This window comes from Mercurialis annua, linkage group LG1-X (genome assembly GCF_937616625.2).
Source record: "Mercurialis annua linkage group LG1-X, ddMerAnnu1.2, whole genome shotgun sequence".
NCBI classification, from domain to species: domain Eukaryota; kingdom Viridiplantae; phylum Streptophyta; class Magnoliopsida; order Malpighiales; family Euphorbiaceae; genus Mercurialis; species Mercurialis annua.
In genome coordinates this window covers 62,180,078-62,250,720 of record NC_065570.1, presented here as the reverse complement: position 1 = coordinate 62,250,720, position 70,643 = coordinate 62,180,078, and the positions used below count along the sequence as shown (strand labels likewise).

At 33.6% G+C, this 70,643-nt stretch overlaps 8 protein-coding genes across 14 annotated transcripts; 5 read left to right on the top strand and 3 right to left on the bottom strand.

Moving 5' to 3' along the window:
- Positions 1 to 14,172: 14,172 nt before the first annotated feature.
- Positions 14,173 to 14,919, top strand: LOC126674413 (uncharacterized). Its single transcript, XM_050368863.1, has one exon. It carries the CDS (start codon positions 14,173 to 14,175, stop codon positions 14,917 to 14,919), a length of 747 nt encoding a protein of 248 aa, XP_050224820.1.
- Positions 14,920 to 16,863: 1,944 nt separating this feature from the next.
- Positions 16,864 to 19,231, top strand: LOC126663736 (60S ribosomal protein L10a). 2 transcript variants are annotated; one of them, XM_050356448.2, is made up of 6 exons: positions 16,864 to 16,937; positions 17,016 to 17,062; positions 17,475 to 17,694; positions 18,395 to 18,560; positions 18,665 to 18,870; positions 18,988 to 19,231. In XM_050356448.2, exons 2-6 carry the CDS (start codon positions 17,058 to 17,060, stop codon positions 19,039 to 19,041), a joined length of 651 nt encoding a protein of 216 aa, XP_050212405.1. In that variant the 5' UTR covers positions 16,864 to 16,937; positions 17,016 to 17,057; the 3' UTR covers positions 19,042 to 19,231. The 2 variants fall into 2 exon arrangements, with proteins under 2 accessions (XP_050212405.1, XP_050212406.1); XM_050356449.2 differs by having other exon boundaries at positions 16,881 to 16,933.
- Positions 19,232 to 24,535: 5,304 nt separating this feature from the next.
- LOC126664945 (ferredoxin, root R-B1) lies at positions 24,536 to 26,320 on the top strand. Its single transcript, XM_050357582.2, has 2 exons — positions 24,536 to 24,689; positions 25,716 to 26,320. Exon 2 carries the CDS (start codon positions 25,724 to 25,726, stop codon positions 26,174 to 26,176), a length of 453 nt encoding a protein of 150 aa, XP_050213539.1. The 5' UTR covers positions 24,536 to 24,689; positions 25,716 to 25,723; the 3' UTR covers positions 26,177 to 26,320.
- An 80-nt stretch (positions 26,321 to 26,400) lies between these two features.
- On the bottom strand, positions 26,401 to 28,800 carry LOC126664944 (uncharacterized). The gene has a single exon (XM_050357581.2). The coding sequence runs from the start codon at positions 28,355 to 28,357 to the stop codon at positions 26,516 to 26,518; it is 1,842 nt and encodes a 613-aa protein (XP_050213538.1). The 5' UTR covers positions 28,358 to 28,800; the 3' UTR covers positions 26,401 to 26,515.
- A 10,335-nt stretch (positions 28,801 to 39,135) lies between these two features.
- LOC126656385 (glucan endo-1,3-beta-glucosidase 14) lies at positions 39,136 to 43,035 on the top strand. Of its 2 annotated transcripts, XR_007633203.1 has the most exons (4): positions 39,136 to 39,464; positions 39,771 to 40,798; positions 40,895 to 41,019; positions 42,678 to 43,035. XR_007633203.1 is itself a non-coding variant. In XM_050350955.1 (3 exons), the coding sequence occupies exons 1-3, from the start codon at positions 39,398 to 39,400 to the stop codon at positions 40,955 to 40,957; spliced, it is 1,158 nt and encodes a 385-aa protein (XP_050206912.1). In that variant the 5' UTR covers positions 39,136 to 39,397; the 3' UTR covers positions 40,958 to 41,020. The 2 variants fall into 2 exon arrangements, 1 of the variants encoding a protein (XP_050206912.1); XM_050350955.1 differs by lacking the exon at positions 42,678 to 43,035 and having other exon boundaries at positions 40,895 to 41,020.
- Positions 43,036 to 47,365: 4,330 nt separating this feature from the next.
- Positions 47,366 to 48,764, top strand: LOC126656394 (DNA polymerase II subunit B4). The gene is made up of 3 exons (XM_050350965.1): positions 47,366 to 47,707; positions 47,805 to 47,923; positions 48,424 to 48,764. Exons 1-3 carry the CDS (start codon positions 47,490 to 47,492, stop codon positions 48,567 to 48,569), a joined length of 483 nt encoding a protein of 160 aa, XP_050206922.1. The 5' UTR covers positions 47,366 to 47,489; the 3' UTR covers positions 48,570 to 48,764.
- A 919-nt stretch (positions 48,765 to 49,683) lies between these two features.
- Positions 49,684 to 54,695, bottom strand: LOC126660054 (heterogeneous nuclear ribonucleoprotein Q-like). Of its 4 annotated transcripts, none has more exons than XM_050353401.2 (10): positions 54,531 to 54,695; positions 53,955 to 53,970; positions 52,912 to 53,642; positions 52,714 to 52,830; positions 52,355 to 52,495; positions 52,000 to 52,170; positions 51,451 to 51,658; positions 51,183 to 51,352; positions 50,657 to 50,742; positions 49,684 to 50,000 (listed from the first exon to the last, which is right to left on the bottom strand). In XM_050353401.2, exons 3-10 carry the CDS (start codon positions 53,335 to 53,337, stop codon positions 49,844 to 49,846), a joined length of 1,476 nt encoding a protein of 491 aa, XP_050209358.1. In that variant the 5' UTR covers positions 53,338 to 53,642; positions 53,955 to 53,970; positions 54,531 to 54,695; the 3' UTR covers positions 49,684 to 49,843. The 4 variants fall into 4 exon arrangements, with proteins under 4 accessions (XP_050209358.1, XP_050209350.1, XP_050209344.1 ...); XM_050353393.2 differs by having other exon boundaries at positions 52,912 to 53,371; XM_050353387.2 differs by lacking the exon at positions 53,955 to 53,970.
- A 2,110-nt stretch (positions 54,696 to 56,805) lies between these two features.
- On the bottom strand, positions 56,806 to 66,293 carry LOC126682777 (protein transport protein SEC23 D). 2 transcript variants are annotated; one of them, XM_050378538.2, is made up of 14 exons: positions 65,883 to 66,291; positions 65,717 to 65,782; positions 65,401 to 65,454; positions 65,120 to 65,292; positions 63,934 to 64,120; positions 63,608 to 63,753; positions 63,374 to 63,528; positions 63,164 to 63,245; positions 62,974 to 63,089; positions 61,210 to 61,308; positions 60,887 to 61,010; positions 58,325 to 58,602; positions 57,620 to 57,834; positions 56,806 to 57,478 (listed from the first exon to the last, which is right to left on the bottom strand). In XM_050378538.2, the coding sequence occupies exons 1-14, from the start codon at positions 66,208 to 66,210 to the stop codon at positions 57,267 to 57,269; spliced, it is 2,235 nt and encodes a 744-aa protein (XP_050234495.1). In that variant the 5' UTR covers positions 66,211 to 66,291; the 3' UTR covers positions 56,806 to 57,266. The 2 variants fall into 2 exon arrangements, with proteins under 2 accessions (XP_050234495.1, XP_055960272.1); XM_056104297.1 differs by lacking the exon at positions 62,974 to 63,089 and having other exon boundaries at positions 61,214 to 61,308; positions 65,883 to 66,293.
- Positions 66,294 to 70,643: the final 4,350 nt, after the last annotated feature.

Here is a 70,643-nt window from a genome sequence, read left to right as displayed (position 1 = left end):
AGGCGGTTGTCTTCTTCCTTGAACGGATTGGTTGATGGCGTGGTGGTGGTGGTGGTGGTGGTTCAAGTTCCTTGGTGGGGAGTTTAGCGGAGCTCTTTTTCGACGTTCCGGATTTTCCCATGTTGATTTGTTGCACAAAGGGTGTTTGAATATGTTTTTACTTTGATTTTTGGTGGTGGTTTGAGTGGTGTTCTTGTGGTGGCCGAATTTCTCAAGAGAGGAAGAATGGTGGATATGGTTTTTGTTAAAAGAGGAAGGCTTTTTAAAGAAGATGGAGAGGTGGGTGTGTATTTATGGCAAAGTCATTTGTTTGAAATGGATGTGTGGGATTTTGACAACTCAGCAATCCATGTACTTTGTGCTTCTTGTGAATGGTCGAGATCATGCCACCTCAGCAATCCATGTGCTTCTCTTTTGTGTCTCTTGGAAATTGCATACTTTGACTGAAGTCAAAGGGCTTCTCGATCGAGACCTACCTGGGAAAGGAGTCTCGATCGAGACCCTATTTTTGGCATGCTCTCGGCTTCTCAAAGGAAGTAAGGTCTCGATCGAGAAGCCTAATCCCATGAGCTTCTCGATCGAGACCAGGGCAAAATCTGGGCCATGGTTTCTCAATTCAATCCTACACACCACAACGAAAAACAAATACCCCGGCATTATCTTGAATATAAAACGATAACTGACGAAGAAACTAACAAAAACAAAAGTAAATTTAATTTAAACAAGGGAAATGAATAAACACAAATAAAACTAACCTCTCGGGAATGCCTCCCGAGTGCGCTTTTTAAGGTCGAAAGCTTGACCGTCAAACAATGAACTCAAGTAGGAGTAGTGAAAGATATCTCATCTTCCACTCGGTTCGTTAAGGGCCCGAGATACGGCTTACACCGGTGCCCGTTAACTTTGAAGGTCTCGCCTTTAGAGTTCTCCAATTCGACCGCTCCATGACTCGCCACATGCTTGATTTTGAATGGACCACTCCATCGGGATTTGAGCTTACCCGGAAACAACCGCAAACGAGAGTTATAGAGAAGGACAAATGAAACAACCTCTAGCACCTTGGGGGCAATATGGGCGTCATGCCATTGCTTCGTTTTTTCTTTGTAGAGCTTGGCATTCTCATATGCCATGAATCGGAATTCATCCAACTCATTCAATTGAAGCAATCTCTTTTCCCCCGCCTTCTTGAAGTCAAAGTTTAACCTCTTAATAGCCCAATACGCTCTATGCTCAAGCTCTAGAGGAAGATGACACGCCTTCCCATAAACAATACAGAATGGTGACATACCGAGTGGAGTCTTGTAGGCCGTCCGATATGCCCACAATGCGTCATCCAACTTCAAGGACCAATCTTTCCGGGATCCATTCACCGTCTTCTCGAGAATTCTTTTCAACTCACGGTTCGAAACCTCAACTTGGCCACTCGTTTGGGGGTGATAAGGTGTGGCGACCCGGTGATGCACATTATACTTCCTCATAAGAGCTTGAAATTGCCGATTGCAAAAATGCGAACCACCGTCACTAATAACCACTCTAGGAGTCCCAAACCGATTCACTAGCCGCTTAAGAAAACTCAACACCACTTTAGCATCATTTGTGGGCAAAGCCTCCGCTTCTACCCATTTCGAAACATAATCCACACATACCAAAATGTATTGGTTTTTGAATGAAACCGGAAAAGGCCCCATGAAATCTATACCCCATACATCAAATATTTCCACTTCTTGAACCGAAGTCAAAGGCATCTCATCTCTCTTCGAGATGTTGCCTACACGTTGGCACCGATCACAATGGTCAACAAACTCCTTGGCATCACGAAACAAAGTTGGCCAAAAGAACCCGCTCTCAAGCACTCTAGCGGCGGTTCTTGCCGAACCATAATGTCCGGTCTCATGACATGAACTCAAAATGGGCATCATTTCTCCCAAAGCCACACATCGTCTCAACATCCCGTCCCCACAAATTTTAAACAAGTAGGGTTCATTCCATAAATACCTCTTAACATCGGATAAAAACTTCTTCCGTTGATGCGATGTCAAGTCCGGAGGCATGACTTCCGATGAGAGATAATTGGCAAAATCGGCATACCACGGCGTTTCTACTTCCCGAATCATCATAAGTGTTTCATCCGGAAACCGCTCATTAATCTCCATACCGATAGGAATCGGCTCCGGGTTTTCAAATCTTGATAAGTGGTCCGCTACCACGTTCTCCGTGCCCTTTTTATCCCGGATTTCTATGTCAAACTCTTGCATCAAAAGTATCCAGCGAATAAGTCTTGGCTTGGCGTCTTGCTTAGTAAAAAGATATCTCAAAGCGGCATGGTCGGTGTAAATGATGGACTTTGATCCGAGCAAGTATTGCCGAAATTTATCCAAGGCAAACACTACCGCTAACATCTCTTTTTCGGTAGTAGTGTAGTTGAGTTGTGCCCCCGCCATCGTCCGGCTAGCGTAGTAAATCACATGCACCCGCTTGTCCTTTCTTTGCCCCAACACGCAACCCAATGCTTGGTCACTAGCATCACACATTAGCTCAAAAGGCAAACTCCAATCCGGAGATGAAATAATGGGAGCGGTCACAAGTGCCGACTTTAGCTTCTCAAAAGCATCTTGACAATCCCTTGTGAAGTCAAACGACGCATCTTTTACTAGCAAACTTGTCAAAGGTCGAGCAATCGACGAAAAATCTTTAATGAAGCGCCGGTAAAAACCCGCGTGGCCCAAAAATGCCCGAACTCCTTTGACCGTAGTCGGAGCGACTAATTTTTCAATAACCGCCGTTTTTGCCCTATCCACTTCAATTCCCGCCTCCGATATCCTATGCCCGAGTACAATGCCTTCATCCACCATGAAGTGGCACTTTTCCCAATTTAGCACTAAATTTGTCTCCACACATCGTGCTAAAACCCGCCTTAGATTCGCTAAACAACCATCGAACGAATCGCCAAACACGGAGAAGTCATCCATGAACACCTCCATAATATCTTCAATCATATCGTTGAAGATTGAGGTCATACATCTTTGAAATGTGGCGGGTGCGTTGCATAGTCCGAAGGGCATCCGCCGGTATGCAAAAGTACCGTAGGGGCATGTGAAGGTCGTCTTCTCTTGATCTTCCGGGAGGATTAATATTTGATTGTAACCGGAGTACCCATCAAGGAAACAATAAAACTTGTGTCCCGCTACCCTTTCCAACATTTGATCGATAAATGGTAGCGGAAAATGATCTTTTCGGGTTACCTCATTGAGCTTCCGATAATCGATGCATACACGCCAACCGGTTACCGTCCTTGTGGAGATTTGCTCTCCTTTTTCACTTTCCACCATCGTCATACCGCCCTTTTTAGGAACACATTGAATGGGACTAACCCACTCACTATCCGAAATTGGGTAGATTATTCCGGCGTCGAGGAGCTTGACGATCTCTTTGTGCACTACCTCCTTCATATTCGGATTCAATCTTCGTTGCCTTTGAGCCGACTTCTTTGACTCGTCTTCGAGATTAATCTTATGCATCACAATGTGAGGACTTATTCCTCGAATGTCGGAGATTTGCCAACCCATTGCTAACATGTGCTCTTTCACCACTTGCACAACCTTCCTTTCTTGATCTTTAGAGAGCTTGTTCGAGATGATTATCGGTAAGGTCTCGTTCTCCCCAATAAAAGTATACCGGAGGTGCGGCGGTAGCGGCTTCATTTCAACTTTCGGGGGCAACTCCGAGGATGGTGGAGTCACACCATTCTTTTTGTTCAAATTTTCCGGCTTAGGTTCCTCTTCCTCGGTGTATTCATCATCCACAACCCCGGAATGAAACGTGACACTAGCAACACTTGGAAGTTCTGCTTTCATAATCTCAGAGGAGGTCTTGATCGAGACACAGGAGTCTCTATCGAGACCAGGCATAATTTTGCCTTGTCTCGATAGAGAAGTCTCAGTCTCGATCGAGACCAGTGGTCCTCTGAGATACTGAGAGCAGCTCTTTTTTGGGTCTTGATCGAGAAGCATAGATGGTGGGGCTTCTCGATCGAGACCTGCCTCTGAATACCCAAAATCATCGAATTTCCTTGTAACTCCCCGGTTTAATGAATCCATATTTTCCTTCAACTGATCCTTCACAATTTCATCGACCAAATCAATCCTCATGCAATCTTCCTCCTCGATGGCATTCCGCATCACTCTCTTCATATCAAACTCCACACTTTCCTCATCAATTCTTAAGGTGAGCTTGCCGGCATGAACATCGATGAGAGCACGCCCGGTGTTCATGAAAGGGCGACCAAGGATCATAGGGCACTCTTTATCTACCGCATAGTCTAGGATCACAAAATCCACCGGAAAGATGAATTTGTCCACTTTGACGAGTACATCTTCCACTATCCCATACGGCTTCTTAAGAGAGTGATCGGCAAGTTGCAATACCATCGAGGTGTGTTTCACCGGTTGATCACCAAACAAAGACCTAAAAAGGAACAATGGCATCAAATTAATACTTGCCCCAAGATCACACAAACAATTTATAGCATTCATATTTCCTATGGTACAAGGTATAGAAAAACTCCCTGGATCCTTAAGCTTTGTTGGTAGGTTGCTTTGGATTATAGAACTACAATTTTCCGTGAGCGGTATTGTTCCACCTTGCTCCCAACTACGCTTGTTCATAATTATGTCTTTCAAGAATTTTGCATATTGGGGCATCTCCCTTAGTGCGTCCGCCAAGCTTAAATTAATTTGCAACTTCTTAAAAATCTCAAGGAACTTATGAAACTTTTCGTTTCCTTGAGCTTTCCTTAACCGGCTTGGAAACGGAACCGGTGGTACAAACGGTGGCGGCGGCGGTGGCCTCACATAAGGCTCTTCCACCTCGATAACCACCTCCTCACATTCCTTTGGCAACTCTTGACTTGAACTTGCTATGTCAATCACAACTTGAGGCTCATCCTCCTCAACAACTTGTCTCTTTCCATTGGCTTTCTCAAGGTTTCTCCCGCTTCGGAGCTCTACCGCCTTAACATGCTCTCTAGGATTGTTCTCCGTAGTAGACGGCAATCCCCCTGGAATTCTTCACCACGCTTCGAGCTCAAGGTGAAGACAATTTGACACTCCATTTTCGGCTCCTAGGTGTGGAGTATGTGTTGACAATGGAGATGCTACAAGCGGAGTTTGGGTTACCAACTACGGGACTCAAAGACAATCCAAAGGAATTTAGCTATGAAGACGTTTGGTTGGAAGCGTCGGGAATGGAGGGCTACAAGGCCAAAACGGCCAAAATGGTTGATGTGAAGGATTCCATCCTTGTGATTATTTTGAAATGGGTGGGGCACACTTTCGGCGGAAGGCATGAGTACAACAAGATCGGAGAAACCGAAGTTCTTATGATGAATTCGATTATGCATCCGGAAGTGGAGGCCTACAAGTTGAATATGGCGTGTCGGTTGATCATGAATTTGAGGGATGTGCCGAATGATGATACCAAACTTGGTTTTGGATGGTTGGTAACTCGGATTGCTTTAATGTTGGGTGTTTCCGATGAAGCCTTTGCGAACTTCACTCCGATTCCGGCTAGGAAGCTCGACTCCGATCACATGGAGAAAGCCGGTTATGCAAAGGAAGATAACATGTTGCCTTACTATCAAAGAAAGAAATGGATAAAGGAGCATGGAGTTGTGGCGGCTTACAAAGCGGAATTTGGGGAAGAGGCGGAATATCCGGGAGAGGCACCACCGGAGCCACCACAACCACCTCCGAGATCGAGAAGAGCGGGGAAAGAACCGGTCGAATCAAGCAACCAAGGCGAAGGGGTTCCGGCGGATGCACAAATGGGTCACGGTCCACCAATGGGGTTCTATGAAGAACAACGCCAATTCATGGCGACGCAAACTCAATTTATGGAGGATCAAAGGAAAATGTGGCGCAAGATGGAGTATTATCAAGAGCGTTTGAAGGCGAAAGTGAACCGCCATGGGCGCGATTTCCGTGACTATGTGAACGGCACGGGCGACATTTGGATTGATACTCCTTCTCCTTCTCCCGAGCCTCCGGAATTCGACTAAATCGAGATTTGCATCCTTCTAACTCAACTCATACAATTTTGCTTGTTTTTGTTTTATTTCTTGCTTAGGGGCTAAGCTTGAAATAGTGTGAGGAGGGTTGGCAAAGATTGTATCTCGTTTTAGTGTGTTTTATTTTATTGCTTTTATCGCTTTATGTCGAGTCTTGTGAGTCTAGTTTGTTTTAGTTTGTGATAGTTGTTTTAGTTTGTGAGTCGCCTCCGTGATCTCTTGTTTGAAATCTCGATTATGGAATGAGAATCCGTGCAAATTTAGAAATTCGTCAAAGCAAGTATTATCTCCCGGTTTATGAATGTTTAAATGTTTTTATCTAATTAAACAATTTACGGTTCATGCTTGCTTAATGAAATGCAATGGAATTAGACATGTTGAGTTGGCATTAGGGCAAGTTTTACAATTGTATGATCTTTAGGCATGACCGAGATACTTGATGCGGATTCATGATGTGTGACCTTGATTGGAACATTGTTGTGTCGCTTTGAATATGAACATACATTGGCATGAACTCATTTGATTTAAGCATTTGAGCACAACACCACTTTGTATGTGAGCACTTTTGAGCCTAATAGATTATTGTGAGTGTCTTTTTTCCGAGAATTCCTAGAATTTGCTCGGTGTCCATTCAAAATTGCAATGTTGAGTAATTGATGATTAGATGAATATGGCATTAGGAGTAACCATTGTTTTAGAGCCCACTTTAAAAGCCTACCATTGTACCTCTAGAAACACAAGCTTGAGCCTAAAACTTTGTTTTTGTTGATATCACCATTGTCACCTAAGCAATCCTATTCTCCATTTCCGCTTGAAAACACCCAAAACTTGACTTGGAAAACTAGTGTGAGGAGGTTAATATAGAAGCTTGACGAAACAAGATAGATTGAACTCGAGTTTAAAAGCCGAAAGTCTATGCCTGAGAAGAAAAGAGAAAACAAAACAAAGAAAGAATAAGGAAGAAAAGAGAAAACAAAACAAAGAAAGAATAAATAAAGTTTATAAAAAAAAAAGATAGAAAAGCAAGAAGAGAAAAGAAATAAGGGCATTAGAGGACAATAAGAGTTCAAATGTGCCAAAATTCCAAGCTAACCTAAGGCCGATGATAGAGTATCACCTAGTTTCAAGTCAAGTTTTTAGCCTACATATCAACTTAAACCGTCCCCGAACCTTGGCCACGTTACAACCCTTACAAGTCCATATGATAATTATCAATTACCGAGCTAGTAGTGGAGTCTAGGACTATGAGCAAACCTATGGGAATTCCGTGATTGTGTGTTGCATTTCCTTACCTTAAACACTTGTGCGAAAGAGAGAAATCATGTGAGAAATAATTGTGCTCGTGTTTAATGCTCTTGGGTGATTGACATGGTGCTCATGTTCTAAGTTGACCAAAATATCGCATGTCCCTTAAATGATAGTGCTCTCGTAAGTGCCAATTGAAAGATTTATTAAACTTTTTGAATTGTTCAAAGTGCCATATTCCTCATGTCTTGGCTATTGCATTCCTCATTTGTTTGCAGGATTCGTGAGTTGTTGACACTAGATGTTGCATTTGCGTGTTCATAAATTGGGAGTATAGTTGTTGCTAAGATTGTGTTCCGTAGTTGTTAAGTGAGAAATTCTTCTTACTTGAGGACAAGCAAGAGCTTAGTGTGAGGAGGTTTGATAGGAGTGGAATACTCCTATCGGTTCGAGTCTTTTTAGCATCGCTTCGAACGTTTTATATGCGTTTTTAAAGCAATTGTATGCCTTATTACGTGTATGTGCAATTTCAGGTAATCGGAGAGATTATGAAGGTTTTTGATCAATAAAGGGCGAAGTATCAAAGAAATCTAGAAGATGGAAAGAGACCCAAGGTTTACCAAGGTCTCTATCGAGACAAAGGTTTTCAAATCGAGAAGCCACCTTTTAGGCAGGTCTCGATCGAGAAGGCTCATATTCTAAGCTTCTCGATCGAGACCAAGGTCTCCAAGAGAAGCCGAGAGCTACCTAAAAATAGGGTCTCGATCGAGAAGCATCCTTACAAAGGCTTCTCGATCGAGACATGAAGGAGGCCTGGAGTAAAATCTTTTTGGGTCAGTGTGCTAGTGGGCCCATTTTCCCCTTTTGGTCAAACCTTTGTACTAGTGGATTTGTCATTCAGCCTCTTTTGGCTTGGCTATATAAGGCCTTTTATGTTTTTAGGGTAAAACATTCTACACTTTTAGCCTCAATCCTAATATAGTACTTTTTATTTCCTTTTGTAGAGATCTACAATTGTTCTTATTGTTCTTGAGAAGTAATTTCCAGATTTTAGTTTCTTTAATGATTTTTCTTCTACAAGTCTTATTATTATTTCAAGCTTCATTATCTAGTGAATACTCTTATTTACACACAAGCTCTACTTAAGGTAATTGTCTTTTACTCATTATGAATAGCAATAGATGTTTTATGTTTGTTGATAAATTAGTAACTCTTGTTATCTTCACCATGGTTGGCTAAACCCAATGTTTGGGGGTTAATTTGAATCTTAGTTATGTATGATTGGGCTAGGGTTTTGGGGTTGTGTTGATTGTTCTAATTAAGGAACCTAAAGCTTGCTTAGATTAGCTACCTAAGTATTGTTCTTAAATTAATTCTCACCTTGAGAGAGGGTTTATTAGTTGGATTTGATTAATTAGAGACTTAATTAGTAACACCATGAGAGTGGGTTAGTAATTAGGTGGCCTATGAGTTGTGATTTATTTGTTAATTGCCTCTATTTGCGTTTGGTGCTACGAGAGTAGGTTAAGCTCGATTAGTTGCGGTTTTGTAGCTCCTTGAGGCTCGAGAGAGCGGGAGTTGCGGTCTAGAACACTCGGTCCTCGTTTAGAACCCTAAACCCGATACCCTTGATTGCATGACCTAGGAGGATTATTAGCTCCCAAACCTCTTTATCACTTGAATTTCGTTAATTATTATAGTGTTTACTCGTTTCTTTGAATTAGTAATTTGTTAATTCCTAGATAGCATAAGTTTTTAGTAGTTGGTTGATTGGTTCATTAAGAAAAACACTTATTCTCTTGCTAAACGAATTGAATCGCAACTAAGTTCATTCTCATCGATAATCACTCTTGAATTCACTCCTTGTGGGATCGATAACTCGGACTTAGGTCCACTCTATTACAAGTTGGGGTTTTTTCTCAACATTTGACAGCATAGAGCAATGCAACAATATCCTAGGTATTGGTCCATATACCTTTGATCAGAGGCCTCTATTGCTCAAGAAATGGCATCCTAGGATGATCATGGACCCTTCGGTGATTACTTTAATTCCGATATAAATTCAGTTACCAGCCCTTCCTTGGGAATTTTGGACAAGTGAGTTGCTAAACAAGATTGGGAATATATGTGGAACACCTTTGTATTATGACTAGTGTACTATCAACATATCCAAGCTATCATTTGCTAGAGTTCTTGTTGAGATGGTCTTACATGCAACTTTCCAGAGAGTGTCACTCTTCAGGATGAGAAAGGGAGTTGTTTTAGCCAAATAGTTGTCACGACCCAAATTATTGAGCCGCAACCGGCGCTAGGGAACGGGAGTGCTAGCTCCGGAACCCGTAGCAAGCCTCAAATCACTATTACTTTTTCGCAAATAATAAACGGATGACAATAAACAACGGAAACAAATACTTATTTATAACATCTGATCAAATATTTACACTAACTGTTTAAAACCTCGCGGGCTCTAGTTACCGTACCCTGTACGAACTGGCCTCGCGGTACTACATATAAAAGTTAGTGTAATAAAACATATCACCGGCATCTGGGGCCGTGAACCATATATAATACACATAACCTACAAAAACATATCAATAACACAGCAAGTAATATGTACACTCAAAATGTACTGCTGTCTAGGCTACGACTCTGTCAACGCGGGACCACTACTGCAGCATTCACAGAAGTCAGAAACTGTACATACACAGCTGACTTCTGGACTTCAAAATTGGCCTCTAGCTAGGTCCACATACTAAGTACCTGAAAGACATCAAAGGTGAGGGGCAGTATTTGGAAAAATACTGAGTGAGTTTGCATTTACTAACGGTATTAATATAAAAACATAGTATCGCATCTCAAGAAAACAATAATATCAAACATATAAACAGGTATTTGATCCGTACGAAACTAATATCCTAGCATGCAACACATCTCTTGAATAATCATATATCGTTCAATTTAATCATTACATTTCACGTTGTGAGTCCAACTCACTAGTGGGTCCAACCCACTAGATACGGGGACTCCAGATTACACCGTAACCGAGTGCTCACTCGTATCAAATCATTATCTGATTTCGAAATTCTTATTCGTATCTCGTTATACGTATCAATTTATTTCTCAAATGCAAACACATTAGACTGACTCAATACTGGTGATCACACAGCCTATTGACACCCAATAGGTAGCTAGTTTCTTCGGATCGCATACTAGTTCTCGTATATATACTTGATAGAAATATCTATTATTTACTCAAACCATATATCATGCGATGCGATAAACAGTATAAATATATATATATATATATATATATATATATATATATATATATATAATAACTTTAATATATAATACACGAAAGTAAAATACAACTCACAGTGACCGCAATCCACTCTATAATATAGTCGATGTGATAGTATGCTCGTGCTAGTTCTCGTCCATCGCCCTCACTGCTTGCTCGTATGTCTGATACATTTTAATTAATGTTTAATGATTAGATATTAATCTCGTATTATTACACGTATATTACTTTCAAATTCTAGGGTTTAGTTTCATTCCTAATGTTATTCGTGAACTCGATATTCCTTTATCGTATTCACGATATATCGAACTCTGTTTCTCATATTCGAGAAACGTATACTATCCTTAACGTTTTCCGTTATCGTTAATCTCGTAAAACGTCAAGCTAAATTCTCACTTTTTAACTTATCGGAGTCCTTAATCGTTTTTAGGGTCTAATACTAAAAAATATTGAAATCCCGTTCAATTAGGGCTAAAAGCCCATTTTGGTCCCTATGGACCCACTGTGCGGGCGTGCAAAGGCACTGTGCGTCCGCACAGTGCAGTGTGCGTCCGCACACCGTGTGCGATTGCGCACACAGCCCCGGAAAACCCATTTTTCGGGCGTTTTGCCGATTTCCGACCTTCTACACACATGATAAACACTTCCATCTACAATACCCATATTTTAGTTTTTCCGAAAACGTGAAAACCGAGCTAGTTTCGATAGAAATTATAACACCTAGCTTAATAAACATAACACAGCCACTATTTCTCCAATTCAGTGCGAATTCTTAGAATTTTACCTTGAAACGAAGCTCGGGATCAGTAGAGGATTGAATTCCGGAGAGATTGCCGCGAAAATCACCTAAATCGAACGCCGAACGGCGAAACGGCGGCGAAACGACGGTATCATTGATATTTCTCTCGCTCTCTTTGGATTATTCTTCTTCCTCGTCTGATTTAATTTTCCTTTCTTATATAACTTGGCAAAATTGCCACTTAGGTCCTTGTTCTTTTTGTTTGTTATAAATTATCTTTTAAACTTTTCTTTCGTACGATTTAGTCCATAACTAAATCGATAAATCCTTTTATTATAACTTATACGTATCATTTATATCCAATAAATAATAAGAAACTCGATATTACTATTTTCCCGTCGAATCCTACAAATTTCCATTTCACAAAGTGGCTAAATTACCATTTTGGTCCCTGTACTTTATTTTGAGCTTTTCTTGACATTTTTCCTTTTAATTCCAATTCTAACTTTAGAATTGAAATATAACCGTAACTTCCACATAATTAATTTCCCGAAACCGACCTATTTGAAATTGATTTACTTTATTTTCTCTAAAATCTTTCCAATTCTGCCACTCTGGCAAATCCAGATTGGACACGTGGTCCAATTAGCTAATTAAATCTTTTGGGATATTACAATAGTTGATTATGAATGTAGACCTCAGAAGTGCACCAAGTGTAATAGGTTAGGCCATTCTGTCAACAATTGCAGAATTGTGCCTAAAAAAACTCAAGAGGATCCAAAAGCAGATAGCTCTGAAGTAGGAAAAGAACATAATAAAGAAGCTATTATTGAGAAGATAAATGTCTCTGATGCTAAGAAGAAGGAGAAAACAATTATTCAGGTTTGCCATAATCCCTTTAATGTGATAAATAAAGATAGTATTGTTGTTGTTGCTGATGTTGTGAATAAAAAAATTGAGAAATGTCATTGAAGTAATAGGGGAAGGTAGGAGAGGTAGGAATCATATCCCCCCCAACCTAACATAGCCAGATGTTTGGAGCTTGAAACATTAGGGGGATTAATAACCCCCTAAAATAATCAGAAGTCATCTCTCTGATCAAGAAAAAAATGTTATATATGATTGGCTTAATGGAGACTAGAGTCAATGTGAAAAGTTTTGAAAAAGTTTGGAGTAGTGTGAAGAAAAAGTTATTTGGTTGGGAATTGATTCACAACTACACCTCTTCAGACATGGGGAGGATTTGGATTTTATACAATGCAAGAGTTGTGGATGTTACTGCTATTGCCACTCATAAACAAGTGATTCATTGTAGTGTGGTTAAGGAAAGAGAAACTTTTGTCTGTTCTTTTGTCTATGGTTCCTACATTGCTAGTGAGAAAAAAGACTTGTGGTGTAATCTGGTGTCTATGAGTAATCAAGTTGCCAAGAGTTGGATGGTAACGGGGGATTTTAATTCTGTTTTGGATAATGCCAATAGACTAAGAGGAAATGTTATAGATTCTCAAGCAGCATTGGATTTTCAAAATTGTTTACAAGATTCTAACCTTGATGAATTGAGCATATAGGCTTGAATTATACCTGAAGCAATAACCAATTTGGCAATGACAGAATCTGGAGGAAAAATCGATAGGTGTTTCATCAATGATAAAGGTCAAAGCTGCTGGGAAGATGCTTGTTATGAAATCTTGAGCCCTGAGATTTTTGAGCACTCTACAATTATGGTGAAACTCAATAATGAAAATATCTTCAAAAAAGCTAGCTTCAGGTTCTATAATATCTGGTATGAGCACAAGGATTATCATGTTATAATAAGTAATGTTTGGAATCAAACATCCTTGGTTATAAGATGTGTCAAGTCTATCAGAAGATGAAAATTTTGAGGAAAGAGCCGAGGAAACTCAACAAAGATGATTTTGTTGATATCTCCAGGAGAGTTAATGATGCCAGAGATTTATTGTACAATTTGCAAGCTGATTTAGTGCTTGATCCAGACAATACCTTCCTACAAGAAAAGGAGAGAGCGTGTTGTATTCACCTAAAGAGGCTGATTTACTGGGAAGAGAACATTATGAGGCAAAAATCCATAGTAGCTTGGATTAGATTGGGAGACCAAAACACTAAGTTCTTCAGCAATAATAGTAAGCAAAGACAATCCAGGAAAAAAAATTATGCTTTAACTCTTTCTGATGGCACTTACCGTGAAGACCCAAAAGTTATAAAGGAAAATATTTTGAGTCACTACCAAAACTTCCTTGGCTCTGCTAACGAATCCAGGAGTCATGTAGATTATAAAGTGTTATTGGAAGGTAACGTTTGAATAATGAGGACATGGATTTACTTGAAGCTGAGGTTACTGATGAAAAATCAAAGGGGCCATGTTTTCAATCAATGGAGACAATGCACCAGGGCCTGATAGGTATGGCAGTAATTTCTTCAAGAATAGCTGGAATACCATTGGAGCAGATGTCTCTCTTGCCATCAAAGATTTTTTCAAGTTTGGGAAAATGTTGAACCAAGTGAATGCCACAAACATCACCCAAGTCCTAAAAGTTCCATCCCCTTCCTCGTTGAGTGACTATAGACCAATTGCTTGCTGCAACATGGTTTATAAGTGCATTTTCAAAATCATCACCAATAGAATCAGGAAGATTATTGGTAGCATTGCAAATAATACTCAATCTGCTTTTAAACCTTCCCGAAATATATATGATAATGTGTTGTTAACTCATGAAATAATCAATAACTGCCATAGAGGGAATGAAGAGTCTTGTGCAATGAAAATAGACATAAAATTCTTATGACACAATTGATTGGGATTTTATGGAAGGGGTTCTGTATGGTTTAAGATTCCCTAGGAATACCATTGATTTAATAATGATTTGTATAAGAACTGTGAAATTCTCTATCTTAATAAATGAAGACTCAGTAGGGTTTTTTACAGGCAAGAGAGGGCTAAAGCAAGGAGATCTAATCTTTCCTTTGCCTTTTGTTTTATGCATGGAGTACTTCATTAGGCTGATTGGTATGCAGATTAGACAAAATGTGAATTTCAGACATCATAAAAAATGCAATAGTATGAATCTTGTGCAGCTTTCTTTTGCTGATGATCTTTTAATATTTTATGAAAATGATGTGGAGTCTATTATAACTATTAAGAGTTCTATTGACATGTTTTCTAGTTTCTCTGGCTTGTACCCTAATAGATCTAAAAGTGAGGTTTACTTCAATGCAAATAATAGAAATAATGCAGTCATTTTGGGTATAATGGGGTTTCATGAAGGGTGTTTGCCTATTAAGTACCTTGGTGTCCCTTTAATCCCCACCAGACTGACAAAAAACCATTGTAATGTGCTTATCTTCAAGATCACTGCTAGAATCAATCATTGGACTACTATGAGTCTATCCTATGCAGGAAGACTGCAGCTGATTAACTCAGTCCTCCTGAGTATGCAGGTCTACTGGTGTTCCACCAGCTTATGTTGCCAAAATCCATTATTAGAGGAGTGGAGGCTGTTTGCAGGCACTTTCTCTGCCATGGGACAAATGGGAATAAAAAAAGAGCTCTAGTCATTTGGGAGACTATTTGTAGTAGGAAGAGTGAAGGTGGTATGCGTGTGAAGTCTATGCTCCTTGGCAATATTGCTGCTATCAGCAAGCATATCTGGGATCTCATCACTCAGATCCTTCGGTCTAGGCCAATTAGATAAGCATTAACTATCTCAAAAAGCTTAGAGCAATGCTTCTTGGAGTTTGAGGCAAATGGTGAGACTGAGAAGCACTATATACCAGATGTTCAGTTATAACCTTGGAGATGGTAATACTTTCTCCTTTTGATATGACCCTTGGCTAGAAGGACAATCAGTGGTTGACAAGTTTCCTAATGTAATTATTAGAGACTCTAACATCTCAAAGTTTGCTACTGTTAGGGACTGTTGCAGAGATAATAATTGGAGTCTTCCAGATCCTATGAATCACCACACTCAAGAAGCTTGAGATTATATCAAAGCTAATGTCAGAATCTCTCTCAATAGTGATAGTATTACTTGGAAGCTGAACTCCAATGGTCATTTCTCCACTAGCAATATGTGGAAAAACCCGATGGCTATTAAGACAAAAGTAAATTGGCATCATCTGTTATGGCATGTTAGCAGCATTTCTAGATTCTCACTCATTACTTGGTTTGCCTTACAAAACAAGCTTCATACTAGAGATAAGTGTGGGTAAAAACGCTCACGCGATAATGCGAACTTGTAATATAGATAGGACTTCAAAATGCATGATCGTCAAAAAGCTCCTTCATCGAGTCTTTAAAACTCGCCCATAACAAGTCGATTATAGGATAACTATAAAACACATATATAATGAGTCGACTATAGGCTACCTATCAAACTCTCCTATAATAATTCGACTATAGGCTAACTATCAAACTCGCCTATACTAAGTCGAATATAGTAATTATCAAACTCGTCTATAGTAAGACGATTATAGCTAACTATCAAACTCGCATACAACAAGTCGACTACAGGCTAACTATCTAGCTCGCCTCTAACGAGTCGACTATAGGCTAACTATCTAACTCGTTTGTAACAAGTCGAATATAGGCTAAGTCGCCTGTAAGAAAGCAGTTATATTTGACAGTTTGAAATAGCACAACACCCATTATCTCCATGTTCTCTACTATTTGTGAAATACAGAACCTCACATACACTACTCTAGTACTAAAAATAATGGTGGACATATCCAATTATAAAAAATATAATAGAAAGCCTATAAATAAAGATGCAATGCCATTGAGCAAAGATAATATAATTCAAAATACTAGTCCAATCCTTATATTCATGTCTAACTTGATAAAAGCGCTACTGACTTAAGCATCAGAGAGGTTATCAGACAAACAAAGTTTGAAATCCATTGAACTTGCATTGTTGATTGTGCAGGTACTCGCCTTAAGACATGTACTTAAATAGAAGTTACTCGCCTAAAAGCATGTACAGAAAGAGAAAGTACTCGCCTCAAGACTTGTGTAAGAAGAGGAGTTATCAAATACTACTATTTTAGGATTAATTATAAATTTAAAGGTTAGTTGATATAAAATTCTAATTTTTGCGTTTATAATGATTTAAACACAACTTTTAAGTTTAGTGGAAAAAAGTCTGACTTTTTATTTTTTTGGCATTTTTAGTACTATGGTAATTTGTTCTTCACCTAACGATTTCTTTTTGCAGTTTTTAACATCAACTAATGAGTTCGGACTGTAAAATGTCAAAAAAAAATGTAATCTTTTTATTAAAAATAATAAAAATAAAAAATAGATTTTTTTTATACTAAAAATGTGAAAGGTCGAAATTTTAACCTAAATTTTATATGCTTGAAAAATATGAGAGAATGTGCACGGGCCTTCCACTTCATAGGCCGAAGCTCAAAAGACCGTAAAAGCCAGAAACTCGAAAGTAGTTGTATCCGGCCCAGAACCCATGAAGGAAAGGAAGGAGAATTAGGGTTTATGAGGGTGACACTCGTTTTATAAATAACTCACCTTAGCCGCACCACTTCTTCTCTAGCTTCCTCATCTTCTCTCTTGCTCGGTACTCTCTCTTCTTATCATCTAATGTGTTTGTTTGCTGTGTTAATCTAACATACTATTTTGCTATTCTGATTTACAGGGAAACAGACCTTTCAAAACCCTTCATTACAAGCTTCTAATCATGAGGTATTTGCATAAAGATCTGACCATCTTTTTAATTACTGTTTTTTAGGGTTCCCCATTTATATATATGTTAATTCTCACCATTTGTGATTATAATCAACGGGAATTCACGTAGTTTATTGACTGAAACGGTAGATTTTGTTAATTAGATTGCATTTTTATTTTACTGTCTTCATTTTTAAAGTAATATTCGATTATGATTCTTTTTGTCTAGATGGGTGTGGGTTTGTGTTACTCTGTTCATCTAAATGTTTGTATTTACTGAAATATTTATTGATTATCATATGTTAGAGAACTCACACTAAGCTGTCGATTTCCCTTATACCATGATTATGAAATTACTTAAAAGGTTTCATGGAGTCTGGTGCTGCTAGATTGTTTTCTTAGTGTTGTGGTTTGTATTTGGAATTTGCAGTAAGCTTCAGAGTGAAGCTTTGAGAGAGGCAATCTCTTCCATAATGGCTCAATCAAAAGAGAAGCAACGCAAGTTCGTTGAGACTATTGAGCTTCAGATTGGCCTCAAGAATTATGATCCCCAAAAGGATAAAAGATTCAGCGGTTCTGTTAAGTTGCCACACATCCCTCGCCCGAAGATGAAGATTTGTATGCTTGGAGATGCCCAGCATGTTGAGGAGGTATGTTGCTCTCATCCTAATCATTTAAGATATTTCATTGTCATGATTTTTTTGCTGCAGTTCTTTTATTTCTAGTAGTCCTTCGTGGATTTGAAAGTTTGGAATAGCTAATTAGGTTTTGTTGTGAAGTTGCTCAAGTTGTAATCCTAGGTTTTTGGGAAGTAAATTCCCCTTGTTTTTGTGAAATACATGTTCCTTTGAGGATAGCACTTGACAAGTCATTGTTATTATTGTTATATACATGGTAAAAGAGTTGAAATTAGTGTTGTGTACACTAAAAATGATGTTCTGTAAATCTGTGGAAATATAAGATGTGCAATTTTTTTATTTGTTTACGTTTATTTTTGAAATTTTCATTAGCGACCGGTTTTATACTTTAAATGTTTTTGAAATTCCATATATCCAGTTTCTTTGACTGTTGTATATATCCAATAATATCGTCTTACTGTCTCTGCTTATATGGGATATTTACTTTCACTATTCTTGTCATCTTTTAAATTACTTGTCCTTAATGTTATATCTTTTGGATTGGGAGCACTGTGACATTTGTTTGTTATGATAAGCTTTATATTTACTTTTAAGATTTTTATTTCCTTCCATTGAAGCATGGAACTGTAGTCTGTTATCAGGCTTAACTTCTCTGTCTATTAAATCGTGGACTGTTGGTATTGCTTTAGCGTATTGCTTTTTATTTGTGCAGGCAGAGGCAATTAGCCTGCAATGGATGGATGTCGAGGCCTTGAAGAAGCTTAACAAAAACAAGAAATTGGTCAAGAAACTGGCCAAGCAATACCATGCTTTTTTGGCTTCAGAATCTGTTATCAAGCAAATTCCTCGTCTTCTAGGCCCTGGACTTAACAAGGCAGGCAAGTATATAAGGAATTCTATAAAGTTTTAGGAATTTGTATTATTTTTTATGAACTTCTCTATTTGTGTAATCAACTTCCTGCTAATCTATGTGGAAATGCAGGAAAGTTTCCTACCCTTGTGACTCACCAAGAGTCTCTAGAGTCCAAAGTGAATGAAACCAAAGCAACAGTAAAGTTTCAATTGAAGAAAGTTCTTTGCATGGGAGTGGCTGTTGGTAACTGTGGTATGGAGGAGAAGCAGATTTTCCAGAATGTGCAGATGAGTGTTAACTTCCTTGTCTCTTTGTTAAAGAAGAATTGGCAGAATGTGAGTTCTTAATGTCTCATCTTTTGCTTTTCTTTTGATTTGTTGGTTTATTATTCAGCTTTTGCTGTTATCAGTCATTTCTGATTTCTGATTTATTTTTTGGCTTCTTGAAATCAGGTTAAGTGCCTCAACATCAAGACAACTATGGGTGCACCAGTACGCGTCTTTTAGGCAGTTCTTTAGTTTGTTTTTCTGGATACTGGTAGAAGTGTGTTGCCTTGAATTGTCAAGTTTTGTTGCGGACGACTTTTTTTATTTATTATGAATTCTCTATCATTACAATGCTAGTTTATCTTTTTTGGCTGAGATATTTGAATTTGATTTGCCTGAAGGCTGAAGTAAAATGTTCTATGCCACCTTATATTATATTTCATTGTTATATCAAGTTGTCAATCTTTACTTTCTACTTTTGTAGTCTTATCTTTCCTTTGTACCAATTTTTGGTGGAGATTTAGTGAATTTAGATTGCGCGAGGGTAATGCAATGCATCCACTTGTTTATAGTTTTGCTTTCTCGGGAATTTTTAGAGGTTAAATTGTGGGTATGTGGTAAATTTTCAGATAAAAATAATTAAGAACTGATCACTTGTCTTTTGTTAGAAAAATTTCTGGAAGTTAAATGAATCCTAGTTTTTGATAAAAAAAAAAGAACCAAAGTTAGTTTGTTAAAACCAAATAAGATTGTGATGATATAGAGCGGAGCTGTAGGAAGTTTCTCTGGGGCAGTTCGGTGGAGAGCAAAAAAATGAGTCTTGTGAAATGGAGCATTGTTTGTCAACCAAAGAAGTATGGCCGGCTTGGTTTTAAGAATTTGTCGTCCATGAATAATGCGCTCCTCATGAAACTTGGCTGGTATGTGATTACTAGTCCGGAGAAGTTTTGGGTCAGTGTTCTTCGGGCTAAATATAATTTCAATGCTGATAACTTTTCTACTCTCGATCGGGTTATGGGTTCCTCCCATCTCTGGAAAGCTTTGAATAAGATTTGGAGTAATGCGTGTGAAGGAGTTAGATGGGCTCTCGGCGACGGGGTTAAGATTCGTTTTGGAAGGATCCGTGGCTTGGTGATAGCATTACTCTCACTCAGGTGGCTACCGACGTTATTCCTCCCTCTGAAATTGATCTTACTGTTAATTGCTTTGTTGATGATAATGGTAATTGGCGGTGGAATAATTTTTCTAACTTGATTCCTGCTTCTTGGGTTCTCAAAATTGCTAGACAAATTCCTCCTAATCCTGCTTATGGAGATGATATGCTCTACAAACTGGGGTCACTCTTCTTCAGGAAATTTCTCTACAAAGACGGCTTACAATGCTTTAGAAGATGCCGGTTGGGATGAACAAGAGGTTAGCTGGAACATTTGTCTGGAATTGGCCAGGTCCGGAGAGAATTCGACATATGGTTTGGATTACTCTTCATGAGAAGTTAATGAGTAAGGTTGAAAGATATCGTCGTCATATTGCAACCGATAAGTCGTGTGCCCGCTGTTTTGCTTTGGAAGAAGACGCAAATCATATCCTTAGAAAGTGTATTTATGCCAATCAAGTTTGGAGAAGGATAATTACTCCTTCCATGCATCAGAGATTTTTTAACATGAATTTTAAAGATTGGATGCTATGTAACTTGACAGGTAAAGAGTGTCCCAGTGGCAATGATGATTGACCTTGTTTTTTGGAGTCACAGTTTGGAGAATTTGGCTTTGGAGAAACAGTACCGTGATTGGAAAGGAGAAGATGGCAGTCGGTCAACTCATTGAGGATATTAATAGGAGAGTAGAGTATATCAAGCTGGCGAATACCAACAAAGCTGCTCAAATGAATGCTAGGGGTGAGAGGAGGGACGTGCAAATTGGTTGGGTCTGCCCCCATTTATCTTGGGCTAAAGTTAACATGGATGGAGCGTATTGCCCCGTTACTGGAATCACAAAGGCCGGGGGTGTTGTAAGGAACGATTCAGGTGCCTGGGTGGCCAGCTTCTCTTCTACTCTGGGTGAAGGGTCCGTAGTAGAAGCTGAATACAGAGGGATATTCATGGGGCTTCATCTTGCTTGGAGGTTGGGTCTGAAGAAGATTGTGGTTGAATGTGATAACAAAACTGCTGTTGATAAGATTGTTAGCCAGAATGATGCTGCTCATTTATCGAATGTGGTCACTGCCATTCGAGAGATTTTGAATCGTGATTGGGAGGTCAAGTTAGTTCATATTTATAGAGAGGCTAATTTTGCGGCGGATCATTTGGCTTCTTTAAGCGATGATGATATTATCGGGAATACTTTTCACGAGAGCCCCCCCTCCGAGTCTTATGCCTTGGATCTTGCATGATCTCTATGGCACTTCGTATATTAGGAACGTTAGTTTCTAGTTTGTTTTAGACTTTGCCTCTTCTCCTTGTACCAAAAGAAAAAAACAAATAAGATTAGATTGTTTAAAATTTGAGCTATATAGGAATTGGATTGAAATGTCTGTTCAATAAAAGAGTACGGATCTATTTAAAAAAAAAAAATTAACAATTTTTTTAAAAACTATTTTGAAAATAAATGATATAGATAATGATAAAAAAAATTAATAAATAAATGAAATACTGTATTTATATTTAATTGAAGAATGAATGACTGTTACCGCTTGGAGCTAGACCTCGAATGCCTGGGTTGCAACAGCAAAAAGAAGGCTGTGTATGATGAATTTAGTAATAAAAAACTAATGGTGGAGTCAATCAACGAAAATATAGTATTAGGCGTTCAAGCATCCAAAAGTGGAATCTTAAGGTCACTCAACATTTTAATGTATTATATAATTGGATAGGTCAAATTGCGTATTCTATAATGTCTGTTTGGCTTTTCGTCTACTTTTATTTTCTTTCACATTTACTCAGTTGAGAAATTCCATTTTTGATAAATATAATCATGGGAGTTTTATTTCTAGAGCTTTTTAGGAAAACTTTAAAAAACAAGAATATTTATAAAATTCAACCCCTAAACCAAAATTTGGTGTGAAAACTTTAAAAAACAAGAATATTTATAAAATTCAACCCCTAAACCAAAATTTGGTGTTTAGTGTGATGCCAATTTGCTTTTGTACTACTCTATCGGCGTGTTCTTTTGGAAAGGGTATAAAATAGTTTAAAACGAAACTAAAAACATGCTTAAACAACCATACTTCAAAGACTGTTTGTAAAAAGGTTTAAAACGGTTTTAAAAACATACATTGACAACTATTTTTTAAAAGGTTAATCGCATATAAAATCATGTCCTTTACCAAGTTTTAAAAATAATATGATCTTTAAAATGTGTCAATTATACACACCACCTTTTATTTCTTTAAAAATATAATATCGTCAAATTTTAATGGCATTTTTGCTGACGTGGCATAACACGTGATAGACCCATCGAGTGTCCAAGTCAGCGTAATTTCAACGAAAAATATTGCCCATGATGAAATTGAAAACAAATAAAAGCTGGTGTCTGTGATGACTTGTTTTAAAGGTCATATTATTTTTGAAACTTGATGTAAATGTCATGATTGTATACGTAATTATCCTTTTTTTTCAAAAAACAGTTTATAAAACGGTTTAAAATGTTTTTAAAAACATATTTTGACAGCTATTTTTCAAAGACAGTTTATAAAAATATTTAAAACGGTTTACAACGGTTTCAAAACATACTTTAACAACCATTTTTCAAAGACAATTTACAAAAAGATTTAAAATGGTTTCAAAACATACTTTGACAATCATTTATAAAGATACTTTATAAAAGGCTTTCAAACGGTTTATAAAGTTTCCAATAATTTCAAAAAAAAAAAAATCAAATAGTTTATAGAGATTTCAAAACAGATTATAAAAGTTTCAAATACTTTGCAATGGTTTCAAACAGTTTATAAACATTTCAAACAATTTTAAACAGTTTATAAAACAGTTTTTAAAAAATAATTTACAAAGATTTCAAACAATTTTTATAACAGTCTTAAACAATTTCAAAAACACAATCTGCGATATTTATTTAAAAATAGTTTCAAACAGTTTCAAAAAAAAAAAAATAGTTTCAAACAGTTTACAATGATTTCAAACATATGAATTAAATTTTCAAAAAAATTAAAATTAACATATATAAAAATAGAAATACGAAGACGAAGATTCAAAATAAGAGGATATAGCGGTGGCGATCGTGACATTCAGTTGTCTCAAATTTTTTGAGACGAATACGATTGATTTTGTCATCGTTGATTTTTTATTTATTTCGTATTTTTTATTGTTTGTGTTATATATCAAAATTACTAGATAAATTATAGAAAAAATAGATAGAATTTACTAAAAACAACAACATTAAAATGGAAGAAAAGAAGAAAGAGAAAGGGAAACAAGAAGAAGAGAAAAAAGAAAAACGAGGAAAAAAGAGAGAAAGTATGCAGTTAATAATGAGGTATTTTTGCAAATAAAAAAAAATCTAAATAAATTTAAGATAGAGATTGTTTCTGCAAATTTTTCTTATTATTATAGAAATTTGAATATAGAGTTATTTTAGAAGTTCTTTCTTTTGATTAAATTATTAATTTTAGGAAAATTCTTACCTAGACCCGGTTTATAAAAAATTCATGCACCTATCCAATGAGGTGTTAGAGAAATAAAAAGAAAGAGAAAGTAATGAAAATAGAGAGAAAATTGTGTTAAATTTTCTAATACCTTACTTGATAGGTGCATGAAAAATTTATGGACCATTTATCTTATTATGTATTTCATCTAGAATTACAATTTTTGTTGATATTTTTTAAGATGCATCACAAGTTTTACAAAATAAAATTATAAACAACTTGGTCGTTTTAGTCTGATTTGGTCGAGTCGGTTAGGATCTATGGTTAGGACACGAGCTAAAATTAACAATTTTTTTAGTAATTAAATTCTATTTATATTATAGAAGATACTAAATTAAAAAATAAAATATCTTCATTCTATTACCGTGAATACATCAAATCGAAACCTAAGAATTCTAAAATTTGAATTGCAATTCTTTTTGGTTCCCATTTCAAATTTTGGAAGCCAAACGTGCACCATGCCATGAATTTTTCTACTACTATTTGTCAATGTCATTTTTCTTTTCATATTTTTATGAGTCAATTTTATTAATTAGTACCTCATATTCCAATTATTATGCCTGCCTTGTTCTTCTTCAAAAGAAACAAAAGTTTTCATTTATGACTTCTCTTGGTTTGCAGTCCATTTATGACTTTTACTTTTGTTACTTGACTTCAATTTTTTTTGTTCATAAAAATTATCGTAAGAATATACTACTATTTTAGTAGTACATGCTAATTTAAAAGGGAAATTATATACTTTTACTTTCTTAGGATACATTTTTCAATCCAATTGATCCATTAGTTTAACAATATTTAAAAAATAATTCTCATACAAAATGTAAATATATCATAAAATATGTTTCATGGAGAATCAATCAATATATTATAAATTATTATCTTTAGTTCAATTTTTATTAAAATGTAAATAAAAATTAGTTTTAAAATGAAAATAAATTTGTAAATTATTATAATTTTTTATAAAGAATCAAATTGAATTAAAAATATTAATTAAGGTTCAATTATTGATTAATTGGGTTGATTATTTAATTTATTTGTAGAAGCAAAGGGTATTGGCACTTAGCAGAGTTGGCAGAGTGCAGCCGCCTAAGCTAAAGTAAAGGCAAGTCTGGCTTTCAAAAGATTTCAAAAGCCAAGAAAGGCTCCTAATTTCACCTATATATTCTCACCCACCTTCGCCTCCTAATCAAACTCATACAACTCCTTCACAAACCTCTCCAATACTATTCTACTCTGTAAGCTCTCTCTCTGCTATTGATGTGTTTTTCTTATATATTTGTTCATGATATTTGGTTATACATGTGTCTAGATTATTGGGTGTTGGCTAGATCTAATGTTTTTGATGTATTATGAGCTGGGTTGATCTTTGTTTTACTTACTTTTGTTTGATGAATTAAAGCTTGGAGGAGTCTCTTTCAAAAGTGGGGCTTCTTCACCTGTCTTGTTTTGTGGGCAAGAAACAAAAGATTCAATCTTTTTCATTTATTTGAATCTTTTGTTTAAAAAAAAAAAAAATTTACTGTTTTTCATCGGTCTTACCATTAATTTTTTCCTTTCTGATTTAATCAAAGGTGAAATCTTCAATTCTTGATAAATTTTGATCTTGGGATTGAAGCGTTTTGTTTTGTTTTACGTCCATCTGAAATTTTGATTGTTTTATCATGTTTTTTTTGTTGTGATGCTGTGCAAGTTAGCTTTTTTTGTAAAAGTCTGTCCTTCAAAACATTAATATGAGATTTTTTTATAGAATCACATAGCATCAATAACCTTAACAGGAGAAAATAACAATTGGGATAAATTCAATGAGTTCTGAAAAACTCAGAATGCAAATTTAGTAGCTGTAAGTCACCTGAGTGAATCTATAACCTTGCCTACCAGTTTTTCCCTATGATAAAATAAAATATGTTTTACTTTTACCTTTCTAAGACTTGTAGTCTGGGTTTATTTACATATTTAAGGAGCTAATGTTTTGATTTCATCAGCTCATGACTCTAAGGAGCTTTTGGGTCAAGGAATGAGAATTAGTATGATAGTTTTTAAAAATATATTGTTCCATTGTCAATCATTTGATTAATTCCGTTATGCAGTGATTTTTGGGTTGTTCGTGTGAATCGTGACATGGTTTACGTTCCTCACTTGGTGTATAGGGCTTTTAATATGATTTAAATTAAGATGCCTTTCTTATTTCAGAAAGGAAATGTTGGTAGTTTAATATAATTAAAAACATAGAAACCAATTGACATCTGCATTCTTTGGTTCAGAGTTGAAAATGGCAACAGTGAGGGTTCCATCTCAATGCATGTTGAGAACTGCACCCAAAAGTCAGCTCACTAGTGCCATTATCAAGAGTCCAAGGTCTCTAGGATCAGTAAGGAGCATCTCCAAGTCCAAGGGCTTGAAATGCTCGCAAAACTTCAAAGCATCGATGGCAGTGTACAAAGTGAAGCTGATTGGACCAGATGGCGAAGTGAATGAATTTGAAGCCGCTGATGATACATATATTCTTGATGCAGCTGAGGAAGCTGGAGTTGAGCTTCCTTACTCGTGCAGAGCTGGGGCTTGCTCCACTTGTGCAGGGAAATTGAAGTCAGGCTCAGTGGATCAGTCTGATGGTTCGTTCCTGGATGATAATCAAATGGAGGAGGGTTATGTGCTGACCTGCGTTTCCTATCCGACTGCGGATTGTGTGATTCAGACACACATGGAGAGTGAACTTTGCTGAATGTTGTTGCAGTGAGAATTCACTAGGTGGTGAAATATTTTCTGTAACATTATTAGGGTGAAGGTTTTTTGGACCTCTCCTAATTTTTATAATCTGTATGCTGGTGGAATTAGCTAAATTAGATCTAAAACTGTTTTTTTTTTCTTTTCTGGAACCAAATTTGATTTTTATTCACAAGGCCAATGGCCTAAGAAATAACAAATTCTGCAGTACATTAGAAGGAATTACATTCAATCTGCAACTGTTTCATTCATTCTTCTATTTTTCTCACCGACACATTTTATTATAACTATTTATTTTGAAAATACACCCACTTATCCACACACATACACATGCATATTAGTCTTGTAAACCCCCTAGGCCAAGATGATTCAACAGCAACCAAACAATGGTTACAAGCTCTCCTCCTTTACTAAGCTGTTGTGCATGAATGTTCCCTTTGCAGTGACTTGCAGCATATGCCAACAACTCCACCCACATCTTGCTCATTATTTTCCATCTCAAACCTTTCTCCATCTGGTTAAGTGTTGATATCAAAGCACTAGAAAGACTAGGAAGATGGGACACATAAGGCGACTTGTCAAAGTACTTTAAATATAATCGACCCACCGGGCGAAAAAATTCATTTCGAAGTTGGTTCAAAGTATCCGTAAAATTATCGGAAAACCTTAGTTTGCAAATTCCTGATGCGTCTGCTATAATGGAAGATTCATCCAGCAAAAGATAGAACATGTAATATGATAATATCTTACTAAATTTGCGTTCCTTACCGTAATCATGATGAATACTAGCAAGATCGGAGTAAAAATGCTCCGTAACAACATGCCACAGCAGAATGCTCTCATCATATGCAATTTCGTTCAAACACAACCCATCGATGATGGTGCCAAGTTCAGGAATTGTAGTTCGTAGCCATTTGCTGTTACCTGAAAATATCAGCTCAGCTTTTTTAGAGTTATCTGCCCATTGTGATCTTATTTTCATTTCTGTGAAAACAAATTCCCAATAGTCTTCATCAAGTGACTCTATGGACAGGTAAATTCCTCCTTTTACATATCCTTTGAAGCTCAAAAAATGGCAATAGTTTTTCATTACATACCCGAGGTTCATGAAATTGCGCATCCTCAAGCTACGCCCTGAGACAAAGCCTGACCACTTGCGGAATAGAATGGACTTGTTGAATTTGCTCAGGAGTGGCCCTGCCCATAAAAACTGCAGAGTATTTACTACTGTCCAGTCGGAGAAAATGGCCATGAAGAGGGATATTATGTCTAATAAGACTGCACCAAATAGCAAGGCGTACGTAACTCGAACATCAAACTCATGAAAACCTTGTTTCTTGACATTAAAATGAAAAGTTGCTAAGGCTGACACAGCTGAAGTAAAAGATGTCAACCGAAAAAGATATCCCAACTTGGAGTGCACAAGTGCTGCTTTTGTAAACAATACCTCATACATGAAGTTAAGCTCTGTCTCTATTACTCTAAAAGCATCTTTAGCGTCTATACTATTAAAGAATGCCCGGCTTCCGGTAAAATTACTGAATTTGAACTTACGGTCGACTATGACTCCATTGAATTGCATGTACAAGGCATGAGCTTCTTTCACGACCTCCACATCTCTTAATTTTCCTTGAATTTGTCTCTCTTCCATTGCCGGTGCATTGGAAGCTCGAATCTTATCAGAACTTGCAAGATATAAAGAACAAGTACGCTCCAAGTATTTAATGATCCCATCAAGAAATATGAAAATTGAAGGGTTGGTTACCTTGTTGGGAAGTGTTGAGCTGAACACATAAACAGTGACGGCAATCTGCACAGTGAGTTGAAGCAAGTGTCTAGGCCAAAGTTCATTATCCTCGAGAGAAAAAGCAGTGATGGAGTCAGGGCCACCAAGATGGAGCAAAAGGAAAGGACCCCAAAATACCAAGAGATCTTTGGAGGCAAAAGGGGTAGGAGATTCTTGAACGTTGGCTATGAGTCCTAAAGCGAAGATTGCAGTTGAATCCGCAAGTAAATAAGCTAACCATATAAGCAAGTTTACAATCTTGTTTGCAGTGCGTTTCCTGAAAGAAGCAAATAATGTGAGAAAAACTTGCAGAAACAGACTTAACAGAACACAAACGCGTATGTTCCATTCATCCCATATCGTCTTCAATCCAAATGTGATTGGATCAGCCATGCCTGCCCTTTAGATTGGTTCCCTTTTCACTTTCTGCTTATGACTTTAGATAAATTGTGTGATTAATATGCCAATGAATTGAAGTTTTAGAATAATGCCATGTAATTCGATCAAGAAGTAAAGCAAATTGCATTTTAATAATAGAAGTCAAATAGGCATATATCTGCTTGTATCTGTAACCCCTGCAAAACTATAATGCATTTGTTTTTTTATATGGTTTTATGGGCTAAATCTTCAACTTTTAAGCACTAACGTGATAAGCATACATATAAGGATTACCTAACATGCTAACACCAACAAATATGAACATACTATTGCAAATTGTTCCTACTAAACCACTATATTAGAGTTGACCCAATAATCATGTTAGTACATGTCTATATGATTCAATAACTAATTTTCTCTCTGTAGTTAAGAGCTCTGAGACCTATATAGAACAAAAATGGTACCTTTCCTGTCATCGCCATTCGCGTTGTAGGTACTGAGAGTCGATAAGAACACTATAAAACGAACAAAAAAAAAAACATGAACGGATACAAACAAGTGCAGCAATATGTTTCGAAGACAACAAATGTAAATAAACAGAACACAATTGCCTAAATATATGCTTTATCCCTGACATTGAAAAGGAAATAGAAGTGAGACAATATTTAGATTTAGCCAGAAAACCATGCAAGGTCAATCAAATGGAGGAGGTTATGAGCTGACCTGCGTTTGTTTGGACCTCTACTTCTAAATTTTAATAATTTTATGCCGGTGAAGCTAGCTAAATTACATTTTAAACTATTTTTCTTTTCTTTGTTGGAACCAAATATGATATTTTTTCACAGAGCCAATGGCTTAATAAAATATCAAATTCTGCAGCTTTTTAATTCTTCAAACCGGTTTTCTTGTTGCCTAAATTTATACTTTATCCTTTAAAAAAAATATTATTAATAAGGTAAATCAAAATACAAAGACAAATTTAAAACAGTTGTTCGGATAGTACAATGTTTAACTACCTGTGTTGTGCAAATTGATGTGTCTTTTGTTAAGGTTGCGGTTGATATGTTGAATATGACATTCTTGAAAACGATTTTGAAGATACAATATATTCTAACACCCTAAACTTGACCAATCTAAATATGCTTTAAAGAAATAGATTGAGCTATCTAGAAAACGTCCGTTTGCAAGAATATGTGATGCCGCTATTGTGCTAATACCCATGTCATTGCCTCTCGGATTGCTAAAAATTTTAAAATATCAGGATTCTAACCTCCTAAAACCGTCAATTTTATCCATTATCATCTTTCACTTGCAATGTACCCTAAAGTACTAAATTAGCCTCTCTTTCTTCACTTGGAAAATAGTAGTCTTTTTGTGTTTGACATATACTCTAAATAAGCATTTAATGTTGTAAATGGTACTTAAAAGCCTTTTTCTCCATAAATTTAAAGAATAATTAAAATAGTTATTAAATTATCATTATCAATTTCACTAACCACCACCCAACCCAAATTGAAAATATATAGATTTAGCCAGCAAACCATGTAAGTTCAATCAAATGGTGGAGGGTCATGTGCTAACCTGCGTTTCGTACCCGACTATAGATTGTTTGATTCAAACACAGATGGAGAGTGAATTTTGTTGCAATAAAAATTCATTAGGTGGTGAAATATTTTCTGATTATGACGGTGAGGGTATTTTTGGCCCTATCCTTTCTAAATTTTATAATTTGTATGCTAGTGAAATTCGATTTTGAAATGTTTTTCTTGATGATCTTTGACCTTTTTCAAAGCTTACACATAATTACCGTGCTTACACATAACATTCCTCATTTAATCCTTCTAAATATCTAATCACATAATCTCATTTTTGATGATCTTTGACCTTTTTTAAAGCATCACAACTACGTTATGAAATAGAAGAATATATTTGAATGATATCCAGATTTAGGTATTCAGCCCGCAAAGTTCGCTTTGCATGGATAGGGAATAGAAAAAGAAAGAAAAGATAATATAAAGGGAAGGAAAGGGCGAGAATGAAAAAGAAAAAAAAATTAAAATTTATTTGTGTTTGAATAGCTAATATACCTGAAAAAAATAAAGAAAGGAGAAAGTATATTATTTTCATTTGAACAAATGAAAAGAAAGAAGACAATAATTTTTAATTGATAAATTTATCTTTTATTATTTATCGTACGTTTTTTAATTTTTTTAATAGTTCTCCAAAAAACTAACCAAGTATTGATAAATTTAATAAAATTAAGTTCATAATAATAAGCTCATGTGACACGTCAGCGATTTTCACGGATTTTAAGACGGTATATGAATTTTGAAAAAATTGATAGTTGGTATATAAAAAATGACGATTTTTAAAGGGCGTAGTTAAAATAACAAAACGTTTAAAGTTGGTGAATTTTTATGACATTACTCTAAAAAATAATGATAATGATATTGATATTAATTAATAAAAAATATAAACAATAAATTATTTTAATAATTATTAAAAATCCATTAAAATATGGATTTTTTTATTAAAATATTTAAACATATATAATATAAAAGATAAAAATAATTAATACTAATTTTTATTAATATGATACAAATATTTATAAAAATAAATTAAAAATTAATGAAATTTTTCAAGGATAGAAAAAATATTTATTATAAATTTATTTTTAATTCGAGCTGAATTTGTCTACACCTCAAAATGGGATGTAACTAATTTCAACTTTTAAAAGGTGAATGAAGGAAAATGATTCATTTTCCATTCCCTTTCCTTTCTAATTAAATAGTTTGTCCAAACAAAAAAAAAAATTAATTCTCCTCATATTACCTTTTCTTCCCTTCCTATTAAACTCAATACATACATAATAGTGTGAAATAGTCCGTAACTGACAAATTATTCTATTTGAAAGCATATATATTTTCTAATGAATCTGAGATTTTTGAAGCTTATCTTGAGAAAATTTATCATAAAAGTCTTTCCACACATTTATAGCATTATCAATCCGTAAAATATTTTGTGCAATTGGAGGAGATAAAGATCTTATAAGATAAAATTGTTTCATTGTATTGTAGCGTTTCCAAACTGGATAAATATGATCTACTTTTGGTGAAACTAATAAGCTACAAACTTCAATTTTTTTTAATAAAAGATACTCCCTCCGTCTCATTTAAAAAGTCTCATTTGACTTTACACACAGATTAAGAAAACATTAATTATATTTGTCTTTTCATATTTTGCCTCTATTAATGATAGTAGAATTTTCCATATAACTCTTTTAAGATATTAAAAGAAAGGTAAAAAGAGAAGTTCAATGAAAAAATATTACAAAAATAGAAATGGGACAAAATGAAATATAGGACTTCTTAAACAGGACGAAGTGAGTACATTTTTATAGCGTGAAACCAAGATGATAGTTATGTCTATTTCATCAATGGATACAAGAACTAAGGATGGTTTTTCACTTGGGTGTATGTAAAAATGACTAGAAGGATTGTCTATTTCTAAATTTGAGATCGACAAGGTTACAGTTCCAAGAAAGGAAAAGGAATCTACTATTGATGGATTGAAGAAAATGGCAGTTAGAAGAAACATATTTCTAATTGTCTATATCAACATTTTTATTTTTGATCACATCTAATAGTTTTTCTTTTTTAAATTCGTTAATTTTTATTAAATCGAATATAAAAAAATTATATTTATAAATATTTTTTAAAAAAATTAAAATTAAACTCGATAACCTGATATCTAGATATTAAGGATTAAAGATTTTTGTTTGCTTATGCTATGGTACAATTATCTTTTTGTTGTATATTTATAAGAGTTAAAATAATATATGATATATATTTAATAATTTGAACTTAAAGTAATTAATATTTAAAAATTTAGCAAATAAATTGTTTATTTTTATGATTTTAAGTATTTATAGTTATCAAACAAATTTAATTCAACAACTATTATAATTAAAATTTCAAATTATCTATTCAATTTTATGATGTATACTTTAATATATTTTTCTCCATTACGAGAAGCCATGAATTGGGCAGTATCGCAAAATTGGGTTCGAATAATTTTTGAAAGTGACGCTCTGCTGGTTTTGCAAACTATTAATTCTCATGGTATTCAGACTTATCAATTTTGGAGAATCTGTCAAAATATTTGGCGTTTACAATTAACCTTTCTTGTTGTTAGCTTTAATTGCTCATTATTTCTGGCTTTTCAACGTTTGGTTCTTTTTTTCCCCTTTTATGTTGAATTTCAGAAGTGTATCATTTGTTTTTAACTTAAATCTTTTAGTCTCTTTTCCTGTGATTGATCTTCAATATAGTCATTCATTTGGAGATTTTCTTCAATGCTATAATGACGACAATATTGGGCGAAGATCATCAATGATGTCTTCAAATTTGGGTTTCAAGTTGTGGTGTTATTATTGTTACTACAATTTTAAGTAAAGATAAAAGGGAAAAAGAATGATTAGTATATTAATGATTACTGATTAGTGATTACTATAACTTATTCATGATTTCAAAAAAAATTATTAGTTGGAGGTGAGCTGCACAATTGGCGGCAAGCTTTCGAGGATAAATAGCTTCTACTATATAGCAACAGAAAGAGTTCGAAATCTAACTTTTAAAAATATACTGCATATATATCTTGTCCACTAGAATGCATCTTAATATATGATTTTTTTTTATATAATTGAAAGAGAGGAGCGTTTGTGGAAAGAATTGATCTCACAACTTTACAAATTGCTTCCTAACGTTTATCGCATTTGAATTATAGCTGATCATTGGTTTAATATATGATTTTAGTTTAACGATTTGCTTATTAACCAGCCTCTAGCTAAAATTTGTATATACTAATGGTAAAATTTCTTGACGATGACGAGTTTTTTTTTTTATAATAGTATATTATAAATTTATTTATTTTTATTACATATAAATACAGAGTTTATATAATAGAAAATGAAGGTAAAAGGCTCACTTTGACCTCTACAACTATAATAAAAGAATAAATAAAACTCTGAAGTCAAAGTTGACTTAATTTTCACCTTGACGTTGTCCAAAAGGGTTCATATCACACCAAACACTGGCCCCATTAATTTTTTTCCGTCTATGGCACATAGGAAAGAAGATTAAAAATATCCTTAATATTTAAAATACTTACCAATTTTAAATTTATAATTTTTAACCATTTTCAACCTATTCTTCATTTAAATATCAATAATTAAATAATATTTAAAATTAAAATATTTATTAAAACAATTAAAACTCAACTAAACACTTCGAAGCCTAATTAAATACGTCGAAATTCAATTAAATCAATCGAAATTCAATTTTAACCAAACTAAATTTAATTAAATCAGCTAAAACAATTAAAATATTCCTAAATCACCGCCGAATTTATTTCAAAACGACCCGACATTCCGGCAACCACCTCATACCGACAATTAATTTTTTCTTCCGGTGGTCTTCTTCCAGCTTGTTCTTCCATGGGAAGAGCATATATGTTCTTCCATGGAAGAACAGGCTGGAGAAACCTAACGGAAAAAAATTTCGGTGTTCGGTAGGAGGTGGTGGCCCGAAGAAATCGGGACATTTCGGAATATTCGGGGTAAAATCAGTGGTGATTTAGAAATATTTTAAGTATTTTAGTTGATTTAATTAGGTTTAAACAGCGTTTTAATTGGTTTAATTGAATTTTAAAGTGTTTATTTAGTTTCTAAAGTGTTTAATTGAGTTTCGATTGTTTCAATAAATATTTTAATTTTAAATATTATTTACTTATATATATATATATTTAAATGACGAAAAGGTGAAAATGGCAAAAAAAAAAACTAATAAATACTTCCTCCGTCCCATAAAGATAGGCAAAATAGAATTTGCACATGAATTAAAAAATGATGGTTAAAATAGTTATATTTTATTAACTTCCAATAATAACCTTAATTATTTAAATATTTTAAACATTATTAATTTATATTATGAAAAAAGTAATTATATTTTTAAAAATAAATTTGTTATCAATTTTTATATTGTATAAAGTGGTAATTAATGATAATTTATAGTGGTTGAAATTGATGAAGGTTAATATTGGTATTATCAAATTAATACAGTAACTTTGCGTATATTTTGTAATGGTCAAAATAGCCATTTTGTCTATTTTATAGGACGGAGTGTGTATAAAATTGGTAAGTATATTCAATATTAATGATGTTTTTGAAAAATTTTCTATGTACCACATCATCATTAGCGGAAACAAATTAACAGAGTCAGTATTCGGAGTGATGTGGACTATTTTGGACAATTTTAGGGTGATAACTGAGCCAACTTCAACTTCAACCTCAACATCTTATTTATTTTTTTGTCTAATTTCAGGGGCGAAAATGAGACTTTTGCCGAAAATGAATGAATGAATCAACTCATGTCTCCTATTCTATAAAATAGGACAGAATTGAGCAATGTAAAAGCGTTGAGGACTTAAGTTGTGGACAGTACAAAGCTAGGCAGCTTCACATCACCAAAGGTTGAAACTGGAAACAAAATGGGAACACGTTAGCGTGTATGTCCGACCCGGATTACAATTTGGCCCGTGCCCGTCTCTTTCATAGGAGCGAGGAAGCCGCTTCCTCCACGGGCGGTGCCTGAAACGTGCAAATGTGAGTCGTATTCACACGTGGAAAGCTGGCATTTTTGTTAGCATGGTACCGTTTTCATAGCAAGATTCTGTGGCCGACACTTGTCTCTCATCTTCCCACGTCACCACCGTCTATTTCCTCTCCTGCTACTGTTTTTATATATATATATTTTTAGTTAAAATAATTGAGATATTTATAAACTCCTGCTACTTTTTTTTGTATATTTTTAATTAAAACTAGTAAGAAAATAATCGCGGCTTCGGTTTTTTATTTATATTAAAATATAATTATTAAATAGACCATTACATATTTAATAAATAAATTATGATAATTTTATAATAAATACTAAATAAATATTTGTTTTGAATATTTTATTTTAATATTTTAATATTTTTTAATCTTCAATAAAGGTTGAAGAAGAATATCAAACATCTATAAGAATTGGATCTTTTGAATTAAATTTTCTTACGTCGACGTGTATATGTAAATAGAAATATTCATTAATTTAAATAATATATATATATATATATATATATTATAGTTTTTTTTATGTATTATATACGTAGGAGTATTAAAAAGAAAATAGATCTATCTATACGTAACATCTCCATTTTACGCGGTTGAATAAACAAAATAAAAATTTCAGTCGTTACTCCAAAAGAATGCATATCTACTCGCTCTTATTGCATTACTCAAACAGAACATCTGATTTTTGTGCATATTTTAAACACCGCTTGATCACTTATTTTAAGCCATTAACTCTAAATCAATTCCTTCGCTTACCAAACTAAACCATTTTTTTGGCCAATTTGAGTATATATCATTTGCAAATTGATATTAGTTGATTTTTAAAAAATTTCATCATCAATAGATTGGAATAGTGAAGTTAACTCTGAGTCCTTTAACTTTGTTTATGCATTAGTATTTTAAATATATATATATATGTTCTTATTTGCTTTCATTTGCATAAATAGTTGATCTTAATTCTATTAATTTTAAATATTTAATTTTAATTTAATTAACTTTAAATGCTTGCTTGCTTGTGTTTGTGGAAATAAATATTTGATATATAATTTTATTAAATTTAAATATTTGATTTTGAGAATAAATCAAGATGAACATCTTGATCTAACATATCTCATAAAACTAATTGTTTTCATCATTGTTTTTAGATTTTTTTTATTATATTTTCTTTATCTACATATTTTACAATGATAAAAAATAAATCATGAAGTTAATTTAAAATATGAGATTCAAAATAAATTTTGAAAAAAATAAAAAAGAAAAGAAATAGAAAAGAAAAAGATATGCAAAAGGAAAAAAAATCGAAGTTAAGGAAAAAAATAAAAATTCAAAGGAGTGGAGAAATAAAAAAATAAAAGAGAAAAATACAAATGAAAAAAATGTAAAGTAATTACGTTATGAGGAAGACAACATTGAAAAGTGGAAACACTAAATGACATAATTGAAATTTATATAATATCAAAAATACTAATAAATACTACCTCCGTTCTTTTTTAGTTGTCCATTTAGCCAATATTGCACATACTAAGATAGTGCTCCTTTTGTCTTGATTTTTAAAGAGAAATACTAAAATAACCCTATTAGTTAATAAATGCCTTTTAAGCTAAAATATAGAGTCATTTATTATGAATGGGTAAATTTGGAAGATAATAGGTAAAATCACATTAAAATTCTAAATGGACAACTAATTAGAAACAAATATATTTTACTAAATAGACAACTAAAAAAGAACGGAGGAAGTAGTAAGAATATAAATGGTAAATTTGTAATAAATGACAAATAAAAGATATAGTTTGGAATTCAAAATCATTATTCCTGCTATAGTGATTTGGATCCAACTTTAATTTATTAGATAGATAATTGAGATATTTATAAACTCCAAATCAAATAGTACAATTTATGTTGAGCAGACGAAAATTACTCAAAGCAAATCAAGCAAATTAATGATATATCCGTAGCATGCATTTCGTATACTTAGTATATATCCCAAAATTATAAATAAATTAAATAACAATTTTCAGCATCATAAAAATATAATATTAATTAACATTAAATTTGATAACGTGAATAACTATACTAAATCTAAAAAATCGTGGTGGCTTTTTGTGCTTTATACTTCGATTATAAAAGATTTAACCAAGCGATTGTAACTAAGGGTGTAAATGAATCATACTACTCGTGAGCAGCTCGTTATTCAGCTCGATAAAAACTCGGTTCGTATTTGTTCATATTCTAAACGAGTCGATCGAGTTCGGATTTGATTTTATATTCGTTAATTTAAACAAGTCGAATATGAACAAACCGGTGTTCGGCTCGTTTAGGTTCACGAACAACTCAATTAGTGTTTTGTGAACAAACTCGAATAAGAATTCGTGAAAAAATTCGTGAACGAGGTCGGAAAAAAATTAGTGAACGAACTTGTTTAGAAACTCGATTAGTTGTTCGTGAATTGATTTATATCCTAAAATTACATAGCTTTAATAATGTTACATTTTTATTATTAAAAATACGTAGTTTTGTGCTCGCAAATTTTATATGTTTTAGCTATTAAACGAACGGCCGCGCGAATGGGCTCGTTTGATATTTATCGAGTTGGTTCACGAGCCGGTTTGCGAGCTCGTTCACAATTTTGTTCGTTTAGCAGTTAAATGAACGAACACGAGTTGAACATTAATCGAACATCAGTATTATAAAATCCAAACGAATTGAATATGATCACCCTCGTCAATTAATTTTGAACGAACATGAACTGAACATGAACACTTTGTTCGCTAACAAGCTGAACATGAACACTCCAAAAGTTGGCTCGGATCAGTTCATTTACATCCCTAATTGTGACGATTCTAAAAAAACTTAAAAATGCTACTGGATTCTTAAATTAATTGCGTATAGTGTTTAAAGTTTTAAAAATAGATTAAATGAAAATTACGATAAAAATAAAAAAAAAACACTCATTAAAAATAGGCTTAATCACCAAAAAACCCTCACCTTTTAGCCCCTTTTCAAATGCACCCTGACGTTGCAATTTTATCAGCTGCACCCTAATTCGCACCTTTGGTTTTCAATTCCACCTTCAAGTATTAAATTGATCTTTTTTCTATTTAGAAAAAGTTAAAATAAGTCATCTATTTTTAACTTTTTATGTGGAAAAGAGTTCAAACGAGTACTTTATAAGGGTTTTTATGAATTTTTCCCAAGTGAAAAAGAGTCCAATTTGATTTTGAGGGTGGAATTGAAACCCAAATGTGCGAATTAAGGTGCATCTGACAAAATTGCAACGTCAGGATGCAACTGAAAAGAGGCTAAAAGGTGTGGTTTTTTTTGTGATTAAGCTTTAAATATAGGAGTTATAATGTTTATGAATTCTAAAACTATAAAAATTGTTTATCTTTTTCTCTGGAAGTTTTTCTTGTTGATTAATTGGTTATTGGTCTTTTGTAAACGTCTTTCTTTAAAAAAATGTTTTTTCAAAAATTGTCATCTCGCTGTTTTCACTTCAAATTCATACTTTTTTCTCATGTTTTTTTCTCAACTTGTCTACTTCCAAAAATTTATTTTTTTAGCAATTTTAGAATTCATTTATTTTTGTTTTTGGACTTTTAAGCTTCGGCATAAAAACCGATATCAAATTTTTTTATAATAGTTACACATTAATTGTCCAATTTAAAAATTACAACAAGCTGATTATTCTGGTACACATAATTTCCATTTATATTTGTTAAATTAGGAAATTGAGTGTTCAACTTTTTCTCATGTCATGGCAATCCAAACTCGAAAGGTCAATTTTTTGTGCTAAATTTAGATTGGCCCGACATGCATAAAATTGTGCATGCTAATAAAAATAACCAGAAAAAACAAAACCCCTCCCCCAAGAAACAATTACCTTATTTATTTATTATTCATAATGTCCAAAACAGTAAATATTTAATAAATAATAAAATGAAAAATTGCATGCTAATAACTGAAAAGGAAAGAATCTATACATATATTTATTGGTCTTTAATAGGATCTTTATTCTCACAAAACAGTAAATATTAATTATGTGTATATTCTTAATAAACAAGGAAAAAAATATCTGAAAAATAAAAATCGAAATACAGCTGTGAATATATTAAAAATATACGTGCGGAAGTGGAGACAGAAATAAAAGAGAAAATATCATAGTAATAAGTGGATCCTTGTCAGCAACAAAAACTGAGTTCACATATCATATATCCGCACACGCTCAGTGGCAAAACAGAGAACCACTAGCAGCCATTAAACCTTATAAATACTATACATTTGTGCATTGGCATTGCTTTTTTATAAGCAAACGCTGCGTTTGGGTTCTTCTGCTTCTCTCTGTGTGGTCTTGGTTTGATTCAACCAAGATCATCATCATCATATCAGCTATGGCCGCCACCTTCTCTGTAGTTTTAAGACTGCTGCTGATTTTCTTGTTTATCTCTACTTTTTCAGGTTTGTTTTTTTTTATTTCTGGGTTCTGTTTTTGGTAGAAAACATAAACTTAATGAACTTTAAGGTTAAATACCATGTTTCTTTAGCTTAAACATGTTAAAATAACTTCAATTCCCTTTTCTTGAATTCCTTTGGTATAAGCTTTTTGTTTTCATTGGTGGGTCTATCAGTTTTTCTTGATTACTGTATGCGTTAAAGAAAAGAAATAATCTTGCATTGAAACTTTTTATTGTGAGTTTTTGAGGAATTTTTGAGCTATTGATTGTGTTCTTGGTGCTGATGATTATGATTGTGATGATGGTGCAGTGGTTCAAATGGAAGGCCATGGCATTGGGATAAACTATGGGCAGATAGCTAACAATCTTCCACCTCCAACTCGGGTATCTTATCTGCTGCAATCTCTCAACATTTCAAGGGTAAAACTCTATGATGCTGATCCGAATGTTCTCACAGCTTTTTCAAATTCAAATGTTGATTTCATTATTGGACTTGGAAATGAAAATCTTCAAAATATGGGTGACCCAGTTAAAGCTCAAAATTGGATTCAACAGCATCTTCAACCTCACCTCCCTCAGACCAAAATTACTTGCATTACTGTAGGAAATGAGGTCTTTGGTGGTTCTGATAATCAGTTGATGTCTTATCTTCTTCCTGCAATGCAAACAGTTTATCATGCTCTTGTTACTCTCGGTCTCGATAAGCAAGTTATCGTATCGAGTGCTCATTCCTTAAACATTTTAGGCAACTCGTACCCTCCTTCTGCCGGAACTTTTCGACAAGATCTTGCTGAATACATTCAGCCTTTATTGAGCTTTCATTCTCAAGTCCGTTCGCCTTTTCTTATCAATGCGTATCCTTTTTTCGCCTATAAGAATGACCCGAAACAGATTTCTTTAGAGTATGCCCTTTTTCAGCCTAACCAAGGGACAATAGATCCAAATACTGGCTTGAAATATGATAATATGTTGTATGCTCAAGTTGATGCTGTGTATTCAGCAATTAAAGCAATGGGACATACCGATATTGAAGTGAGAATCTCGGAGACAGGTTGGCCGTCTAAGGGGGATTCTGATGAAGCAGGGGCTACACCAGAAAATGCTGGTTTATATAATGGAAATCTTATGAAAATTATACAGCAGAGACAAGGTACACCGGCAAAACCATCAGTCCCCATTGACGTATTTGTTTTCGCCCTGTTTAACGAGGATTTAAAGCCTGGACCGACATCAGAAAGGAACTACGGACTCTTATACCCTGATGGTACTCCGGTATATAACACTGGATTACAGCGTTATCTTCCAGAGTTAACTTATTCTTCGGCATCCAAGATAAATGTAAGCCATCCAATTTTTTCCCTTTTCAATATTGAAGGTATTGTGGAAACTGAAGAGGTTCAATTTGTAACCTTTTTGCATTTTAATGTTCTGCAGGTTTTATCAGTATTCAGTCTGGTAATCTATGCTATGGCATGGTTAATCTGTATTCGTTGGTAGCGAATTGTCACAATACAACTAAATTCTTGGAGATTATGGAAATGCAGGAAGAGTTCTTTAAGGTGAGATTCAATTCCTTTTACTATTGAAGTAATAAGTTAACCATTCTGAGTTACTTATTGATCAATTCTTGGAATCAGATAGCATGGCATATCATTTTTATGCATATCGTTTCTAATACGAATTCATCCCGTATATATCTTCGAGATGCGAGGAAAATAATCTTTGCTTCTGTTTTTCTATAATTGGCTCATCAGATAATAAGAATCAGTTGACTTTAGTACTGGTGTGCATATTTTGGTAAACTTCAGAATAAAAATCTGCAAATTATATGGTTCAGATTTTGTTATACTTTACGGTATCTTTAAGGTAGAATCCATGTTATGTTGTTGCCTACTGGATTCATGCACCAAGTGGATGGTTGATGCATAATTTCCTTTTGAGTTGAAGTCCAATTTTATGGACACAATTTCTCTTTTATCATTCTTTATTAGAAAGAAATGGTAATGGATCTCCATCCTCCTTATCTTCACTTTCAATCATGCATGTGAATCTTTCTTTGCTGAAAAAATAAAATTCTTGTTATCTTCAACTAGACAAAAGTCCAAACTTGCTTCTATCAGGAAAAAAAATAGCAGACCGTCTTTCGTACCGATAGCGCGCAAAATGTGAATTATTAGTTTGCTTTTATCATCATTTTTTGTTTTTATTTATGATGGGATGATTTCTTATTTGTCTATATATCCTTTATCTCCATCCTAAAAATAGAATTTGTAGCATCATCAGCTTTGTCTGTTAATTCAAGGTTAGCATCGGTAGGATAAACATTACTATCAAATGAACTTTCTGATTTTACATGAAAATTTGAAGAGTTTTGCATTAGATTACAAATATAGTAAATTTTCACTATATTAATCTATTAAATATGTCCTTATCATCTCTTAGCTGTGGTGCGGTATGGTCTACCATATATCGATATGGTCCACTCCAGTTATTGCCTGCTGTATTTCTTTTTTTGAAAGGCTAACCTAACACTAATGAATGTATCGACTCGACGGCTCTTATGTATAATTAGATGGTACTTTTGAATTCTTTAACATAGGTTTGGTGGCTTCAAATGAAAATTTATATTATGTTAACTACAAATTATCATGTTTCTTATCCAACATATGTGTGAACATCATTGATACTTGAGAATAAAGTGGGGTGGTGGCTATCAACATCATGGATCACATTTGATGCTAAATTGCATCATCAATGTCCTGTAGGGGATAAGATTGGCAGATAGATGATGATTCGACCATAATCGACCGTTCGTTCGACAAAAAGTGACTACCTAGCTACCATATATTTCATCCTTAGTTGCTGCAATATATTAATTTCATTTGCTGCTATTTCATTAATTTCTCAAAAGTGTTTCATATGGTCCCAATTGTCACCCGACATGAAAAACTGAAAATCGGTTTATCTTGTTTCTGTTCCGACGTCCACATCAACATCCATTGATGAGATTTTTAATCGGTGATTCAAATGATAAAGTTGGCTGGTAATGGTAGGCCATAACTAGAAAGTTGCCTACCATTGTACTTCTTGGAGGTTCAATGCTTGGAATGGCAGCAATAAATTGATAATTTATTTTTTATTTTTGTGATACGATCTAGCTAAATATATGATTTATTTATGTGATTAACATAGATTTGCTAAACCTTTGTTTATGCAGGAAAAAAATGACAGCAGGGGTCACTTGAGCAATGGCAAAGCATCTATTTTACAAGTTTCTTTCTGTATTAACAAATAAACTATTAGGAATAATTAATCACTAACAAATATTGGATTAGTTATTAATCTGTTGGTTACAAAAGTATTATAGAAAATTATAGGGAATATATGGTCAACTAAGGTAGGCAGATTAGCTATTATAAAAAAATTATAGAAGGAATACAATTCTTTGACAGTTGCTTAATAAAGAAAATTCACTTATGATTTTATAATTCAACTTCCTTTTTGTCTTTTCTGTTGTTAATAATATAGAGTTGTATTTTGTGGACCGTTCAATATAATTTTGTTTGAGAGTTTCATGTTTGTTGTATATTATATTTATGCCTTTGATTGTTTTCACTTTTCTAATAAAATATAACAATAATAAATTTTTAGACTTAAGTGTAAATTTCTCATCTTAACTTGTAATTAATGGTCAATTAGCTCCTTATTTTAATTTACAGTTAATTTAATTAAAACTGATTTTTTTATTAATTTATCTCATTTTTACTTCTAATCCGGGTGCGTGTTGCACACCTCCCATAATGATTAGTATTATGTTAAAATGGGAAAATTTGGTAGAAAAACCATAATTATAACTAAATTAACGATAAAATTAAAATATGTATTAATTAATTGTTTGCCCAATTAAGTCTAAAATTTTGTATCCGCATAAATTATGCCTTTTTTTTTATGATTCAACCAATAGCAAAGGGATTTGTGATTAATATTTTGTAAATAAATAAATAAAATAGCAAAGGTAGACATGGTCACACAATAGGTCACAAGCCGCCAATACATAAGATTTTGTCTATAAATAAATCATCATGAAGAATTAAAACTCTAGATTTGTATGTCAAACTCAAGATCATTATATAAATAAAATATTATATTGTTGGGGGTGTGTGAATTAAATTTATTCTTATAGTGTGTGAATCTTTCTTTTTAATACCAATATTTAAACTTTATAGAATATATCAAAAACATATTTTTAATTATTTTACGGTGATGTGTAAAAAGAAACAAAAATATATTTTTTGTTCATTTAATTTTTCTTGTCATATCAACAAAATAAATGGTGGTAATTTATGCAAATAATACATCTATATAAAAAATTATTTTTAATAATATTTTGATCACCGAAAAATGATTAAAATCACTCGTTTAGTACTTTTTTAAAAAACTATCATACTAATTTAAATAAATAAAAGTTCAGACTAAAATAACATATTTATATTAATTCAGGGATTATTGATATAATTTTTAATATATGTATCATATTTTTATTTTAATAATTTTTCATATAATCAAAAAATATATTTACAGATACTATTCCCTTCGGTCCATAACATTTATCGCATTCGGGCATTTCACATAGATTAAGAAAACAATAAATATGCCTCGATTTGTATATAGTTTTACTAAATTGTCCATATTAATTACCACTTGTTTTATGTTTGACTAGTTCTTTTAATCTTATAATGTATTTATTGATAGGGATAATTTTGAAAAAATAGTAATTAATGCTTTTTTGAAACTCTAATGTAATAAATATTATGGACTAAATTTTTTTTTTAAATGCGATAAATATTATAGACCAGAGGGCGATTTTATAACTTGATCAAAAGGGTGAATATTTTATGGAAGCCATTGAAACGCTAAATTAACATTGGATCTCTCACATTAATTGAAGTTTTAATACTATTAACCAATGAAAAAGTTACTATTATTTTACTCGATTAGACAAATGACTACACCACCAATCCATGGGCCAATTTAGAGTTAAATACCATTATATTCTTAAACAAAATTATTACATCGGAACCATTATAAATATGATTATATGATGGGTTAGCCGTGTAAAAACAATTAATAATAAAAAAATTAAAGAAGATTCACTATCACAAATATTCATTAATTTATAATAATTTGACATGAAACAACCATGCAATAAACACATATGCTCATTAATTTATAATAATTTGACATGAAACAACCATGGAATAAACACATTATTTTTAATGTTATCTCTCATCCACTATAAAATTAAAATTCTATTTTTTTAAAATAGAGCGAATTTTTCTCTAACCATAAATTCTATCTTTAATTCAAAAAAAATATTTTTTATTATTTTTTATTATTTTAAAAATTTAATTCAGTTTGAAACTTTTTTATATATTTATCCTAAAAATAAATACATAAAGTTTTATTAATAAAAAAATCTAAATAAAAACTTTTACTGTATAAAGATATATTTTATTAAATAATACTGAATAAATATTAATAATCTAAATTAAAAATTATATTTAAATAAATACACACACTAAACATTACACAAAAATAATAATAATAATTAATAAGCCAAAAATACAAAAAAAACCTCCTTGTTTTCTCAAAATTACAATTTAACCATTTTGTTTTTTGGGGTACAGTTCGACCCTCTATTATTTTTATTGTACAATAACACTCTTCTGTCCATAATCACCTTTAACCGGTGACGTGACACATAAAAAAATCAATTGTTTATCGATTTTATTTAATTGTTTATCAATTTTATATTTATTATTTATTATTAAAATAATTTTTTAATAATTATATATTATATATTTATTATTAAAATATTTTATTAAATTTTGATTCTCATGCCCAAAAGTTCATTTTCATGGAATAAGGGGGGGAATGGGTGATTCCCATTAAAAGGATAATCACATTCTCATTGTTTAGTGTAATTTGACAAAACAAACAAAAATAATGGGAATCATTCTCATTCTCATTCTCTTTTTTTGGCGAACTAAACGGACTCTAAAAATATATGAGTTTCTGCCACCCAATTCGACTTTGATGAAATCTATTTTCCCTCTCAAATTGCATGCCCTACCGTAACAAATAATTAATTTATAACCATATTGTTACACCAGACTGTCGTTTACAATTCTATCATTTAACAACAATGCACCAAAAAAATGATCAGTTGATCTTTATCAATTTGCTGAATTACCTCACTTGCCAGCGGAATGAATAGTCAAATCATTCAAAAATTTCTATCAATTCAAAGCAGTCCGAACTGCAAGAATCCAAAAAAATATCTAATAATTTTAATTTCTAGAACTCCATCCAAACAATACCCAAATCTCATAATTTTTGATTTTAACAATAATCTGTTATAGTTTTTCATTATTGAATTTAAGATTTTGTTTTGAGAGAGAAATTAGAAAAATAATGTATGATTTTTTTAAGTAAATTAAAATAAGGAAAGGACAGTAAAAAGAATTATATTTAATTATTTCATGTTTAGAAAAATAATAAAATAAAGTACAAATTTATAAAAAATTTAAGTGAAAATAATGCAACACTCTAATATGATAGGTTGACATATGAGGGATTAGGGCTGGCAATTGCGCACACGACCCGTGAACACGACATAAAGTTAAGCGGGTTCGGGTTGAGCTTATATGGGTTTGGGTTATAAACGGGTCAACCCGTTTATGACACGGTTAAATAGCGGGTTAAACAGGTTAAACCCGCCTAACCCGCCTAAGACACGTTAAGACATGTTTAAATCTATATATTAATATTATTAATTAATTAAATTATTTATGTATTAAGATTTATGGTTATTTTAGAGGTTTGTTATTTAATTATACTCATTTAATTAAAAAATTGTGTCAAATGGGTTAAATGGATTATTAATAAACGTGTTAAACAGGTTAAATATGTGATCTGTTATAACATGTTTTACTAAACGGGTTAAACAGGTCTAAACGTGTTAACCCGTTTATTAAGCGTGTCGGGTTAGGGTTTGACATTTTGACACGATTAGTTAAACGGGTCGTGTTCGGGTTGGAGAAATCTGCCTATTTATAAATGGGTACACGACACGTTTATAACACGACGACACGAATTGTCAGCCCTATGAAGGATGAGGAGGGTTGAGAAAGATTTTTCAACTCTCCAAAAAATTTTAAAAAAATTCTCAAACAAAGTTGAAATTTTTCAATCTCTGTATCCTATCAACTTTTATTAACCCCCTTCAACCATCAATATAAACAGAGTGTAAAAACGCAAAAAAATAAACAAAGATCAATACAACATAAAATAAAAAAAATTAATCAGATTAAAACATGATTATGAACATCAAACATACTTATGTGAGGCCAAATAATTCATGTTCGGTTCCTTCGATCCACCGATTTTTAATGTTTATGAAAAGTAGAAATAGGATTTGACGTGTGAAGGAGAAATATATAATACACATGAATAATTTAATAGTAATAAAGACATAAAAGTCTATTCAATATATTCCTTTAAAAATCTTATAATTTAGTGTGTTAAGTAGAGATTTTAAATTAAAATTTTTAAATTATTATTTCAGGTGAATTTTAACTTAATTTAATAAGTTAAGCTGGCAAATATGAGTTATCAAACTAAGTTTTAATTAAGTGCTAAACTAGTTAATTTAAAAAATTGGGTCATTATATGAAATGTTTTTTTAATGAAGAGATAGTAGAAAAATAAATGATGTAATAACAAATTGTAAATTTTATTAAAAGCCTTTAATTTAAGTTATTTTAAAGGAAAATTTGAAACTTAAAGGCCTGGATAAAGGCTACATGCCCAATCAATAAAATCCATTTAATATTGGCGGGAAACATAAAAAAAATGAGTGCTGTTTGTAACTGTGACCAAATGTAATCATAAATAAAGTAAACCCTAGAAATTAAAATTGGAAATGGAAGTAACAACTACAGATTGAAAATTCTGTACAGAGAGAAGAATGGCAGATGTAGAAGAGAAAGCTGAGAAAATAGCAACAGAAGAGAATGTAGAAAAAGTGGTGGCGGAGGCGGAGGAGCTGCCGAAAGCCATCGTCAAGCGGGTGGTTAAGGAGAAGCTTTCACAGTGCTCTCCCGACGCCGATATTCTCCTCCCTAAAGATTCTCTCGTCGCTTTCTCTGAAAGCGCCCGGATCTTTATCCACTATCTTTCCGCCACGTAAGTAAGCAATCAATTCTATTTTGCAAATTTTTCTCAATTTCTAATTAAATTAGGGTTTCTGTTTGTTGCAAAAGTTAATTGCGTTATTGATTAGGGCTAATGACATATGTAAAGAAGCGAAGAGGCAAACGATGAATGCAGATGATGTGTTTAAGGCTCTTGAAGAAATGGAGTTTTCTCAGTTTATTACTCCTCTCAAAGCTTCTCTTACTGGTAATTTTTGTCTTCCTGTATCTTAATTTGCATTGTTTAGAGAATAGCAATTTCTATGGAATGCGTACAAAGAAAAGAATTGGCGAATTAAATCCCGCCGTCTGTTCTTCGAGGATTCAGTCAATTTTAGAATTGAATGTGATTTTAAAGTATCGAGTTGGTAGCTTTTGTTTTGTTAAAACACCGTAACCTTGACTGGTTATTGGATACTTTTATTTCTATTCGAGTCCAACCATAAGCCATATCATGAACCATATAAATTGTTCACAGTTCTTCAATAGTTGCTTTTGTGGCTGGTTCATAAGCTTTACTTGTTAAATTCTTCGGAAAAGATAAAGCACAGGTTGTTGATATGAATTGTAGGGTTTTTTTACTAAGGAAATGATAATATACAAGTTACAGCTTATGATCCTCTATTGCAAGATGAACTTCTTCACTGTGGCCTTGTTATCTTTGTTTTCAATCACTTTAGTAATTTACGGTTACTGGGTTTGTTGTAGAGTTCAAGCGGAAGAATGCTGGAAAAAAGGCTGGAACTTCAGAGACCAAGGAACCGAAGAAGAGGAAGGTAGAAGAAGATTCATCAAAAAAGAAAAGTGGAGGTAAAATCAAAGAAAAGAAAACGGCTGAGAAAGAGAAAAGCTAAGCTTGCAATTACAAAGGATACTCTGTGTTGTTTAACTTTGCTGAGGGCAGGTTCGAGTGAATTTTTCTTTTGCAAGAAAGCAAATATTCCAATATCGTGTAATTTCTATAGAATCAGGATTATGCCGACGTATCCCTCGCATTATGAAACTAATATTCTGCGACTTTAAAAAGTTCCCAATATCCTTCTAGTTGAGATCTCGGGTTAAAATGTGTCATCCAATTTTCTTTTGCCAGATAGCAATTTCTTCAATATTAAGCTGTTCAAATAGAATTAGGATTTTCTTCAAAAAAAAAAAGGGTTGATGTTATAAAAATTCACCAACTTTACACGTTTTCTCATTTTAATCACGTAGTTTAAATTTTTAATTTTCATGCACGAATTATCACTTTTTTTTCTCAAATTCATGCATGGTGCTGAAGTGTCACGGCTCCATTGGTGTAATTCGCTGAGGTGGAGGTGATTTTACACCAATGAATGAGTGCCACCTCAGTACCATGCGTGAATTTGAGAAAAAGCGGTAGTTCGTGCATGAAAATGAGAAAATTTAAACTATATAATTAAAATAAAAACGTTTAAAGTTTGTGATTTTTTTTAACATTAACTCAAAAAAAAAAGAATTAGGATGCTGCTTTAACTATTAGTTTATCCATTGTAATTTTTTTATAGAATTTCAGAAGGAGAATTTTGAAATGCTTGACGTACGTTTCTTACAGTAGATTCACATGAACTATACCTACAAAGCCGCAGGAAATAACACTAGTTTTCATTAGGGAATTCACCAAACTTCCTACTACTATAATACCATCATAATGCATCAACAAATTGCAAAACCTACTCCAAAGACATTAGCCAAGAAGTGCCTCTAGTGAGATCAAACATGAACCAGGCAGGAGGGCTCCTTTCGTGAATTATTAAAGAACACATTCTGCAGCTTCTACCAGTTCATAATATGGGGCAAATTGCTTTAAGAATTCAAGGATACTTTGGATTCTGAATATAAAAAATAGACTCACAGACAGAATAAGTTGCAAAATGAAGCACAAAAGTTAAATCTTTAGCACTTGAAAGTTGAAATATTAGCATCTCTAGATATTAAAACAAGACAGCATCAAAATAGAATTGAGAGAGCTCACATCATCTATAATCACAAATCAGAAGACATTAAAAGGTCCATGTTATTTAGTTGTACTTTTTCATCATAAATAAAACAATTGATGAGAAGGGGAATACAGAAGAGTCCCTCTACGACCATAAAGCATACAAAAGAGAAATTAATATGGTCGATATCTACGCCCATTGCTGCTATCGTTGCCTTGTCTACTACCTCTACCAGAACTGCCACCGCTTCTGCTAGAACCCCCACTGCTGTGCCTGCTATCACTTTTGTGGTGTGAAGGTGGAGAGTGTAGTTGTACTCCAGGCTGTTGCCTGTAAAGTAAAAGAATGGAGCTCTAAAATTTTGCAACAAATAATACTGTATTTCATATTGAGTTGTGTTATTCATCCATTTATTCCCTAGTTTCATTTTCACAATTGCACGCGAAGTTAGTTTTCTAAACTTTGAGGGCATATATAATATTGAACTTGAAGATTTCCTACCTCATACAGCTCAGCAGTCAATTCTTTTGTGTCCCATTTTTTTTAGTTAACCAAACTTTTTTGTGCAACCTAGCATATTCCTATCTTAATTCAAAGTTGAGCAATAAACGTCGCAGGGGCCTACACAGCCTATAAAGTTAAGACCACATGCTAGGTGTTTGACCAATGTACAATGGTATCTGCAGAGCTTCCGGTGTACATAAGATGGTTGAACCAACCAGGAATAACAGCTACAAGTTTTACCGCTTAGCTAAGAAGGCTCAATTAAATGTTCAAAAATAATTAAATAGTCCCCTCTCTCTATGTTAGCTTGTGTGTGCGCGCGCACGTGTGCGGACAACATTTTGGGGTTCGAAATAGTTTAATAAGTGACCGAGCAGGCAGTCGCTAGATGCGGCATCAGAAGCAGGAACAAAATGACTCACAACCTTATCTCTAAAATATAACTATTAATTTTAAGAGGGAAAATATCAAGTTCAACTCACAGGACATAACCAATCCGCCCATCAGGTAGAAGCATTGGCATCATTGCCATTCCAGCAGGAGATGGTCCTCTTCCATAGATCATTGGCTGCCAATATTTATAAGCAAGAACCTTATATCAATCAAAAGCTATAACTTTAAAAACCAAAGTAAATAAATGTAAGAAAATCACAAACATGTTACAAAAAGGCAAAAACGTCTTATTCTATCATCTTAGTGCTTTTAGCAAGGGACTGCTCAACTGTATTAAATCTTGGTGGTGCAATTATGCACCAATCAGATGGTCCAAACATAAATAACATTTATCAGGCAACTTCTCAAACCGACAATCCAAAAGGACTAGAGTGTGAACAAATTAAGTGTTCAAAATCTCTAAAAGGCATGATATATTAAGAAAACCCACAATGTAACACTGGAAGAAAAAAAATATTTATGCAACGCAAAGCTTGTAAACCACTAAAACAATAGACCAAGCTTTTAACTTCACAACAAAGGAGAGTAAAAAGCTACAGAAGTGCATCTTTTCACCTGTGCAACGGCACCATATCCTGCTCCGAGAGCACCAAAGGCGCCTCCTAGCATACCATAACCGCTAACAGGAGGGTAAGTCGTAAGTAAACCTGAGTTCTGTAAATTTGGCACTCCAAGAGACTTCTGATCTGTTTGAGGTTTTGCAAGAGAACATTCCACAACTTGGCCTAAGAAATTAAAGGTGACAAACCCACATAAATAAATGACTAGTTCACTCATATTCAGTAAAAAATAAAAGAATGATTACACATAAACTGATGATCACCATCTAATTCATATTTTTCAGTATTCCTCAATGCTTTCATAGCACTAGACCGCTCTGCAAAATGTACAAAACCAATCCTATTTCTCTCCTGTCCAGGCTTTGCGGGTGGCAATACTATCTTTAGAATTTTACCATGGTGTTCAAATAGCTTCTTCAACTGATCTTGGGTTACATTCTTTGGTAAATTCTTAACATATATCGCCTTTACCTGTGCAAAGCAGTTAAAAAACTGATATAAGATAACCAAAAAGAGTTCAAACATTGTGGTATTTCCTTATACACAAGCACAACCACCAGATGAACAGTAGTAGTTAAAACAAATCTTAAACAGATTCACCCCCATTAAAAAGTTAACAATTAGATGGCAAATGGAGTTCAAACAGTCTGACAATACTGTTGGGATTAAAGTCACTGCAGAGCAGCTTTAAGCTATGGAACAGCTGCTCCTTGCCAGAATGTTGAAGAATTACACTGTCCCATATTCTCTCCCAACACCCAATTTAGTGGGCCACTTCAAAATATAACTAGAAAAACCCTTTTATTAAATACCTGTGAAGCACTAGAAGAATCAGCATTTTTAGGTTCAGCCCAGCTTACAGCTGGAGTATTATCACCCAGTTTAAAATCTGAATTCCCCATTCTCTGCCTCGCATACTCAGCACATGCAGTATTATAGTAGTCGATGAAAGCAAAGCCCTTGTTATTGTTTGTCTTCATATCCTGTGACCAAAAGACATGGACAGTGAGCATAAAACACTTCACACCCAAAAAGATTAAAAAAAACAATAATTATATAGTAAAAAAACTGCCAGCGCAGAAAATACTTATGCAACAACCTAAGAGAACAAAAAAGGAAAACCAAAATATATATCACAAAGATTGACAACTAAATAAGCACACTAACCTTCACCAATTGCAAAGCAGTGATTCCTGGCCCAACTTTCGCCACAACCTTCCGCAAATCTTCATCTTCCCAGCTTTTAGGAATGTTAGCAAGGAACAACCTGTATTTTGCTTGGGCGGTGGAACATTTTATCTTTCTACCCTGAGAGAGAGTGATTTAATTACTAAAAGAAGTATCAAAGCAATAGAAGCATCAAAGGCATGAATTTGAACAGCCAGACAAAAACCCTAAGTGACATGAGTATTCAAGCTTCAAGATTTTTTTTGGTATTGCAAGCTAAAAGCTGCCACCTAAAGTCACATGAATTGCACAATGTCATCAGAACAGTAGCACAGATATGGCTCAGAAGAAGGACATACCTTAAACTCAGCATTATTTAAATCATCAATAGCCTTGGAAGCAAGATCAACATTTCTAAAGGTCACAAATGCAAAGCGTTTGTTCTCATTTGAATCTTTGCCTTTCATTATCCGAACCTAATATACATACAAAGATTGTTACTACGTTCAGCTTCACCAAATATGTGCGAATACTCTACAACTAGGAGCAGTGTTTACCTCAGTAACTTCTCCAATAGACTCGCAAAAACCCTTCAAGTCATCCTCAGAAGCATCAGGAGGTATGCCGCCAATGTACACTTCAGATCCATGAGGAGGACGTGAGAGAAGCTCGGCATGTATTTTCCTCTCATCCTCATTGCCAACGTTTGTATCATCGCCTATAACCCTTTTCTGGGCACTAGATTCATCACTGCTATTAGCATTTTCCTCATCCTCTTCCTCAACCTCCTCTTCTTCCTCCACCTCCACTAGCTCCTCCTCTTCTATTTCTTCTACTTCCTCTACTTCTTCATACTCAACCTCTTCATCCATCTCCTCCGGATCATCATCTTCATCTAGATCGACCTTTTCATCTGACCCAACTGAGTTTTCAGGTTCAACTGGCTCAGCAGCTGCAGACGCATTTCCCCTTGCCCTTGGCATCTTATGTTAATAAGTAAACAAGCTTGCAGGGGAGCTGTGAAGAAGGCACAGAGGCCAGAAGAATTTATGGGAAGAAGTATACACATATTGAAAGGAGGAAAAAAATCAAAGGCCAAATGGACTTGCAGTAAAGAATTTTAGTAGAATCCACGTGATAAGATAAGAATCAAATAGGTAGTAATGTGAAAGTTCTTGCCAGGCATAATGATTGATTAGTATAATTAGTAACAGATATAGGTAAAAGAGATTTCCGAATGACAGATATGAGGGTTATAAATGGTGGTGTAAAATATCAAGAAAAGAACCTGTTGAAATCAGAAAAAAATACAATCTAAGAAATGGGAATACCAAGTTTAATCATTATATCATTCACTACAAAAGGCACAATGATTATGAAATTCTTTTATAGAAAAAAGCAAAAGTAAGGGTCAGTTATAGTTCTTCGAGCCAATTTCAGGCCACTTGTCAAGTTATATATTAGAAGTCTCCATAATTTATTTAAGAGTCCTTCTGATTAAAAAAAAAAGGAAAAAGGTTTGATATAACAAAAGGGAGAAGCAGGTCATATAAATGATCCAATCTCAGAAAAACAATACTGAATTCCAAACAAAACATACCAATCTGTGCACCTTCCTGCAACAAATTGACAATAAAGACTGAGCTTGGGAAAGTGCACAAAGCCATGTTCATGAATCACAATAAGAATGAAAACAAAAGCCCGGCAAAACTACAATGAATTGTCCTGTTTCCTTCCAGGAAATCTAAACCTTATACAGTGAGGATTGATGCAAAACAAAACAACATGCTAAAGTCGTATTATTCACATGGTGAAGTCTAGGTTTCTTACTATGTTCTCTAATATAATTGCTATTCGCTGTATATTATGTGGTGGAGCTCCAATTTCTATTCAATTTTATTAATAAAACACGAGATTAAATGAGAAAAAAAAAACAAGAAAATGGGGCAAATCTCAGCAAAGTAATATCTAATTTTTCCACGAGGGAGCAGATACATTTCGACGCTTCAATGAAGCTGCAAAATGAAAGCAAGGTGAACTTAACATTATAGATAACGAATAAAACAGCAGCAACAGGCATTAAAAGAGAATCACTGTTCGATTATATATACATAAAATATCTATGCGATGCAAATATAGAAAACTAAAGGACGGAGAGGAAGAGCAGAGAGTATACCGGCGAGAGATAGGAGCGGAGGAGTGGGTGGAAATTTGATTTGGTTTGCAGTTGCAGATTGATGTCAAAGCTATTGGAGGGAAATAACGAATAAGAAACCCTAAAGAAGTAAAAAGGATTCAATTATTTTTTTAAAAACTCCTGAGAACGAACATCAATCATTTTGCCTCATTTTATAATATCCTTACTTTTATACTACCGGCACCGTAGCCTCTGTAACGTGAGGTTTAGGCCCAGTATTCAAGCCCGGCTCCATCATAAGTCAAAAGGTTCGAGCCTTTGAACTTGTACCACGGAATCAAATAAATCACTTTTAATTCTTTTAACTAATTAAATTTAAAATTTGTGTCTCATAATTAAATAAGACACCTTTGACTTTTTTAGATAATTAAATCCTATAACTTGCATTTCAGAGTTATATAAGTCACACGTTTGAGATAAGATTAATTGACCTAAATTAAGAGAATTTAAAGTATAATTTCGATTAACTTGCTTGCTTTCAATTAATTGGTTAGTTTGTTCAGTTTCATTAGATCTATATCTATTGTCTGCTAATATACAACTACTTAATGTTTGAATAAAATATATTTATGACATAATCTCACTTTAAAGATAACACAGATCTTATTCAAAACAATCTAACACTCAATTTCAAAGACTTGATAAAGACATGAAATCGTTAATTCTATCTAAGTTCTGGGGTGAGTTCTATGCTGAAATAGATAAGAATAATAAACAAGAGAATAAAATCAAAGCAAAATATCACCGTTCTGGGATGAATTCTATGCTGAAATAGATAGAAATAAGAAAGAAGAGAATAAAGAAGAGAATAAAATCAAAGCAAAGTATCACCATTTCGTGATGGATACCCTAGAGAAATTAAAAAAAAAACATCCAGTTGGAAGCTATAACTACAAATTACATTTGGAAAACTTACAATTAGAAATAGAAAATTTAACTACATATTTTGATGAGGAAGAAATCTTAAAAAATTCATCAATGATCTTCGAGTGGTACCATATTTTGTTCTACTGTTGAACTACTTTAACAAGCCGATGCATAAAATATCACGCATCTAATGTTCGTATAGCAATATCGACAACCCTTTTTTGGAATCTGTAGCAAAGATAATATATCATGCTAGACAAAAAAAATCGTGTAATTATTTTTTGAATATGTAAATCGATCATTTGTCATTTCTTGTTGTTGAGATGCTCAGTTGATCTATTAATCTTAATAAGAAGATGACTTCATCAGTTATTCATGCATGACGATAATTAATGAACTTTGGATGAATTAATGTGAATGAGTGTAAGATTCGCTACTCGAAAACATCAAGTATCGACCACATCGAGAAACACAAAAACACAGGTGTAAGAGATAAAATAATTCAATAAACTAGTAATTTGGTTCGACTTTAACTGAGCAATTGAATTTGAGAATAATCGAGAATTGAGTTCGACTCGGATTAATAATTTATGTAAAAATAAGAATAAGTGTGTAAATAAGCACAATAATAAAATATTTTAAAAAATAAAATTTCAATTAGTCTCATATTAGACATTTGATCCTGCTTTTGACTCAATAATTGACTAAAATAGTTTGAACTCAATCCAAGTAGGTTTATAAATTTTTGAATCATCTTCAGCAGCTTGCAAGTTGAATCCAGACTTAATGACCAAAAATCACTCACCTTTTTTGTCCCTTTTCAATCACTCTAACGTTGCAATTTCTCAACTGCATCAAAATTTACATTTTTAGGCTATATTCTACCCTCAAAATCAAACTGGACTCTTTTTCACTAGGAAAATATTTATAAAAAAATTTATAAAATATTTATTTGAACTCTTTTTCATGTTAAAAAATTTAAAATAAATGACTTATTGGAAAATTTTTAAATAAAAAAAAAAATCAATTTAGTTACCAAGGGTGGAATTGAAGTCTAAAGATGTGAATTTGGATGCAATAGACGAAATTACTAAAAGACGCCCTTACTTATTTAGAGGATTGTATAACTTAATGTTTGAGTCTTTTCCTTACATTTACAAGTGTCTGTTTACCTTTTTGATTAATGGCATTGTATGACAGTTATATTATAGAGTTAATGGTAGTTTAACTTTAAATTTAAAGATTCAAACTTGCGGCAGTAAAATTAAAAAATGTAGTGATTTGGAGATGAATGTGGAAGAGTGCAGCAGTACAAAAATTAGCTGCGCAAATCCCATACTAAATAACCACTAATTGATCAAAACCAATTCATAACTAGAAGCAACCATTTGATAAACAAGAGCGACATAGAAATAATTATTGAACTCTCAAATAAAAGATACACTTGCACAATTGTGAACAACATTACATCCCCCATCACACAATTCTTGAGCAATTCAATCAGGTTTGAAAATGAAAATTAGGAGGAAACAATTTGATTCACTGAACTAGGACTCTGAAACTAACTTTATCAACGTTGTAATCAAAGGCACAATTGTGCGACCTTGTATATTAAAAAAAATTAACTATCTTCCTACATCTAATCTGCCTGTGTATAATCTGGGGAGAGACTTTCCAACCGACTCATGTACACTGATTTAATAACCACTAGATTCCAATGCTACAAAATTTCAAATTTCATTTGGCCAAACGCAGTAATGCTTTGTCGGTATGGATATGAATACATTAAGAATTCGTTACCCAGTTTAAGCGCTTTCAATGACTGATTTTGGTTAGGTTTCTAGTAGCTCATTTCATGTATTCCATAACACTTTGGGTGATCTCTTCAAGGAAAGAAACAAATCCCATCACACTAGTGAAGCCACTTCCATCAACATCTTGTTCCTCAATGAGGTAACTCTCAAAGGCAGAGGCATCGTCATGTCCTCCCCGAATAAAAATCAGTTTCGGAGTGATGCTTCGGTCTTGCTTCAATTTGTTAATTGTATTTCTCAGTAAACCTGCCAAGTGGACATCTGTCTTAGGAACAAGGCTATGCACGTTCTTTTTGAAAAGAAATCTTTGATAGGAACAGGGCAATGCACATTCTTTTTGAAAAGAAATCTTTGATAAAAGCAGCGTCAAATAAGAAAAGTACTTACAATCCTGCGGTGGAGGGAAAGGAAGGGTGGGATCTGCTGTAGAAGAGTAGAACACAATCAGCATTGTGAAGGCATCAAGGAAAAATATTGGACTACCACTAGTAATTAGAGCAGCACGACTCAGAGAGTGACGAGGATATGCTTGTTTATCTGGCGTAGAATATGACATTAATACTGGATATATAGCCCGATGAAGGGAGCTTGGTTCCAGCGCACTGCACCACAAATTTTAGAAAATTTGTTTCTGCTGTTAATTTTCTTTAAGAAAAAACAAAATAAATGAAGTACGAACAACATATAATGGCCTAAACTTCCAACATATATATGAAAGTAATCAAAGAACACTAAGAGCATAGATTAACTTTAAACATTATCTGCAAAATGTGTAAACTTGGTAAAAGCATAGACTAGAATTAAGTGTTGTAATTTGCTAAAAGCAGAAGTTTTAGCAATGCCAATATCTTGACAGCACAAAGATTTAACCCCTTCATTTCTTTTATTTTTTTCTTTTAACAAGGTAAAAGGTAGATTTATTCAGAAAACTAGCTGATGCTTAGTGGTAATCATCAAATTAGTCATCAGTCTCAATTTTTTTAATCATTACCATTTTCAGATCCAAAATTGAAAATTTATTCCCTCCTTAGCTCTCAGTAAGGACACTGACTGTCTCGATATCATATGTAAACAAGTAACTATCATATATACCTGAAAAGACATTGCAGGAAAATCCGGTAGTCAGGATGAACACCTTCTTCATGAAAGCGGAGAAGAGGATTTCTAAGCAAAGCAAAAACTAAGCGTGGTAGGGGCTGCAACTGTGGGCACTGTGAGAATGCAACATCAATCTGACCAGTTACTGAACTTCCATTCTTAAACTGAACAACGTTATAGGTGTCATTATACTGGGCGGTGAGGATAACAAGCCAATCGTGAAGCAACATCCTGCCCTCTCGAACCCCTTCCTCTAAAGAGGCTAATATAACCTACAAAGTGAATGAAATGTGTTATGATAATAAAATTATTGTTGGAGCCATGGTATCATAGCCTCCGAGATTGAAAGGTTTAGAATTTGATCCTTGGCAACCACCATTTGGTTAATTGAAATATTTGAGCACAAGAAGAGGTGGGCAGGGGTAGTTGTTTGTTCATGCTTCGAGTATAATGGGCATTTGCATGCAGGGATGTGTTAAGGTAATAAAACTATTATTGGAGCCCCACCCAACAGCTTGAGCTATTGGGTAGTTGATTATATGACAAAAATGCATAGCCAAACATACAATTGGATCTGATATTGTCTACAAATTATTAAAATTAAGCCATACTTGTAGTTTCCTTATCATCATGATATTCAACAACACAGCTAGCAACTCTTTTCAGAAGCATTACACATTAAATACTAAAATCTTAAATTGTTGAAAAAGATTTTCTACATAAATCTATCAATCATTCTGCTGCTGCTTCTTTTTTTAGTGTAGTAAGAACTTAGAAGAAATCATGTTTTGGACAATTCAACCTTGTAAAAATAAGCTAATTTGTACTGTTGTAGTTAATAATTCCCGTAGCTATGTACATTAACGCTAATAAAATTACGAACTTTGGGCACCTGAACAAGAATCAGCAATTCAACCAAAATTATTAATACCCTGTGAGTTTGAAAAGAAGGAACAGGAGCATTTACATTCACATCAGTTGGTTCCTATGGCACAATGACACGGGTATGGGAACGGATAGGGGTATGGACACGACAAACAGCATTTCTTTTTAAAAATGAAACACGGAATATTAACTATATATTAAAATAAATTTAGTGTAAGTAAAATAAAAAGATTAAAAAAATAAATTCATTAATTGAACTGCAATAATACTCCCTCCATTCCTAAATGTATATCTTTCTAGAGTTCTAAAAATATTCCATAATGTATGAGTTTTTGAGTTTTAAAATTTATTTTTACCAAAAATAACCTTGTTATTCTTACACTTGGTGTTCTTAAGCACATGAAGGAGAGATATATGTTTTTCATATTTGTAGAGAGTGAACCAATCTTTACTTGACAAGTGTATGAAGAACATGTTTTTGCCTTATGATAAAAGGAGAAGTTGTCCTTTTTTTCTTTTTTCTTTTTTTGCAAATGACATGTGTATTAAATAGGGATAGTTTAGGAAGTTTTATATGTATTAATTGCATTCTTAATATTTGTGTCTTGCTCCAAAACGTATAACCCTTCCGGGGTATCCCCCGGTATGTCCTCTCCTTTCAACAGTAATAAGTGTGGGATACTTATTTGCCGTGTCCCATATGTGTCCTCCCATGCATACGACACCTCCGAGAAATGTCAGTACTTCATTGATTGGCTCTCATATACCAAACGCTGGTAAGAGCTTATTATACAAGTAGAATGCAGTAACCTGTTTCTAACTTTACAAGGAGGGATGAAGTTTGGTCAACATTAGACAGTGTAAGGAGGAAAGCTATGTCCTGAAACATCTACAAATTCAGTAGATGTTCCTTTGTATATGTTAGAGATAATGCTATTGTTCGAACCTGTCCCATCAATTTAAGTTATTGGGTGAATTGGTTATTTGATATGGTATCACAACCTCTTTGGTTGAAAGGTATAGAATTTGATCTTTACCAATCCAGATTTGATTCATTAGATGCATGAGGCAAGGTGGGTCTTTGTTTATTCAACCTTCAAGCCAAATGGGTATTTACGTGTTGGGTGCGTTAGAGATAATAGACAGCTTAAACTTTTAGGTGAATTGGTTATTTGACGTGGTACCAGAGCCTCTATGATTGAAAGGTCTAGAGTTCAACCATGTCAAATACTCAATTCACCTAAAACCTCAAGCTATTGGGTGAGACTCCAACTATAGTATTATCTAAACACACCTCACAAGTAAATGTCCACTGGACTTGAAGCGTGAACAAACAAACATACAGACCCATCTCATCTTGTGCTCAAATATTTTTTCAATTGATTACATGAGGTTTGCCAAGGATCAAACTCTAGACCTTTTGACCATAGAGGTTCTGATACCATGTCAAATAGCCATTTCACCTGAAAGCTCCAGATATAGGGTGAGGCTTCAATATAGTATCATCTCAACAGTATGATGTATTCAATTTGCAATGATAAAAAATTCTGATTTATTACCAGCTAGGTTTTGGCTCTCACGCCCAATATCAGCCTGAATCACTACTATAAATCCATACATTCCTGTTTTCATTATAAACACATTATAATTTAACAAGAGAGGAGACGGCACCTTGTGAACAAGTACTGATAGAACAGCTTCAGGATCAACATTGTCGTAGATTTCATGAATATTGCGAGCAGCTCCATATTGCACAGTTCGGATCCTTAATCGCCGCTTAAGGGAATGCTTGCCTCTATGAGTAAACATAAATCAGAAACATACTATACCAGATACAATGAGGCATTATTATGGCAGTGACATTGTTTGGTTATACAAGAAAAGTAACTGCTCTTGCCAACAAAAAATCTGATGTATAATATGACTAATTTGTATGTCATTCATGATCATTGATATCAAATATTAGTCAACCTATTGTATCAATAAAGTCATACCTACTTGCAGAAACCAATTCTGAGCTCGCAAGCTCTTCGGGGGGCACGACAACTGTATACTGAAATGCAATCTGTAGTACAGGATGTTCCGATGCATATCTGTAAAAGAATGCAAACATAACCTTTGCTGTTATCATTTGTAACTTATGTTCAAAAGAAGCTCAAACATCCTTGAGGAATACGGAGAGGGACTACCAAAGTTCTAACTTCTAAGCATTTACTACCGCGATGTGAATACAAAAATACAGAGAGGGAGACATCATACGAATACAAAAATGCTTAGGACTACCAAAGTCAAGGAAGCTAAACTATTGTTGTACAGAAAGGTTGAGAGGATGATACAATATTGGGGTAATTTTCAGAGACTTTTCTTCTCTCTCCTATCAAAATTATTTTATTTCAATTCGCAGAGTCCCTGTGAATTATAATTGGAATCATGCAAAAGATCCTTTTGGTCAACTCTACACCAACTCTGTTACACAGAGTTAATGTGGTTACTGATGTATGATAAAATAACAATTTTTTTTTTTTAAAAATACATCAGAGCAATGCAGCTGACATGCCCACTAAATTTCCCCTCTCTATATCTCTAGCCAAAGAATAAAAACTCTATCAGAATCCATCTCTCTTGTCACACCAGCCATTATCACTGCTATTGCCGTTGTCATAACCTCACAACTATAACCCATATTCTCTTCTTCCGTCGCCTGTCATTCCATCCGAACCCAAATCAAAACACAACCTTCTCAGTTTTACTCCTCCCTCTCTTAACAATAACAACAGCCTCTGTTTCTTTATAAATTGGCCTCTTTATCTTCTAACCCAAGATCTACTCACTTCCTCTTCACCTTCACCTCCAAACAAACGCTAATCACCAAATCCTCCACCACCATCAGACCTAAGTGCCTCATTGTTTCCCAGAAAAATCACCTCTAATCCACAAACCACCTCACACTATCACTGATATAGCCAAATCCACCTCCAGCAGAGTTGAAGATCCAAAAGAAGAAGTAGAAAAAGAACAACTCAAAAAAGAAGATAATGAGTCCAATTCACCTTTTCCAGATGCGAATCCATTTAACATCAACAATTTCTCAGTCATGGCTTTTCAGTCAGATGTAAATCATTCGGCAATAACTAGTCCGATGCACAATGGATGTAATTTTTTTTCTTATTATCTATCTCCTTTTCGGCCATGGCAGCAACTTATTTTTGATGTAAATATAAGCATTATGTTCCATTGTGGTCTGAATTTTCTTTAGAAATCATAGTTAATGGTTTTCATAACTTCTAGAGACAAAATCGAAGGGAGAAACATAGGAGCAATTTTTAGGTCTCTTACGTGCTATGGATGATCAAAACATCCTTTAAGTTAATTACAACCAAGTCAAACTTGTTGGATTTGATTTTTGAATTTTTCTTTTATGGTTATGGTGGTGATGATAGTTGGTAGGGTGGACCGTGAAAGAAGAAAGCTGTGAAAGAAATGAGTAAGGGAAGAAGGGTATGTAGGAGTGGTTTAGTATGGTTTTTTTGAAAAAAGAAAAATGGTAAAATTCATGGGTAGCTTTATCACCAGTTTCTTACAATGAAAAGCATGCAAAAACAGTAATATTATATCAACAGTTTCACATGCATCACCCAATTTTATCCGAAGTAAAATGGAATTATTTCAAATGATCCAGAGAACTTTTTCTCAAATATTCAATCACATGTAGCTAAATAAGGGTTCTAGCATCTTTGATATCACATGTTTAAAATTACCTGGAAAATCCATCTGTATTTGCAAAATCAAAGTCATATGCATATGTTGCAAAGGAATCACAACAAATAATGTGTTGAACATTTTCATACTGTGGATCTGGGAAGAAATGACCATACTGCAATAAATAGATTATGAATGCCAAATTTTGGAAAAAAATATTGAAATCTTAAAAAAATGACCAGAGCTTACAGAATGACCAGGCTTAAATTCAGAAGAGGTCCTCATACGAAGTATACAACCAAAAGCATATGGTCGACTTAACATCCGATAGCTGCATAAGGACAATCCGACAATGCATGTGATTATTTATGGACAAAATACCCGGTGCTAAATCTCAAGCTTAATTTGAAATCCTGAATTGTAGTGACATTAATAAGAAGCTATTTATTATATACTCACATGTCCTGAGGAAGTGTCGAGTCATCAGTGTTTGAATATAGGAATAATGACCCTCCACTATCAATACTAAGAAACTTAAGGGATGCTAAATCTGTATACTCATTTGTAACAGCAAATATATCCACACAAACACCTGCTTGAACAGCGACAGCAGCCTGTAAAATACAAGTTAATTCACACAATTCCAGAAACCTAGAGATCATTATCAATAAATTATTATAGGAATAAGAATACCAGATCTTTGTAAAACGGTGTCTGCTCTGGAAGTAAAGCCCTGTCTGCATCCTCACCTTTACTAGCATACTGTTCACCATACCTCCTTGTGTCTAGCTGCCCAGCTCCATAATCAGGAGGACCGGATATAAAGGCAAAGACTCTAGCTGCCCATTTTTTATTTTTACAAAACCAGGCAGCAATATTTGTCACATTTTATAACAAAAAAAAAAGTAGATGAAATGGACGAAAAAAGAAAAAACTATTAAGCGGGCCATTAGTTACTTTAGTTTTATTTTCTGCGACTAGGCAATAAAATGCAATACGAAAATTTATGTATCACAAACCTAGAGCAAATGTGTTTCCATACTCTGATCCAAGGTACTTAAATAGGGCTTCCATTGCTACACCAAATCCTCGCCCACCCATCAGAACCCCGTCAATACTTTGACCTGCACCTGTGGTTCTTTCCCATGAAGTTGTTGGTCTTAGCGTATCAAGTGCAGCAGTGATATGGTCCTTATAAGTGTCCACCTACAACAGAAGCGATTTACACTATTTTAATTAGGATAGCACAAAAGTTCATTCCGTCTATTTTGCACTAATACTGTTAGACAGCGTTGACGCGGCATCTAATGTGTTAAACAAAACTAGCATGGAAGCCATATGTGCCCACATGACACACAACACACCCACAACAAGAGTGCAGTGTCACAGCTGTTAACTGTCAAGCATCACCATTGTTAGAAAGAAAAACTACTACAAACTTTAAGGTGGTTGATGATGGACGGTTGATGCATTTTGACACGGCTGGCGACGGTTTTTATACATCTGAATCACGATGTCAAGCGAAAAGCACCTTCATTGCATCAGGGGGGGAAATGGCAGCGGCATCAGTGGCCATATCATTTTGAGTGGAAGAGATTGTACACTCAAAGTAAATAAGCAACAGCAATGGACTGAAGAAAGGGTGGAAAATATTCTTTTGAAATAAAAAGGGCAGAATATTTATCGGTGAAAGGAAACAGAGAGGTACGACAGCAATGGTTCACCATAGTGATGAGTTTAGATTTTTATAAATTTACTTTTTTTCTTTTTTGTCTATTAAGATTTAGGTGATGAGTTGGAGGGACAGTCAACCGTGTGGCACCGACTTTTTTAGAAGTTATAGTAAGTCAGTTGCCACATCAGTAATTTGTAAAAGTTAGTGTGAAATTGACAGAATATTTTTTGTGTGTTATTCCAAAGACAAACTAGGGGTTTTATAGATTGAAATTAAAAAACTTTGATTGAAGAGAGAATCAACATTAGAGACTGTGGATAAAGCTAGTCCAATGATGCTAATACTATACTAACACAAATACTTGAATTTTAAGAACTGAATAGGATTTGACAGCCATTGAACAACTTAATGACAACAAAAGTAAAAGAACACATACCAAGTTAGCTATGTGTTCGAGCAGACATCCATTATTGACACTTACCCGTAGCAACATAATAAATGTATTAGAAGAAAAAAAGTGGCTGACATACAGGGGCCAAGAATTGTAATAAAGGCATGATATCTTCAAGCTCAATTGGTAGAGTGCCCTCTGCATCAGGAGGAATAAAGACATTCTTTACAACTGGAATAGGCCCTTGAATATCATACAATCCAATTTTGTGACTGAAGGTTGCAAGCCCGAACAAAGCACCAGGAGGTAAAGCTGCAAAACATCAACTTAATAAAGATGATATGGAAGGTCAAGGTACCACAGAAAATGACTAATGAATCATTCTGATGTAAAAAAATTAAGCGAAAGAGAAATTTCAACCTTCCAATGCCGCTTGCAGTGCACTTTTTGTAAGCTCCAAAAATTCTTCTGAAGCTGCAGACAAGTCCTTAGAAATTTAATTTGATAGTAACATCTTAGTCTATATGAAAGCATAAACAACTGCAACTATATTTAAACAAGAAAAGCATGTATCACTTCCAGATATAAAATTCTTGTTTTACTAGCTCAAATAAAAAAATGAAAAACTTCAATTCTCCAAAACCAGTCACCATAAGATAATTTGAATTGAGAATAATTTCCTAATTATCATAAATAATAAGAAAATTATTTGATGAAGACAAATAGAATATCTTACATGACAAATCAACGGCGGAGACATAAACAGGACGTGCTTGCATAATTTCTTCATCTGAACCTTCAACTGCATAAACACAACCACGAAAAAAAAAAATCCAGTCAAACTTTTACTAATACGAAAGAAATTAAAATGCTAACCCCTAAATATTTTAGAAAGGGCTTACCAGACAACTCGAGATCAATAAAAGAAGACATCATTTCAGCACAAGATTGAGGATGAGAGTAACGAGCAATGGCACGAGATGAGAGTCCATTTAGGGTTCCACAGAGAGCGCATGACCACGCCCACTGATCTAGCTCGCAATACGTATTGAAATAAGCGAAGCAATTTTCACATCGCGGTAATAAATGACCTTCAGATCCGTATACTGGTGGCTGTCCATTTTCATCCTTTGAGGCGAATGGAGTTACTGTTACTCCCCATGGCAGCCCTGACGTTTCCTGTGCGTCTCTATCGAGTGGAAATCGGGACACTGTGGCTCGAATCGCCATGCTTGTTTTTTCTATTTCTTTCCTTTTGGTTTCTCGAGAAACAAACAAAGACTGCAGCGAAGGGAGTGTCAAAACTATCAGCTGGAAGAGCGCTTGAGGATCTACGTGGGGAGAACCAGTAAAAGCATGCCACGATGGATAATTAACGTCCACGTTGCTTTTAATTGTACTTTCCTTGAAAATTAGTCGATTTTTTTTTATTTTTTAATAATTTATTCTCTTTTTTATAGATTTTTCTGATTTTTCTTTATTTTTTTATCGTATTTTTTAGTGTAACTATGGTGTATTATATTTATTGTGTTTTTTAGTGTATTATGGTGTTTTTATAGTGTAACAATAGAAAAAAATATAATATATTTATGGTATTTTTGTAGCGTTTTTATGGTGTCTACCATAAAAAAACTGCAAATGCACTATAAATATACCAAAAAAACGGCAGAAATATCAAAAAAAACATAGATATACCGAAAAACACCAGAAATACACTATAAATACACCAAAAATACACTATAACGTAAATACATTATAAAATCACTACAAATACACCATAAATCAATTCGTTCTTTACAAAATCAGTAGCAGTAAAATAAATAAATAAATTTATGAATAATAGAAAGACAAAATAATTACTATATGAATAGTGGAACAATTTTATAAATAAAAAAATAATAAATCTACAATAATTTATTTATAAAATATTTAAATCATCGCACGAAAACCTAAAAAATTATAAAAAAAAAAACTAAAAACGGTGTCGAGAAATCTATAGCGCAAACAAAAGAACCGCAAGGAGGAGACGAACGGAAAAACGCGAACGGAAGAGACGAATGAAAAAACAAACAGAAGAGACAAAAACCCATCGGAAGTGCGAACGGGAAAGCGAACGGAAGAGACGAACAGAAAAGTAACCGAAAGAGATACGAAAAATCAAACGGAAAATAAGAAGAAAATAAGAGAGGAAAGAGAAAACAAAGAGTGTGGTTATGTATAAAATAATAACATAAAATGAGACAAAATTTCTATATATAGTATGTATTTTTATAAATATATTTGTTACTAGTGCAAAGTGGAAATTATGAAAGATGGACAAATTTATTGTAAGTATGTTTGAAAATGAGATATTTTAAAAATAATCTCATTATTTATCGAAATTATGTTACGTTTTAAAATAAACTTAATAAAATTAATATTATAGTTTATTAAAATATATTAAATCTAGTACTATCTTATTGAAAACTTAATTTTAACATAAGATTATGCAATACCTAAATAGATAAAGAGTATATATCTCATGTAAGAATTGTGCCAAACTATCTTTATAATAAACTAATAAGCATTAATTTGCTGTACACAATCTTTGGTTATTGCTTTTTTTATCGTTAAATATTTTAATATAACAAATGCTTTATTAATTTATTACATGAATGGGATGACACAACCGTTACGTTGTATAGTTATTCATAAATAAATTACATGATCAGTAGTTATTCTTCCCATAAACACTTTTTCTCCTAAGTGATAAAAAAGAGTCATCTGTTTATTTTGTTAGATTAAAAATTATTTAAAACACCTTCTAAATTGATATTTTTTTTAAATCTACTTTACTGATATTATGATGGATTTCAACTTTTTCGTTAAGAGGTAAGTTTTTAAATGATAGTAAATTTTAACACGGGTGATTTCTACCATTCATAAATTTTTGTGATATTCTTTTTCTTCTCAAACTCAAGTTATGGCGTTTGGTAAAATTTATGGAGTATGCAAAATTTATGAAGTTTGTGCATTCAAAATCACTCGATATAAACAATGTTTTATAAATTGTCAAGTATTACATTGTAATATAGTATTACCTCCATTCCGGATAAACGGATAAAATTATTATTTTTGGTGTTCTAAAATGTAAATAAATTTACTATTTTAATTTAAATAGTTAACTTGAAATATTGTATTAATCTTTTATTAATTTCAATTATTTATATATATTTTTTAACATTATTAATCATATTATCCCGTATAAATATCAATACTAACTTGATTTTCAAGATATTTTATTACTTTTTTCAAATATACAATTAATGATGTTTAAATACTTATATATTTAAATTAAGAATAGATAGAGTTTGCCTTATCAACAGAGTTAGATCTGCAAAAGAGAGTATATCGCTTGTCGGACGATGACTGTCCGATTAGCATTCTGATGTTTAAGTTAATATTAAGTTTAAGTGGATATTGTATTGCATGTATTGCTGCGTATGCAAGTCCTTTATATAGTGAGTATGGTGAATACATTTTAGAGTTAGAATAGGAAAGAGATTCTTATTCGGCATTGTACTAATCTAAATAGGAAAATGATTCATATTCAGAAAAGGTCATGTTTAGAAATGTTTTATTAAATAGGATTAGTCTTGCGGATAGGAATATGTTTCCAAGTATGAAAGTGTTTCTACGAGATCTGAGTCTTTTATAATCTTTATGGCATTTGAATTACTCACCTAATAAGGTTTACGCGCTTTAGACATTATTTACTGAGATCTACCGAATCTTGTCGAACTCGATCATCTTGGGGATTTCGGGCTAATTCTCTTGGATTATCTCTAATCATGGCGAGTCCTCCATGATTCGGACACAACCAGTTTGGGCGAGTCTTTAGATTTGCTATGCCGAACGGATTCTATGCGACTCGATCCATTATATTACTTTGGAGTTCGGTTTCCATCAAGAACAAAATAAGAAGTTAATTAAAATATTTTTTTTATTTTTTGTACAAACTAAACTCTCCATATTTATATGGGACACTAATTGTATTAATTAATGATAACAAAAAAATTATTATCGTCGTATGAAGACAAATAAAATTTAATTTGTATAAAAACTAAAAATAATAGTTAAATTGATTATTTTTAATTAATTTTTTTTATTATATTCTTTACTTAAAACTTCATAGTATCAATGACTATAATTCAAACGATACATATTATACAACATTCTGGTGAGATCAAATGAAAATTCCCCTTCCTCAAATGATTAATAATTATTTTTAGTATTTAAAATCATTTAAAGTATATTTTAAAGGGAAAAACTAAGAAAAGTTAGACAAATTAAATTTTATATTATCTTTTGATATAAAAAAGATCCCATATTTTTAGAAAAAACTCAAAAAACAAAAAACAAATAAATACTTAGTCCCCAACACTTGTTAAACTAATAAAGATAAAAAAGGTAAAGTTGATTCCTAAATTTATAAATGGACTAAATATCTTAGTTCAATTTATTTATTTTAAACATAAAAAACTAAATATTTAGCTAAAAATGTTTATAAAGCAGCCGCATATTTCATTTCTCAAATTTTTACATGCATCATGCTATCAAAGCTAATTGATAGAGTCTGTTTTCTGATCCGGTAGAATTCTTCAGACGACGCGCTTTGTCCAAGTCTCCGGGTTTCTGGCTCATCCTGGGAATTCAGATGCTTCTTTCTTTGATCTTCGGTCAAGACAAATCTCATGGATTCGACTGCCGATATTGTTTGGTTCTTGTCCTTTGGACGAGAGCTGATATTCTCTTGGAGGGTGGATCTCCTGCGACTAGACTCTACTATAGTTATGATAGGATTCAGTATCCATCATTAGTCATCCCGCAAGTGAGTTAAAGTCTTGATATTTATGCCTTGTTAAATTTTAGCTTTATTTGGGACGAGCCGATTCATATTTTGGCGTGCCGTTTTGTTTGCTTGTCAGGATTCCCATATTTTCTCTTTTTTGTCATATGTCGACCATCCGCCATTAGCCTTTTCAAATTCGAGACAAGTGTCTCGATTTTGACATGTGTCAATCATACGCTGAAAAACTTAGAGTTTCGTCCCTTCGGTTCCCTCACCAAACGTGAGAATATATGTCAAAGAGTATGGAAGATTAACGATACATCATATATACATCATCAATGCATTGTAGATAAATCACAAATACATCATTGATACACCATTGCTATTGTAGATACATATTCTTTTTTATTATTGTTTAACAAAATGAATTTCATAGATACACCATTGATTATAATGTCTAAAATCAGTCTCCAGTTAAGAATATTATTTTCAACAAAATAAAATTTAAAAGATAAATACATTGTAAATACATCGTCGATATATCATAATACTTCGCCGGTCTATCGTAATACACCACTGGTATATCATAAATAGAAAAAAATCAATAATAAAATTTCAATTAGTAGCAACTTCCAATAATAAAAAAATCAATTAGCGACAACTTTTAATAGTTACTCAATGACTAAAAAAGCCTTTATAATTCCAAATGTCATAAAAGAATCGACTAATTAACAATCAAAACTTTTTGCACCAACTAAATCATAACAAAATTAAACGAATATACCCATTTTGCTTTTTAAAATCTAAACTTAAAAAAAAACCATATGTGTTT

Bases quoted from the DNA above. Each gene is read 5' to 3' on its own strand.
- LOC126674413 (XM_050368863.1), top strand. From the start codon at position 14,173: ATGGAAGGGGTTCTGTATGGTTTAAGATTCCCTAGGAATACCATTGAT.
- LOC126663736 (XM_050356448.2), top strand. The intron at 17,695-18,394 runs GTATGTTGCTCT...TTATTTGTGCAG, and splicing joins ATGCCCAGCATGTTGAGGAG to GCAGAGGCAATTAGCCTGCA. The intron at 18,561-18,664 runs GCAAGTATATAA...GTGGAAATGCAG, and splicing joins CCCTGGACTTAACAAGGCAG to GAAAGTTTCCTACCCTTGTG.
- LOC126664944 (XM_050357581.2), bottom strand. From the start codon at position 28,357: ATGGCTGATCCAATCACATTTGGATTGAAGACGATATGGGATGAATGG.
- LOC126656385 (XM_050350955.1), top strand. From the start codon at position 39,398: ATGGCCGCCACCTTCTCTGTAGTTTTAAGACTGCTGCTGATTTTCTTG. The intron at 39,465-39,770 runs GTTTGTTTTTTT...ATGATGGTGCAG, and splicing joins GTTTATCTCTACTTTTTCAG to TGGTTCAAATGGAAGGCCAT. The intron at 40,799-40,894 runs GTAAGCCATCCA...AATGTTCTGCAG, and splicing joins CTTCGGCATCCAAGATAAAT to GTTTTATCAGTATTCAGTCT.
- LOC126656394 (XM_050350965.1), top strand. From the start codon at position 47,490: ATGGCAGATGTAGAAGAGAAAGCTGAGAAAATAGCAACAGAAGAGAAT. The intron at 47,708-47,804 runs GTAAGTAAGCAA...GTTATTGATTAG, and splicing joins ATCCACTATCTTTCCGCCAC to GGCTAATGACATATGTAAAG. The intron at 47,924-48,423 runs GTAATTTTTGTC...GGTTTGTTGTAG, and splicing joins TCTCAAAGCTTCTCTTACTG to AGTTCAAGCGGAAGAATGCT.
- LOC126660054 (XM_050353401.2), bottom strand. From the start codon at position 53,337: ATGCCAAGGGCAAGGGGAAATGCGTCTGCAGCTGCTGAGCCAGTTGAA. The intron at 52,831-52,911 runs GTAAACACTGCT...TATGTATATTAG, and splicing joins CTATTGGAGAAGTTACTGAG to GTTCGGATAATGAAAGGCAA. The intron at 51,659-51,999 runs GTATTTAATAAA...TGCTTTGCACAG, and splicing joins ATTCTTCTAGTGCTTCACAG to GTAAAGGCGATATATGTTAA.
- LOC126664945 (XM_050357582.2), top strand. From the start codon at position 25,724: ATGGCAACAGTGAGGGTTCCATCTCAATGCATGTTGAGAACTGCACCC.
- LOC126682777 (XM_050378538.2), bottom strand. From the start codon at position 66,210: ATGGCGATTCGAGCCACAGTGTCCCGATTTCCACTCGATAGAGACGCA. The intron at 63,754-63,933 runs GTTTGTGATACA...AAAAATGGGCAG, and splicing joins TGGAAACACATTTGCTCTAG to CTAGAGTCTTTGCCTTTATA. The intron at 61,309-62,973 runs GTAATTTTAAAC...ATTCTTTTACAG, and splicing joins AATACAGATGGATTTTCCAG to ATATGCATCGGAACATCCTG.